Below are 72089 nucleotides of genomic sequence, written 5' to 3' on the forward strand. Positions count from 1 at the left end.
GCACGCCGCTCTACCCCGGCGCTTCCCCGGCGAGGGGTCTCAGCTAGCGGTCAGCACCGAGAAGCCGGCGCACGAAGCAGAAAACCCCGAGCACTCCCTTAATTAAAAATAAAATAAAATAATAAAATAATTAAAAGCGTCTCGGTTTTTAAAGCAGAGCTACATAATGTATTAATTGGTCGCTATTAGCATGCAGTTTTATTGAGCATAGCACACAGAAGTCTGATTGTGAGCAAGGAGTGTTTTCAATGAAAGTGGAGTTATTTTAGCTGCAGACATGTTTACATTTCTGTGGTTTAGTCTATAACTTTCTCTTTTTCTTGCTTCAGAATTCTGCTCCATGAAGCAAAGCCCTTAGCTCCCAGACATTCCAAAAAGTCTGCCAAAATAATAGGAAAAAAAAGGAGAAGAAATAAAAAAAACACACACAGAGACCCCCAAGTCTGGGTCAGGCTCAGGGCTGGATATGGATAGAGCAAGTATACCCCTCCTCACTCTCTCTCCAGTTAAAAAGCCTTCAGGGCTCCATTTCCTGTTTTTAAGGAAAAAATAAAGTGGGTCTAGGACTGATTTTAGACACTGCCTAGACCAGGGCTGGTGGGTGCTGAGGACCTTTAACTCTATCAGTCCCAAAGGGTACTTGGTAATGCACAGATTCAGGCAGACCACATGCTTCTTTCCCACTGAGAATAACCATGGGAGTCAGATGTTTTTTTTACCACACTATGCATTTTTGAATGGCTAAGAATAGCGAGCAGAGCACCTTCAGGTCTGGAACAACAACGTGCTGCATGTCCACCTCAGCTTAGCTGAGCAAAGAGACAAAATGCCCGCAAAGTGGGATCAAGTACCCTCTGCGGCAGATTTGCTCACCCGGCATGCGCAAAAGCGCTGGTGTTCCCGTGGGGTCTGTTCACCACGGGGCACAGTCCTAGGCTGGGCCTACATGTCTGCGAGGGGCGCTGCCTCCTGCCCCACCTTCCTGCAGCGGCTGCCTCTCTGTGCTATACATAGATAGCGTCGCTTGCGTGGCTTTATTGAGTGGGCATGAAAACATCTCGAGCCTTTGGGCATCAAATCCACAGCTTAGGAAAATCACAACGGAGCAGTTCGGTTAAAATTAGGAGCACGCGCTGGTGAATAAAGCAAGAAGTTAGTGGACACCTCCCCACAAAACTACTGAGTCGAGTTTTCCACTTAGAGGCTTGGTAGGTTATTATGCAAATAGAAACAGAGCGATCAGAATAAAGCACCCCTGGAATGAAGGGTTCTGTCTTCAGGGAGTTAGGGAAATAAAAAGGAGAGGTGGCAGGAGCGAGGATGCTGCTGCAGTGCCGAGTGCCGCAGCAGAAGGCACAAACCCATCTGGGGCACGCAGGGGAGGCCCCAGGCTGCCCTGGCCTGACAGCACAACCAACAGGTCCCAAGTCCCAGTACTACATCTCTGCTCCGAGCTCCCTGCTCTGGAGCAGGGGAAAGCACGCATCTGCGAGCAGTGGTGCAAATCCTCAAGTGAGGGCAGGGGAGGAAAAAGCAGAACAGGCTTTCTCAACCTGGCAGATGGTCATCCCCCCCCCCCCCAAATCATTTGCCTCCTAAACTCTTCCCAAGTATTTTTTAAGGTGCCCCTCCCTTCCCCCTCCCCTTTTTATTTTACATGCCAGATGACTCCTGTATATTTGGACCTTTCGCTTTTGAAGAAACCAGAAAGCATTATGATTTCCTAATACTTAAAAAAAAAAACAAGAGAAAACACCTTTCTCCCCAAGATGTTTTATATTAATTTAAGTATTGGTTCCTGGTTCATGTCAGGCCCTTTCACAATGAAACGTCCTGCGTGGGCTGTCACACCTGCTAAATATAATCCTTTCTTTCTTCTGATATTCTGCAAAGGGCCTTTAAAGGTTCACATCCTCCAGGCTGGAGATTTAATTGCTTCATCTCAGTTTTTAAAAAGCCTTGTAAATTTCTGAATTTTGTCGATCTCCAAGCAGAAGGGGGGTACACAATGGGGACGTGAAGGCTGCGAGGGCGCACGAGAGGCAACGCAGAGTGCTCTGTGTCACATTGACACCGCCAGGGCTCGTAAAAGCTGTGACCCACCGTCCCGCAGGTTCTGCTTGTTGGGGCAGACAACTTGAGCTGGTTTTATGACTTACCAATGAGTTAAATATGAAAATAGTAGCCTATTTCACTATGGTAAATACTCACCAGGGAGGAAATCCCAGATTCTGTTTTATAGAAGGTAATGGAGTGAGATTACTCACACTAATATACTTACCTCTTCAGAGAACATAAATCTAGCAGGAAGACAGCCCCAAAACGAATCGCTCCCCGAAATAAGCAGGCTGTGACCAGCAGAGGTTTCCTTGTTAGGCGAACCAGTGGCACCTGGCTTGCCTAACGGTGCTGCTGCGATTAGGTTACCCACAGCAGGGAGGAGCTGGGTGGCTCTTTGCCGCCTTAAGGAGGCAGGGGCTGAGCTGTCCCTCACCTGGGGCTGGGAAAAGGGACGCAGACAGTTGCAGGCAGGCTGCAAGGGGCTCCCACAGCCTATCTCATATGCTGCTTAGCTGTGCTGTACATGCAGCAGCTCTCGATAACACACGGTAACCACAAACGGCTCCGTGAAATTGCATAATGCGTAATTCCTATCAACTTGCACAACACAGCAGAGGGGGGGCATGTCAAACACACTGGGAGCTTCTTACTGTGACCCGAGGGATGTGGCTGTGGAAACAGTGCCCACGGTTAGGTCCCCTAAATCTTGTAGTTTCCACCAGGAGACGCAGCAAAGCTACCATGTGGGGGGAATTTGGTGTATCCATGCTGCTGTTTCTCTCTTGCATCACCTTCAGATGGAAAGTCCTACAGTGTCACCCTCGCTCACACTAATGCGGAAGGCAGCTGCACCGCAAATAAGCAACCACTTTGAGAGGCAGGAGGAGGGTGGGCTCTGGACCACCTCTTACGAAACTGCTCTGCGTTGTCACTTCAAGCTGCAGTCAGGGACCAAGCTTTAAACTACTGTCCAATAAACAGATCTTTTGCTGATGCTTTAAACCCTGCCTATGTAACCTAAAATTTTGCACAAAGTAGATTGTTCCTTCTCCTACGGGAGTTCAAGATGGGAAAGGAAGAGAGGAAGGGGCCAGCCAGGTGGGGACTGGAGTGTCCCTGGTTGTGCCACCCTCCCTCGTCTGTAAGGCGGCAGGGAGAGGTCCCATCCCGCAGCCAGCCCCAACTCACATTGCCAAGACGTTGTTCACTCGCAGAGGGTGGCTTTGCCATGGCAGTTGTTGTCCCTGAAGATGGCCCTGGACAGTCTCCTCCCTGCAGACTCATCCTTGGAGCTTTTTCTCACTAAGAAGGAAACTTGCAGGCATTTTAGTAGAGTGGGCCTTAGAGCTCTGCCTCCTGTTTTATTAAAAAGTGTCACGTGGGGGGGGGGGGGAAAAAAGCATTCACATCATTCACTGTCTTCTCAAACACAGTTTTCAAAATACAAATTTGAAATGGACAATAAAAAAGACCAAATTTTCACATTCTGAAAAAAAAACATAACCAGCTCTGTTCCTATTTTCAAAGTGATGAGCCTATGGAAATACATTTATCATGTAACATATAGCACAGCTACTATACAATGCAATGACTACAGCATACCAGTAATTTTAAGCCTTCCTCAACTGCATAGCTTGCAGTCTCTTAATGGGAGAGCATATGACTCCTCATCGGGAACTGGCTCTTCAGTGGTGCACCCCTCCACCCCTCATTTTTCACCAACATTCACACCGTTTTCCAAACAATTGCCTAAAAGGAAAGCGAAATCATTGTTTGTTTGTTTGTTTGGGTTTTTCATTTGAGGTATTTTTTACTGCTTAAACTGACATCTGAGATTAAAAAACAAACAATACATTAGCAAGAAAGGTCCAGGCTTCAGGGAACGCTTGAGACTCCCATGAATTTCAGTAGGTTTTTATGAGACCACAAACTAATGATGGAAGAAATTCAAAAATGCCAAAGGTCTGATTTGGATGTCAGGAAAGCTGGGATGCTTGCCTGAATCTCTCCTGAACGTCCTGCCTCTCCAAACTAAGATGAAGTTTTCAGCTCTTCTCCCTCTCTTTCAGCGGGTAAGTCCCAGCCTAGATAAAACTGAAGATCAGCGTAAGGCAAGATAGAATAATAATCAAATAAACTCTCCCATGCAACTTTCAACATGCAGAACATGCAGAACTGTACTTCTGACTCATTCTCAGTTTGGGAGGGGAGGCAGAATTTGTGTCTTTTACTATTTTACCCAAAGCATCCCCCCCCCACCCCCATGGACATGTCTCTGCATCGCTGCTTAGATTCAAGGAATAATAACTCATCCAATGAATCAACACAGAAATGCTGAGCACTGCATCTTTGCAAGAACTGTGAACTTCTTCAACCACATGGCGAAAATTAAAAATAAGAAAGCTAAAAGTTGAAGCATTTTCAAAGGCCATAAAGACAAAGCTAGGGTAAGTGATAAAATGTCATGATTTCTAAAGTATGCATTTATTTACCAGTGAAGAATTTAGCCAGCATTTAGAAATGACTCAGGTCAGAATGTATGTTTAAATATAAAAGGCTGTAGATAAATACTGCATGAAGACAAGCCTGACCAAAAATAAAATGTTTAAACTGTTCAGCAGAGAGCAATTAATATGTTTAAATACCATAAAGTTACTTGCTTATTATTTATACATGTCCTTACATTTTTGTATTCCCTTTGACCATATGGCATATTGTGATCTCTGAGGAGGTCATGACTTAATACAAATGTAACTAAAAAAAGATTCAATATCCAGAGAAGTAAAATGTTTGTAGGATTTAAATTCTTGAACTATTTTACTTGGCTTTCTTCTCTACATTTGTCTGCTCCTCTATTTCCTACATTTGTCATGGACCCAGCAAAAACCTTAATTTTGCCTTCAGGTGTATGGAATTGTTCCTATGTGGAAATACAGGTGCTTATACAGCTGTATATATGGCTTTGCCTGGCAGTCTTGCATAGAACACTACATACCTCTAAGAACCATAATTCTAGCACACAGATTTAGTTCTTCCTCTATAGCTATCTCTGTGTAGCTATCCCCATGCACAGTCACCTCATTTTACCATGCCCCTTTTCTGTTTTGATAATTCAACACAAGTTTCCCAGGCATTTCTTCACTGGATGTATCATAAAGCAGAGTAATATCTGAAATTATGAATAGAGGCAGAAAAACAACCTCCACTTGAATATGAGGCTACAAAAAGCTCAGCAATATAGGAATAGGAGATACTTGATTTTCCTATAGCTACAATTATACATATACACATGGACGCATGTGCGCGCACACACACACATTTCTTTTCACACCTATGTTGCAGCAGTAGTGAAAAAAACTTGTGCATACACCAAAAATTACATGTATTTAGATTATAGGCAGGTCAATGTTCATTCTGCTGAATTGCTGGGCATTAATCCAGGTGCCTAAGTGAAGGCTCCCTCTCTACTTACTGGCGAGGACGGAAGAGGCCTCTGCAGAAGACGACTCAGGCAGTACCAGATGTGACACTCCACCTTCTGGGTGAATCCCAGCATAGGGAGAGACCTGCTTCCTACTTTAAAGTGCTTAAAGTTACATGTCTAAAGCAGATGATGGGAACAGCACCGTTTGCTTTTCAGGTTGGAGCTGTAGCACGTATGTGGAGGAAAAGAAGGTGATCAGGAGTAGTCAGCATGGCTTCACCAAGGGGAAATCATGCCTAACCAATCTGATAGCCTTCTCTGATGGAATGACTGGCTGGGTAGATGAGGGGAGAGCAGTGGATGTTGTCTACCTTGACTTCAGCAAGGCTTTCGACACTGTCTCCCATAACATCCTCATAGACAAACTCAGGAAGTGTGGGCTAGATGAGTGGACAGTGAGGTGGACTGAGAACTGGCTGAATGGCAGAGCTCAGAGAGTTGTGATCAGTGGCACAGAGTCTAGTTGGAGGCCTGTAGCTAGCGGTGTCCCCCAGGGGTCAGKACTGGGTCCAGTCTTGTTCAACWTCTTCATCAATGACCTGGATGAAGGSACAGAGTGCACCCTCAGCAAGTTTGCTGACGATACAAAACTGGGAGGAGTGGCGGATACCCCAGAGGGCTGTGCTGCCATTCAGAGAGACCTGGACAGGCTGGAGAGGTGGGYGGAGAGGAACCTCATGAAGTTCAACAAAGGCAAGTGCAGGGTCCTGCACCTAGGGAGGAATAACCCCAGTCACCAGTACAGGGTGGGGGTTGACCTGCTGGAAAGCAGCTCTGCGGAGAAGGACCTGGGAGTCCTAGTGGACACCAAGTTAAGCATGAGGCAGCAATGTGCCCTTGTGGCCAAGAAGGCCAATGGTATCCTGGGGTGCATCAGGAAGAGTGCTGCCAGCAGGTCGAGGGAGGTGATCTTCCCCCTCTACTCAGCCCTGGTGAGGCCACATCTGGAGTACTGCGTCCAGTTCTGGGCTCCCCGGTACAAGAGGGATGTGGCACTACTGGGGCAAGTCCAGCGAAGGGCTACAAAGATGATTAGGGCACTGGAGCATCTCTCTTATGAGGAAAGGCTGAGAGAGCTGGGCCTGTTTAGCCTGGAGAAGAGAAGGCTGAGAGGAGATCTTATCGACGTGTACAAGTATCTGAAGGGAGGGTGTTGAGAGGATGGAGCCAGACTCTTTTCAGTGGTGCCCAGTGACAGGACRCGAGGCAACAGGCACAAACTGAAACACAGACACTTCCATCTGAACATGAGGAAATACTTTTTCACTGTGAGGGTGTCAGAGCACTGGACCAGGTTGCCCAGAGAGGTTGTGGAGTCTCCTTCTCTGGAGATATTCAAAACACGCCTGGATGCGATCCTGTGCAATGTGCTCTAGGTGACCCTGCTTGAGCAGGGGGGTTGGACTAGATGATCTCCAGAGGTCCCTTCCAACCTCAGCGATTCTGTGATTCTGTGATTCTGTGATGTAGGTGACTCATACCACAGCAGTTTTTAAGACAGCACCTTGACTGAGATCTCCATTACTGGCTGGCTGGTGGTACATGCCTTGTATGTCCCACCACCACAACTCACAGTCTTGTTCAGCATAGACAATTTATGTTCCATACTTCTTCCATACATGGTCTTCTGAAATAATAAAAAATGAACAGCATTTAATTTAGGGTAGCCATTTGGACTGGATTATGCTTGGGTTACCTATTAAGTGAAACCTATTTGTTCTGTCACAGATGAAAAAACTGACATGCTGGAGCCACATTAATTGCTTTTTGACTTACAGTCTCAGAGAACTTTGGGTCATCCCACAAATGGACATGCTTTCCTCGATTTGGTATCTGAATCCTTGAGCTGCAGAACACTGAAAGATGCTTGTAGGTCAAGGGATTACCAGGCTCACATGCGCTATTTATTGCAAAAGCAAAGCATTGAAAAGTACATCTCGCTTCCAAAATATGCTTCTGACACTGGGGTTTTAGAGCAAAATATGAGAATAAGTTCTTCAGACCAAGAATTGATTTATTTTGTCGAAGTACAGACACAGCAAAGGTGTGCTAGACATAATGATCTGTCATAATGTGGCTCGTGAAGGATGACAGTTTCCCAGGGTAACTACTGTTTTGCATGAAAGCTGAAGTAAGTCTTTGCTGCTCACCTTACATGTATATATTTGGTGACACTCAGGAGCAGAATGAAGGCCCTCCACATTCTAGAAAATATTAAGAGGAATGTTCAGAAATACACAACAGATGATAACAAGACAGCAACACAAAACAAGTGTAAGAAATTCTATGGTCTTTGCTATCATTCATCAGAATAGATTCTCATAACTGGTCCCATCTGGCCTTAAGATTTATGAAACTGATACAGTCTAGGATAGACACTCTGTATAAAACCTGTTACCAGCATAAAGTTTGCACAGGCTCACCTGTGTGTCAAAATTCTGATCTGATTTATGGCTCAAAAAATCCCTGTTTTAGTGAAATGAGTCCTTAGAGTATCAACTGTAAACAACCTTACATAGCAAGTCACACCAGAACCATGTTAAAATTTAGAGGAAAAACTGAGAAAAGATCACTAACAGGGAGTCAGGCATTTAGATTCATATAGTTACATATGCTGTTTATGCCATATGGACACATGGTGCAGGTCTCCGCTAGAGCACTTAACTTTGCATTTCATTCTGTTTTGCTGTGCAGACATGTTGTGGGATCAAGACATTTAAGTTCAGTACCTATTGGCCTAAACTTCATTCTTAAGGAAGGGCTGTTCAGTGCTGAGCTTCATTTTACTCTTTTCCTGAACTGGGTAGTGTGACTTAGCCACTTCTGTAGAGCTCTTTGAAACAGAAGGATGAAAACCACTTCCTGTGATCATTTTGGATATCAGACATCAGAGAAAAAACACACATACATTTCATTTGATTTAAAATGTAATTAAAATTGTTTAACAGTCATCAGCTTATTAAGTGGTCTGTTGTCATGATTTGTAATTTCACAGGGAGCTTCGTTTTAAACAGGTAGCTTTACAGTTTAGCTTTCCTTTGCATGTATGAGAAAGTATTTGCAAGAACATGCACAATTATTCCAAACATTTCAAGCATTTCATATTTTACCATAATGAAAAAGTGGGCCAATGTATTGAAAAGTTTGCTAAAGTAGGTGGATGTTTTTTTAATGAAAAGAACAGTTGGTTCTACAGAAGCATGGGAATTTTTAGCAAGCACTGCACGCTTCCCTTCAGAAATGGGTGAAAAAGCTCCTGTTTTTCCAACCAATCTGCCATTTACACAGAAGGCAGGCAGAAGGGCATGTTTTCAATAGGATTTTCAGTAGGACAATAGCCATTTTCTTGATAGCACAAAGAAAACTTAAGGTGAGGTGCTACAAGAGTATAAATGAGAAGGTGAGCTTTTTTTTAAAAAAAGATGTGAAATGAAAAAAAAAGTGGAGGGAAATTTGCACAACTGTTTCTGGACTGAAATCAGAGCCCATTCTGCTTTGGGTAGAAATAGCCATTGCAGTATATGCAAACGGCAGCAACACTCCAGGACGAGATGACAGAAATGCAAGCCAGAGAAAGCCTAGCTCTTTGACTATATTGCACAAAAGCATCTTTCTGTGGAAATGAATCCTCTCTGATCTTGTTCATTTTTTTGACACAGAAATAAAACAACTTAGAGACACACAAAAAGCTGGGAATAGAATAAGCAGTTTTAAACTATATCACACTAGATAAAATTCCATGAAATTATCTGTGAATTCACTGAAACTATATTTTATTTTTTGCAAAAGACAACTGTTTTGTTGAGGAGGTAATGTATAGATTAAGACAGTACACTTAAACTCCGCAGTCTCCTTAGAGAGTTCTTTCTGGTATAAATCTGCTATCCTTTAACGTGGATTATAAACAATCTACATGATATGCACCTGGTTCTGGCAGGGTCTCTATTATTTCTCTCCCCAAAGCAGCTTTATAAAGAGAACACACTGCATTTCAACAGCAATATAAATAACGTTGCAGTTTGGGATCTCTTGTGCTGCTTTCATTTTTCTTTCTTTCCTTTTCATCTGAACTGAACCACACCTCTCTAAAAATACTCACTTTCTTAATGAAAACCATATTTTTCTGCGCTTTTTTTTTTTCCCCTGTGTGCGCCTGACCTGCTGAAATGCCTGCCCAGGCTTTAATGTCAGTTTCAGACGACACGTGTCTTATGAAAGTCTGGGACCCAGCTCGTGTCTGGGCCTCAGAGATCTGTCCCACATCTTTATGAGAGAGAGGGACAAAACCTTCTGTTTTTGGCATTTTCTGCTGGAGTCTGTTTTAAGCGAGGAGGGGAAAAAAAAAAAGCAACGTAGAGTCTAGACAGAAGAGATTGGGTTGAAATCTGGAAGCTATTCAGTGAGGCTACGGCACATGGCAGCTTGACTGCAGCAAGAGATCACATTACGCTGCCTAATTACACATGAAAAATGTACACATCACTTTTCTTAAATGCTTGGAAAAATAGATGTTCAGATGGCAATTGTGAACTATAGTAACTGAGCCAGTTGTACATAGTTGGAACATTTCACAAATGGCATTTCAAAAGCCTGCATTTTTTTTACAATGTAATTATTTTTTGTGTGTGTGTTCCTAAAATAAATTCTAAAAAAGGTATTCTAAATTTAGCAGATGGTTGCACTGTGGAAGGAACATGAAAAGGTGAAAATCCAACATGTAAGTAGGGAGAATAAGGGCCTAATCCTGATTCCATTTGAGCCAACAGTCAAATTCAGCTAGATGTCTTTGAGAGTGTGGTTTGGCCCGCAGGCCCTGGTCCAGCTAACTCCTGCTCATGTGCTTGACTTTACTTACATGGCCCCAAACATTTACTCATTTGCTGTAAGCAAATCATGTGGTTTATATCTTCAATGGGAACTGCTCATGTGAGTAAAGATAAGCAGAGGCCCAAGTGTTTGCAGTACCTATGGCCCTGAGATTATGTGTTTATAGTCTTGTGCCTATGAAATGTTTAGAAGAGAAGTTTCTTGGTTAGCACAGAAGAGGAGGGAAAAAAAAATCTCATTTACTGCATTGTTTGAGCATGAAACTCTCCTGTCATCATCATCACCTCCTCCTGACCTCCTCTCCCCACCATCTATTAATGGGTTCTTTTTTTATACCACTCTTGCTATGCACTCATCACTTTCAGGGATATGCTAAAACAGTACTGAGAAAAGTTTGATGGAGTTATTGTTTTATTTCAGCCAGCTTGAATGACAGCTGCTCGTCTTTTTAGCTTAAACACAAATGTTTAAGGAAGACTGCTCAAGGGAGAAAAGAGTTTTCCAAGCTATTTCCAAAGATTTGCTATTTCAATTCTTTGGTGCTAATGATATTTAAAAACAGATTTGCAGGAGAAAATGTTGTTGGTATATCTTTCTGTCTCCCAGACTTTTTCTAGAAGACTCCTCAAAGAAAGTTCCCCTAGAAGCAAAAGAACCACATTCTGCAATCTGGGCACCGGATGATACCTCTCTCTCCCCTCCAAAACAAAAACATAAATGTCAGAACTTCCTCTGACTTTTTCAAGGGTATTTAAACTGAGGGCTTTGCTCAGAATACACTTCTTGAGAGTCATTTCTCCAGTGCAATGATCTTTATATTTATTTTGAATGCGTCAATCAATTCACTACTTAAAGTAAGAAAGCCGGCTGGCAAGGAGAGACTCTGCTGACAAATTCTTCAGGCCCAGGGGTATATTTCTCTCCCTTTATGCTCTGTAAGGAACTCCAATTAACCTCCTGCTCTGAGTAAACACAGAGGAAAAACCGATCCTTAGACCTGCTATAGTAACGACGCTTTCCATTTGACTGTTCTCTCCAAGTGTCTTTCAGTACTTCATTTCTGGAGCCAGTGGACAGTCAGACCTTGGCTGAACTGCTAATCCTGCTAGACAAAGAGGAAAGAACATCTTGTAAAGTTTTGTTGCTGTTGTTATTATTAAAATGGACTAAGGATGAAAACTATCCAACCTATCTGGCAAAACTGACCTGCAGAAAAGTCCTTCAAAATAAAAATGATAATTTCTGGATGTAAGAGGAAACTTCCCAAATTAAGGAGATGAATTGCTCCGTACTGGCTACTTTCAGTCAGAATATGGCTTTTTCCTCTGATTATTTTACCACAGTACTCTGTAGAACCTTGCTCAGCTTTTCCCTTTTATGGCATTGCTGCAAAAAAAGGTGCTTTGCTATTTAAATAGCTTATGCTTGCTGGAATCCTGAAATAGTTGCACAATTCCAGCAGGAGAAATATCTGTTAAACAGGAATTAAAAAATGCCCAAATAGTGTGCGCAAGTGCAGCCTGAAGCAGAAAATGAATTTGAAACGCTTCTGCTTTTGCCAGGGGCTGCTTCAGTGCTTTCTGTGGCTCGCTGAAAGGACAGGGGCTGCGCGGGACTGCCGTGGGGGTGGGCAGAGGAGCCGCGCCACAGCAAGCAAAGCACGCCCGTGAGCAAGCACCCTGGGGCCACTGTGGAGGGCTGGGGTCACAGTAAAAGCAGGAGCCCTGACCACATTAATGCACAGCTGTTCCCCTTTTAAATAGGCAGGAACTCTTGCGGGCGAGGGCTTCCTTCCCGGGTAGCCTCTGCAGAATTTTGTAGTGTGCACAGACCTGGGCTCGGGCACTGAGCAAGCAGTTTGGCCCCTGCATCCTCTGGGCGTATTGGCACTGTGTATTTTGTGTGTCACTGTGGTCAGAGGCAGCAGCACCAAGCAGCTCTGAGAGCCCTTCAGCAAACTAGGGCCCTGTCCTCCAGAAGGGTCAGGCTTGTGTGTAATTTATGAGGCTTGTGGTAGCCCTGCTACTCTCTTGCTGTTTATGATGAATTTTAAATAAAGGTAATATTTTCTCTTCTGCCCATACTGTAAAAGGTCACTGGTAAAAGAGGAGGAATGATCGCAAGAAACAAATCACTTCCTTTGGTCATTCCTCTCACCACAGCCAAGCTATTTTTAACAAATCTTATTAAAAACTATACAATCCTGTCTTTCTGGAATCTATTTTATTGAACAAGTACAAAATAAACCAAGACAGGAAAAATGCACCATTTGGAGCAGCTCTTTGCTACAACTGATTTAGCAGAACAAGCCACAAGGGACTGAAAATGGCTTTCTAGAACTGCTTCCTGTGGTCATCTCTCTCTCCATGTGGAAGAGAGGAATATTTTAAGTAAACCGTCTGGATCACTTCATACAATAGTAAATTATTCTAAGTGCTCTGGTCACCAAAAAATATATTCTCTCTGAGGTTATTCCCATTATCAATGTTATTTGTTTAATTTCTTGCTACATCCAGCTTTAAACGGCACTTTTGCAAAACATTGTCAAATTCATGGGTGTGCAGTTAGCAGAAAGGACTGAACTGGACCTGCCAGATTTAGGGATGTTAGGCCCCTTGCTGGAGAGGTTTACTGGGACAAGAATTTGGTGGAGGGAAATTTTTGCACAAATACTTTTCAAGATGCCAAATCTCTTGTAAGTAATTAGTGCCTTACTTACAATCTAGGAATAATTAGTGTATTTGGGAATCTTATGACCGAAGGTGAAAAATCTCTCCATTTGCAGATGTTCCTGTTTAGGTGGCAAGGTGAGGCTGATGATTAGATGGTCCTACATGTCTGCAAGCTTTCCATTCAACAAGGTGTCTTTCACCATCACTGTATTAGTATTATTCTTCATCAGATATTACTGACTTCATTAGGACCAAGGTACAGCCCTGCACATATGAAGACTGAATTTTATACTGAGAGATTATGTATAAGTGAGGAACGCATCTGAGCTGTAAACAAAGACTGAGTAAATTTGTTCCCCAATCACCCAAAACATTTAGGTACCTAACTCTAAATTATTTCGGGGGGGGGGGGGGTAGGTGCCTAAAGCCTTCAATGGAGCTCTTCCTCTGCATCAAAAGGGAAACTGCTGGGTAGCATTATGATAGGCTAAGTATCCATATTTAACACAAACAGATATCCTCACTACACGAAAGAAGATGTGCTTTGGACTGTTGCTCTCCCCATCCACAAAAGATTTTGTCTCCATTTGTAAAAGCTTGCTTCAGTGAACTTACATCTTCTAAGAAGTGCCAGGAAAACATCTTGGAGAAGGAACCCAAGCACTGCTCCACAGAAGAGCAAGGGGAGTTTCAACATGCTGGTTTAACTTGGAGGAATCTCATTATCAGTCTTGGAGAGAAGGGATGGAAGTTCAGATATTTTACGTGTATGTCATCTCTTATGTGCTAGTACTACCAAAAAGGGAGAAAATATGCATTATGATGATGACTTGAGTACTAAAGGTACTTGTCCTACTAATTTTGTCTAGTCTTCAAAAAATTGTATGTCAACAAGCTAATCTATTATTTATCTGGTTGATATATATTTTTAAAATAAAGGACCGTCTATTCATTTATCAGTCCTTCAGCTCTGCCAGCATAGATCTTAATAAGTCACACACGATTCCTCCTATATTGTTAAAATATGTGTGCATGTGTGTAAAAGCATGACTTTATAATCAATTATTTTAAAAAGTCATTGCAAATACAATAATTGTTATAGAATCAGGGTGCAATACCTTCTGAAGCTTGGCAAGTGCTGAGTTGGGGACAGAGAGTGAACTTGGCTCTCAGTCCATGCATTGCAATTGGCTACTAGTTCTGTGACTGAAGCAAAACCATTGAAACAAACACTTACCAGCAATGAAGAGCTTAAAATGGCCAAATACTGTCTGGCAGCTGACCCTTGTTCTGCTAACTCTACAACCCCTACACATATGAACACCTTAAGACAGATATTTTAAAAGATTTGCAAGATTTTAGACAAATATCACTGATAATAGAATAACCTCAGAGAGGTTTTATCTTCTCATAACTAAAACATTTAGAACAACTTATTGTCATATTTTTCAGAAGATGTATCCCAGAATTCTCACCATGATACCTGAATATCTTTTAGCCTTGCATAAAAAATGAGCTAACAAATGTCAGGTAGAACTGATCCCATATTTTTCTCCCCAGGAGAATCATGTGTCTCACGACTTTTATTGGTCAGGGCTCATTTCTTCTTTTGTTAGCGATCAGAGGATGGAGACAGCTTAGATACTCAATCATATATTTTCCTGGGGATGCTCTTTCATTCCTCCCCTTTCCTGCAGACTCCTATTGATCATTCCAGGAGATGTGTATTTAAATGTGAAACAGTTTCTTCCTCCTTCAGAGCTGTTTGCAATTTACACTTACTTCAGGAGACAGAGAGTCTTGATTTACTGAGTTATTAAGCTTAACTATTGTCCTTCTAGCTTTCAAGTCAGATTCTCAGAGATTTATCATTTTCATGGACCAACGGATGGTTGATCCAACATCTGTGAGAGGAGCTGAGCAGACAGTTGTCCTGGACTTGGTACCTTAGATACTGTGGGTATCAGTGACACGTCTCCATGTTCTCAGTGACCCTGTAACAAGGATGTTTCTCTAGAAGCAAGCCTCACTGAGCTATGGGCTACTGGTGTTAAGCTTTAGAAAAGAACTGGCTGGCTTGTGCTCTGTTCTAGGTGCACTGGTATGCTTAAGCTTCATTAAGGAATCACTTGTAGATCAAAAGTTAGTGCAAAGATGACAGTCCCCCTGTCGGGGTCTCTTGGTAAAGGCTCTACCCCTCTACCCCTACCATGTCACTTCACGTCCCAATGATCTCTTTGATTTGGAAGATTTGGAAGATCTGTAAGACAGGAATATGGCACTAGTGTTTTGTGGTTCCCTGGAGCAGTGTCTACAGACTGTAGGGTCCTGGATCTGAGGTTAGCACTATGGATTAATTCTGAAGGAAATCCTGTAGGTCTTGGAAATAAAAGGCTCCTGTATAGAAGACTTCCCTGAAATCTGAGATGCATTTAGGCTCTAGTGGTAAGGGGACTGACATCTGCAGGGATAGACCCATCTGAGGAATAAGGAAATAGTTGAAGCCTGATGACCTCAAGGTTATATGAGGTTCAGAGTTTTATTCCAATTTTCTATTTCTAGCTTAATAATAACAATAGAGCGCTCTTTTGAAAGGGTGAGTGGCAAGGAGAAACAACACTACTGACTGTCACAGAGCAGGAAGAGTGGGGCTGCTACACGCAGAGGAGTTGAGTCAGGAGCTGAGGGTAACTCCAGCGCAGGCAGTGCTCTGATTAGCAGGACACAGACCCATGGCATCTGAACATGGCGGGCAGAGCCGGGTGCTGGTAAGAGGGTCCATCAACAATCCCGGACAAGACAAGTAATGAACAAAGTCCAGGGTCCACTCAGGAGCAGCAGGAGATGGGGCTAAAGACAGGGCTGGAGACAAGGCTATACCTACACAGTAGCTCAGGCAAGAACTGAGTGCCCAGCTCTGAGCTTAAATGAAGCTCCCAGGCCAGTGGGCAGAGGGTGCATGCATGGGGGTGAGGCTGGTTTGGGCAACTGGGGCCTACTAGTGCCCACAGAGCCCTAATACTGACCCAACTGCAGTAAAAAACAAAAACAAAACAAAACAAAACAAAACCCCAAAACACACAGAAGAAACAACACTGTACAGAGCTGTGAGACCAAAAGGGACTGGTAAAGCGATGGGGGTCTCAACAGGAAAACCAGCTTGATCTTCAACTGAGTGTTAGTTAAGGAGCACTGAAGGGTAAGAAGCAAACACTACCCTTTGCAAAGCACAAAGAGTGACAGCATACATGTGTATAGGCAGTTCAGACCAAGAGAACTGTACTACACATGGCACAGAGAACATCCCCACTGAACACCACTGAGCATGTAGACCGTCAGTTAAAGGAAGAGGAGCAGCAGTTTAAGGACCCAATCCATTTGGTTCTGAAAGCTGCCTGCTGCTAGTGAAGTCAAAAGGAAGTTCAGTGCTTGATGTGATGGAAGTTTTGGATGACAGAAAATCCCATTTAAATCTTTCCAAGCTGTTGGCACCCAAACTTCTCATAAGAAAATTCCACTTTCTATTAATGCTGCTTCAGTGAGTGCTCTCCACTTTGGGATGAAATTTCCCGTCCAGTCCAGAGTAGCATTCATTGCACATTGGTTGGTTATCCAGGTGGGGCGGGGGGAGACCCATGTTCAAATTCCTGCCCTGCTATTCTTCCAGCTGTGGAATGGGGGAAATCTTCTGAAACCACTTCCTGGAACTGAAAGGCTTTTGCTACCTTGCTCTATTTGGAATATCACAGGAAGGCTCCACACCTCACAGATGGAGTCCTAACAGGATACAGCAAAGGTAAACAGACAGAAAATGAGGAATAACTTATTTAGCTGAAACTGAAGAGGGACTATAGATCAGGAGCAAAGATCACACAAGTTGGAATAAAGCCAGGACACCAAAGGTAGAGCTTTAAAATTTGCAAAAGTACCTGAGTACAAACAGCCAGGAGCTGTCTTGCACAGTCTTCCTGCTCCCCTTTCTTTTTTGCCTCTCTTTTCTCCCTGCCATCCTGGGTGCCTCTCTGCAAGACCTATGGCACCTCCATACCCAGAGAAAAGAAAGCATGTGGTCCTCTGAATTGCCATGGCATACTTCCTAAAATACATATATGCTTGCAGGATCCCATTTGTGCATCCACTGTAAGGGCTGACGGGACTGAAGACTGAGAAAGGCCAGGGACTGAACATGAACAGGGTCTTTCTCATGAATCCTCTGCAAAAGCTCCAAATGCATGTACCGTAAAGAAATATGCAGTTCCCCCCGGCAACAGCTAGTTCTGAAGGCCTAATACATTTCATTCTGGAAGGAGATGTCCCTGGGTTCAAAGAGAAAAAAAAAAAGCCCTCAAAACCATAATACTGTGATATAAAGAAAACTGTGGAAACCATACTAGAAAGTTTCACTTTATTAAGGTGTGCAGTTTGGTTTCCTTCTAATTTCTATGTTGTCACAACTTAAAGTAAGAAAAGGAATGTTTCTCAAAATGGTATTATGCTGACATTCAACAATTCTGAGTATATGTCCTTGGAATTTTTATAAAGTGCAATTTTTAAATATTATTTTTCCAAAATACTGCCCAAAGGAACCATTCTGGCTGATCAAACAGCCCTTGTAACTGCTTTAAATGCTCACACAGCATTTCTCCAAATAAGACCTCGTATGAAAACGAAACACCACAGGGGCTCCATGAAACACCAGTTAGCACCTTTATAAAACTCTGCTTCTGAGACTAACTATGCTACAACCCTGGCAGATCACAAAATTATAAGTCTTGTACGAGTACAGAGTGGAATTGTGTTAATTTGTCTCAGAGGATGTAATTGCAATAGTCCTTTCTTGTCTTCAGAGAAATCCAGCTTGAAGCACGGAGACGGTATGCACCATGAGACATTTTACGAGAACACTATTTTGCAGGGGGGGGCTACTCTGTCATTTACACAGCTTTTCTTATGCCCTTCAAATTTCAGGAGTCCGTCTGAAGAGGAAAGGCAAATGTCTATGTTGAAATTTGCTGTGTGGCTCCAAGCAATGCTTCATCCTATGTTGCACTGGGTCTTTGGCATTGCAAGATGTCTTTGCATGTTTGGGAAGAGACAAGGCAAACAGAAAAGGGCTGAAACTCAATCAGTGCTGCTTCCTTCCTCTCTTGTGCTTCCTTTTGCCAGCTACAGAATATTCTCTTAGAGGAATCTGCAAGCCATCAAGTGCGTCAGAGCACAGGCTGTGTTTGCTAGATGCTGAACTGAATATTCAGCAGGATCCCGTCTCCCAGCTTGGAGTGTGACCCTGTCTCAGTGCCACACACATAGAAAGTCCCTGCTCCTCTTGCACCTCGCAGTGCAGGTCAACACAATAACTGGACTCATCTAGCAGCTCAGGGCTGTCAAAAGGAGTGCTGCTACTCCCATTCCTGCTCCAGACATGGGCTCAACCCCGTCTTGAGAGAGCGCTGACACTTTGTTCCCTGACAAGCTCAGTTTGACATTTTTTCTGGAGGTGCAGCAAACTGACCCAACTCACCCAGAGGCCAGACCCTGGCATGGGCTGGGGGGGCAGGGAAGGGATTGAGACCATCTCTTACAAGTGCAGGGAGTCATTAGATAAGCTCAGCCACCTTGCAAAAGGCCTCCTGGTGCTATAGGTCAACAGACACTTTAAGCCAGTGTAAGCAGGAGCTGCCAACTAAATAGGTGGTCTCACTCCCCCTTTGCTCCCCAGCCATTTTTTCCTACCCTTTTCCTTAGGGGTCTAGGAAGGAGAAAAAGAATGCTTCTTTCTTCCTCTCTTCTTCTTTTTTTTTTTTTGGTCAGGTTAGTTTTTGGCTTCAGTTCCCCAGCCAGCTCACTGCAGAGACATGCACCGACACACAGAGGTGGCAGAAGGGACAATTGAGAATACACTGCTAAAGGCAGAGGGCAGGACTTCTTCTTTTGGAAGTAGCCTAGGTTTATATTGCCTTAAGCTGACTGGAATCTCAGCCCAGGTGACTCTATTTGCCTCCACATGAAGTGGTAAAAGCTTTTCCTTTTAAAGGGGTAGAGGGGATTGAGATCTACTGAGAATAAGATTTTATCTGTGCCATCCACCTGAATGTTGTATTACAGATTCCCCAGCTAACCCCAAACAGCTGGCATGTTAACATGGCACAGTGAAAGGACATGCAGCAATACCACCTTGGTCTTAAGAGCAGGACAGCCGCATCTTCACGGCAGTGTATGCAAGATAATTTGACCTGCCGCTCAGTGGTGTCACCCTGAGATTGTCACATTCTCTTTGCTCTGGAATTAACTCATTACTAGTGAATTTTACATCATATTCCCTTGCACAGTGTACACTCACAATCCAATAAACAAGGTATCCAACAGAGAACATGAAGTCTGAGGCAAAACAAGGGGTTGACCCTGATTTTCATAGTCCAAAGAACATATCTTAACCCTTAGAGCATTCTTCTTCTTGAGAACTAAACTGCTTGCCTCATCTCATCTCTCCCTTTTTACCTTTATCTTTTTAGTCTTTGGGAATTTTTAGTTTAAAAAGGAATTACAGAGTAATTCCTGCCATTAGYAAATAATACAAAAGCTGATAAACCGTTAAGAAAATAGTGAAGTCTTGCCAAAAGATTTAGTCAAGACATTTGTTTTTGGGAAACCCTCTGCACAGTACAGTCCACATGCACACTTAATCACGCAGAGAAACATTTACTGTAGGATATATTTTTAGGCAATTTTTCAAATGGCAAATTTCCACTGGGGTACAGCACTTGTCCTGTCACAATTAACTATACAGAAAATATTAGTCTAGAGCTGGCCTACCCGATGGCAGAGGGAAAGTGTTACACCCAAGTTCAAGAGAGGAACAGAGTCTCTCGCTGTGTGGGCTAGGGAAGACTAAGCACATTACATACATATTTGGCCATTGCCATCACAAAAGGCCAAGAGCTTCTCTTGAAGTATGTGCTTGGTAGGCCGATTCTGGAGCTGAATAGCTTTCAGCTGCACAGGATGCTGTTTGGCTGCTCTGAGAGATGAAAAAAAGATGTAGGAGTCAATCACTGGAAAGGGGAGGTTGGATTTAAAACAGGATTAATGTGACAGCCAAGGATCTGAAGGGTGGTGGAAAACCCAGGAGGCCCCGCAGCTCCTGTCTAGTGTACGCCTGCCAAGTCACAAAGATTTGCAATGTGACACATGTCTTCCATTCTGGATCACATGGCCACACAAATAACTCATTTGTTCACATGGCTTCAGCAGGCTGCTGCTCCCTTCTCCGTGAAGGGCCAGCACCACACGCTGTGTTTTACTGCATGGCCTCTTTCTTCTACTTTTGCTTTAAGTGTTTATTGATTTTAAGAATAAAAACAACATACAGAACTTACACAGAGGTTACTGAGGTAACTTCTCAAGCAAATAATCCCTGTCCCTCTGACTGTGCTCTCTCCTCTGGATTGCTGGTCATGTATCTGATCATGCATAGAAGTGCAGACAGCACTGGTCCCTGGCTTGAATTAAGGACAGCCTTAAAGCACATGCTTTAAGTCAACAGAGATGGATTTAAGCATGTACCGAGGGCTTTGTTGAGTGAAAGTCTTAAGGAACAGAATGGCAAGTCATCTGCAGTAAAGTTACTTTTTTTTTTTAGCAGGGGAAGGTTGTTGGCTTGGAAGGACCCTTCCCATATGTCTCAGAGACAGAGGACAGTTGGAAGAGGTATTTTAATGGTAAACCAAATGTAATTCAGCTTTTTAAAGCTTCTCTGTCTCCCCTTGTCATTCCTYGAAGAAGACCTCATGCCATTTTTTAGTTCTCTGACAAATAAAGGGACAGATTCAGCTTTAGCGTCCTTCCAGGAGTCTTATTAAGTGCCACTGGTGTGGCACTCATCCATCAAATACCAGAATATCACTGCTATCACATTACACTGCCACGGGGACAATATATATAAGGGATGGGTTGCTGAGACAAGTATTCAGGTCATGTCTTGACCAAACTGACTCCATTTAATGAGGAATATTTGTGGGCCAAGAGGATGGGGAGAACTACTGAAATCTTCCCCTTGAGCCAGATATGTCCATTTCCTCTGGCTCAATTGATCAGTTTACATAGATTTATATTGGTTGTTAAGATGTGAGATAGATCAGGAGGAAGAAACTGATTTGTGAAAATGAAAACTTAGCTTTGACTCCACTTTTCCTACACTTTTCAGATCTGTGAGACACTCTTGCTAATGGTTTGGCAAGGCCTGAAGTCTAAGTGGAGTAAGAGCTAAAGAAATCCTGTGTATCAAAATTTCTAGTAATGACTAGTAAATAGGCAACATCTATTCTACAGGTAAATTCAGACATCTATACAAAAAGCAAATAACACTGTGAGCAAGCAATTTGGGTTCAGACAACTCTGGTAGCTAAATGATGGGATATCTGCAGAGTAATGAAGTCTGAGGTTCTGCCGTTATATAGGATGGTCACTTAACTCTGGGATCAGCCAGGATGCTGGATTCCTTCCACTACAACCGTCAAAGCTAGTATCACAATATGATGTTGGGGTAAATACTTTACTCCATATAGCTAAGAAATCTTTTTATGTCCAAGTTCTTGATCCTGAAGCTTTCTTTTATCACAGGTTTTTGTATATCATGATACATTATCTGTACCTATTGCAGTAATGTAAAATGTTGACCCTCTTCCAGGCAATCACTTACAAGAGTTCTGTGAGCAGCAGAACTAATGAAGCCCAGTTTCTTATTTGGATTCTCTGCTGTCTGATCAAATGTATGTCTAGCTGAGTTTTTTTTGTGTATTTGGGACATTCATAAACTTTTTTTCCCATGCTGATCCTCTGATGTCTAACATGGAATAAGCTAATACTTAAGACTTTTCATCAGCACCAGCAACAAAAGGGTCTTCTCTAGCCATTTATTTTAACACAACTTATAACAAACATTAATAAAACTTTTTGAGCTAAATCTAGCTAAAAATGGATAGTAGGTTAAAAAGTTAATGAACACAGAGAACTAAAAGACAAACTGCCAAAGATAAATGCACAAGTCCACTGAGATCTCACAAGCTTTGTTGCCCTTAGAATCCAGGCTAAAAGCCCATGCAACTTTCCTGTATCTGTAGTGTGGTATATCTAATTATTCAACCTTCTTTCAAACCATCAGATAGGACAGACACACTGTAAAGAACACTTGACTAGCATTTTTGGTAATAAATAACCATGGTTTAGTGTACCTGGGAATATAAGAAACTATAACACACAAAGTATGTAGCAGTTCATGTAAATGGCTTTATCAGACATAATCATCTCCACGTTTTGCTATTTTAGTCATGCTCAAAGATAAACACTCATTATCACTTCTTTTACATTTCTCTCCCTCAAGCAAGTATTGTTTGGTAAGAAGTATGTTCCCTTTTTATTCTTTCCAAGTTTTTGTTTGCTGATTATTTTGCATTTTTATTTTAACTAATTGAATCATCAGTACAGTTTCAAAAGATGTTTTGAAGTATCTGAGAACTGTTTATCTCATTTACTTCCCTGTGCTTAGGTTTCATTATATGCAGAACACACTTATCAGACTGGCCACTCCTCTGGTTGAATCTGCCTGTCAAAATCAGCAAGTATGCTTTTCATTTTTCATTTTTGATTTGTATTTTCATTATTTTAAACTCATACCACTATAATGATACTTTAAAAAGAATAAATTAAAAACAAACTGTGTGAACTGTCAAGATTCACATAAACCGAAGATGTTTTCTGACTTCTTTAAGTTACAGTGTATTCACTGTATTCATGAAACTAAACTGAGAATAGCTGTTTGGGTCCATGAATGAAGATTAATCCTATACAGACAGCTTGTGTAGGATTGTCTTCTCTTGTTGGTGTGGATGACTTTACTGAGAAGTAACTTGGGTCCTTACCATATTCCTACATTTTCAGTTGCAAAACACTATCCCACTGCAGACTATTCCCATAAAATTATTTGACAGATATAAAAACAAAAATGAAAATGTAAGAAAACCAGGTAAAAATACAAAGACAAAATGAAAAGACCAGTATTTTTCTTTAACTACAGCTCTTATTAAACAATGCAACATACAAAGTCCTGCATACCAGACCAGCTGCTTCCACAGTACCCAATGTAAGAAAATGTCCAACACTGAACAAATTGAAAAGGAGGGCAAAACTCCAGTTTCTGTTCTGCAGATCTATCAGAGAGCATGTTGGTGGTGCAAGGAGAGACTGGAACTTGGAAGAACCTGTACGAATCACCCCTTCACCTACTATGCCCTGCCAGTCAGAAAGAAAGATTTTTTCCCTGTTGCTGGTTGTTAGAGAAATGCTGTACAACCCTGCCTGCAACTCCTCTTCTCAGAACTGTCATTCTAGATGTCTTGGGAATCCTTGAATGGTTCTTCCAGAGCTGCTACAAAAAAGACATGGCCAGTGGCTTGAGGGGGAATTCATGAAAACTAGCTGTACTGTTATACTGCATGTGACCTTTGTGTGCTACTTTTCACTGTCATTATGCAGTCATGTATACAGCCACACTCACATGGGTTATGTGACATCTAGTTTACATCTGATCTTGGATAACCAGAAATCTTGGCAACTGTAGAAGACTTCTAGCAATTCCAAGCTTAGACATCTATCTTATGCTCTTTCTTGTTTCAGTTCTTTTTTTTTCTTTACTACTTCTTATGCCATTAAACTGCTAAGAATTTCCTTATCCACTGGATTATTTCATTTGCCATCATTTACTGAGCCCTTGTTACAGCATGCAGGACATCAGCACTGATTCTGTACCTGAAGTACTCCTATGTCACATTTGCAAAGAGATTAAGCATTTTATTGCATACATTTTTTACATTGAAATGATGATTTATTTTGCTTACACCTCTGCCTGATAACTTTTCTTCTCAGTTTATGATGGGATAGGTAAGCTCTTCTTTCTCTGCAGTTGCTCTAGTGTTCTTCAGTCCTATATCACACCCAGTCAAGACTTCACCTGATTTATGTCAGCCTTTAAAAACAACAGGACCTGTTTGGGCTGTGGAGTCAGGACAGGGCTGTGCTGAGATCAAAGTTGCTCTTTCTAGGCAGAACCATGAACCTTTAGGTATCAGTTACAGGTGAAAGATGAATTATTCTGACAAATAAAGCAGCCAAGAATATGTAAGAGGTCCTTCAAAATAATAGTTCTGAGCCATGTCTTAAATGACTATATTTGAATGCTAATACAATTCATACAGAAGATGCATATAATTGCTGAGATGTTTTGAAGTACCTAATGGAATCTAGGTCTATGGAGGATTATGAAGAGCAGGGGATTGACAGGTTGGCTTCAGACCCGCAACCTCACTTTAGATGTGAGGTTAGTTCCAAACTCAGCTTGGTTGGGAAAAACACAGTGGAGAAAAGCAGAAGTCCTACATTTCTCCAGGCCCGTCAAATATCCAAGAAATATCCATAAAAATAGAAAGTGCACTGAACAGCTCTAAGTTCAAAATGACAGAAAAGAAAGAAGAAAGACCAGGTGTATTAAATTCACAAAAGCCATCACTGTGATACAGCTCAGAAAAAGACAAATTCAATCAGAAGTTCCTGCCTGTAGAAAGAGTGAAGTATTAATGGTCCCATATTTGTATTAAAATCTCATTGTCACTATTGCACACATTCATGTACAACTGTGTCTGTAAAAGTAACATTCAAATTAGAGCAGATGTGAAGAATGGCTACTAAGATGGCGAACCGAGAGCCTTTTCACCCAAGCAAACTAAGAGTGTTGTTTGTTTATTCCAACGAAGTTAGAACTAAGGAGAGAAAGGCATAAGTGCATCCTATAAATAAATGAGGGAGGTATTTGAGCTACTGAAGCAAAGGACAGCATTAACAAAAGAGTAAATACACATAAACTGGCCATGAGTGAATTTAAACAGGGAATAAAATTGCTAATCATCAGAGAAGTGAAGTTCTTAAATAGCTTTTCAGTAGAAACAAAGAGGGGTAGGTGGGCTTGAAAACTTCATTTCTAGATAACACACAATATATCTATGAAAGCAACAGTCTGCAAAATCAGGCAAAACCTCATGATTCAAGCAGTCCCTTTGGGCCCTAGTTCATACAGCCCTAAACTGGGTAAATAGAAGTAGAAAAAAAATTGTAGGGCAGACTGGAGACCCCCAACACATTTCAAGCAGATATTTTACAGAAGTCAAAACAAAGCATCACAAACCAAGACATTATAAAGCACACTAAGGCTGCTACTGTGGACAAGTGAAATGGGAAGAAAAGCTTCTATTTTCTGTAGTGAAAAGATCTTGTCTTCCAGTATGTAACTGTGGAAAGCAGACAGGCTAACAGAGTAAAACTGATTAGAACATGGTGACCATTCAGGCTCTACCTTAATAACAAAGAAGTCTTTAAGAATTCTGCTGTATGAATTAAGATTTCTGCACAAAATATGCTGCACGCTTAAACAAACAGTCTCATTTTCTGCATTTTTTTTTCTCTACTGCACCTTAAAATAAATAGTGGGGGGGGGGGGAATCTAATCTGGATTGAATGAGAGTGTTGCATTAGGGAAAATACTGAATGTTCCCATTCTTGAAGACTGCAATTATTAATAGACGGAGGTAATAAGAAAAAGAGAATTAGCTGCTTAATGTGGCTGCTCTGAGACTGGAAATTCTGGGCCAGAAAACACCAAGCACACAGAAAATGCCCCAGCATTTAGCATACTAGCAAAGCCTGGGATCTCAAGTGGCTAAAGACCAGACTGCAGGGGGAGAGGAGGCAGCAAGGTCACTGAACCTCTAATATATTGAACTGTGGCATCCAAGGTATCTCATGAACCATATCCCAAGAGAAAGAGCATTAGAAAACAGACTACATCTGTGTATGCACAAAGAGTGATGATCCTTGTCAGCCATGGTTTCCTGCAGGTATGTTCACTATGACAGGTAATAAGGATTGGTGAAGTTATACTGGTGAATATTTGCCTGATGTCTAACCAGAGCACATAAAGTGCAGAACATGCACAGTACCGTGCATAGGTTCCCTGCTGTGTGTCAGCAATCTAACTACAGGTAAAGAATGAGAAAAACAGGAGTCAAAACCCCAAAGCCTTTCTCCTCCATTACATGGACTCAGTGGAGGAAGAGGAGTCCCTTGCAAGGGTGGATGAAGTAACCCTAGGATCTGAGAGAAGGTAAGAGTGGCGCATCCAGAAACCTCTTGGAAGAACCTCTGTTCTCCACAGGGTAGGGCAAAGGAGCAAGCAGCCACCTCGCCCGACCTTTCCACTTTGCCTGAGGAAGGTCTCTGCAGATCAGGGTTCACTGCCTCAGTGGCTGGCTCCCACAGCATGGTAGTCTTCTCACCCCCACAGCCCCTTGACAAGACCAAACCAGCAGCAGCCCATGCCCAGAGAGGAACCTGCATATGTTCCCACTCTGCCATCCTCACAAATCCAACCTGTGATCTCTAGGCACATTCCTCTATTAAAAATGTGAAACACAGAATCACAGAAGCGCTGAGGTCAGAAGGCACCTCTGAAAATTGTTTAGTCCAACCCCCCTGCTCAGAGCAGGGTCAGCTAGAGCAGGTTGCCCAGGATCCTGTCCAGGTGTGTTTTGAATATCTCCAAGGATGGAGACTCCACAACCTCTCTGGGCAACCTATTCCACTGCTCAACCACCCTCACAGTAAAAAGGTTTTTTCTCATGTTGAAATGGAATTTCCTGTATTTCAATTTATGCCCTGAGAAGAGGCATAAATGAGACTGAGAAGAGTCTGACTCCATCTTCTTTACTCCCTGCATCAGGTATTTATACACATTGATAAGATTCCCCCCTCCACAAGCTTTCTCTTCTCCAGGCTAAACAGTCCCAGCTCTCTCAGCCTCTATGTGTATGACAGATGCTCCAAGCCCTTAACCATATCAGTGGCCCTGTGGAACAGATTTGTTCACCTATTTAGTGCAACTCTGTAAATGGGATAATAGATATAACATTATTTGCCACTTTTAATTTAAATGGGAAAATGGTATGTCTTCTTATCCACTTTCCATTGTGATTATTGTTACAGATTACCATGAGGTTTTGCACTTTGAAGAGACAGCATATATTTATGATTAAATCCTCTTTGAGTATTAACTTGTTATTGAAGGAATGAATGTTCTAATGGACATCTGAATGATTCAAAATAAAGAAGAAAAGCACTATTCAAAATTCAGTTTTCAAGAGCAAGTTGCCCCTCCATGATCTATTGCAATTGCCATTTCTTCTAAGGAAAACAGGGTCTATAATTAAAATGTGTTAATAAATCTCTGCTAAATGTAGTCTATGCAGAAATATTTCTCATTCTTTCACGTCACTTGAACAGAGTTAAGAGCAAGTGTGCAGACATGACAGGGTTTGCAGATAATATGCAATGTTTTTAGAAAGAAGTATGCTCTTGTATTTGTGACTAGAGTATATGATGATTTTTGCCATTTGTGGGAGCACACATAAATGGAGACAAAGATTGTATTCTTCCTACTTCCTATGCACTTTTGCAAATATATGAGGAAACTAGTACACTACAAAGCACAATGTTTTTGAGTGAGCAAAATGACCAGATTTTGAGATGTACTAAGTATGTACTGAGAACAAACTGATGGATTTCTCATGTTTGTGGGAGTCTGACCACAGAAATTAAAGGTTAGTTAGTTTAAAAGAAGAAGGTGGGTGGTAAATCATTTTAGTTTTGGATAATGAGCCTTAGAAAGTATCATTTGAAACATCACTGTGTATTTAGTCAGATTGTAGCTTAATAAGTTTAAATTTAATTGAGGTGATTAGAGTCAGTACTGCTGGGGTAGCATAAATGGAAGCAAAGTTTGGCTGAATATTCACTCAACAGTGTTTCTCTCAACCCACTCACAAGCTAAAATGGGTTAGTGTCCCAAATCTGAGCATTCCAGAATAAAAAGCTGAGTCCAAGACGTTACTTTAAATTGATGAGATTGTGAAAAACTCTCTTCATGAGTCGGGGTACAACTTTCAGAGGGCTCAGAACAACAGAGTGTGTGATTTTGTGAATGGAGGGAGGGAAGATGGGAATTCAGCGGAAGATCTCAACCAGCAGCTCCATACCAGCTCTGCCCCATTGCAGGAAGCCAGTTTCAGTGTTACCAGCACAGAATCACTGAATAGCTGAGGTTGGAAGGCACCTCTGGAGATCATCTAGTCCAACCCCCCTGCTCAGAGCAGGGTCAGCTAGAGCAGGTTGCCCAGGATCCTGTCCAGATGGCTTTTGAATATCTCCAAGGATGGAGACTCTACAACCTCTCTGGGCAACCTGGTCCAGTGCTTAGTCACCCTCACAGTGAAAAAGTGTTTTCATATGTTCAAGTGGAACTTCCTGTGTTTCAATTTGTGCCCACTGGCTCTCATCCTGTCWGTGGGCACCGCTGAGAAAAGTCTGGCCCTGTCTTCCTTACACCCTCCCTTCAGATGTTTATACACATTGAGAAGATCTCCCTGAGCCTTCTCTTCTCCAGGCTAAACAGGCCCAGCTCTCTCAGCCTTTCCTCATATGAGAGATGCTCCAGTCCCTTAATCATTTTAGTAGCCCTTCACTGGACTTGCTCCAGTAGCTCCATGTCTCTCTTGTACTGGGGAGCCCAAAACTGGACCCAGCACTTCAAATGTGTCTCACCAGTGCTAAGCAGAGGGAAAGAATCACTTCCCTTGACCTGCTGGCAACACTGTTCCTAATGCAACCCAGGATACCATTGGCCTTCTTTGCCACGAGGGCACATTGCTGGCCCACAGTCAACTTGTTGTCCACCAAGACCCCCACATTCTTCTCTGCAAAGCTGCTTTTCCAGCAGGTCAGGCCCCAGCATGTACTGGATCTCACAGAGATCCTGGAGGCTCAGGAGAACTCTCAAGTCCCTTTATACTAACACAGAGGATCCTGACATTCAGATCGATGTTGAGATCAGTAGGATGGGACTGATTGTCCCATAGTACTACACTGTACTATAAGTAATGTACAGCACAACCCCATATGAAGTATTGCATTTTATATATATAGCATATAAGCAGAAGAAGGTGATGTTTTTATGAAAGAAGAATTTCCAAGTGTACACATTTAAGAGAAACTTAGTCCAAATCAATGTAGCAAACTAAAACAGAAATCATTAGAAAATTTGAAAACTCTCTGATGAGTCAGAGGAATTAACTAAAATACATGTTCAGAAAAAATCTTAGCATGTTCTTTTGATGCCTCAAGGATTCTCTGATATGTTGAGAACTTTGTTGTAACAAAACTGAACAAGATAATGTTAAAAGGAGGGAAACCTCTCCTGTTCAGAAAGCACTCTATGAATAAAGAGAAGCTAAGCTTTTTTCTTTTGCTGTATGTTACATGTCTGAAAATTTGATCGGTATAATCACTAGCTTATTTCTGAAGAGTAGAAGCACACTGTAAAATCTGTCATTCGCTGGTAGCACTTTTAAGAAATCAGGCAGTTATTAATATTCCTGTAAAATCTACTTGACAGTTTTGCCTTTTTGAACTTATTCTATGGGTATCAAATAGTTGAAGAGCCTAATTCAGAATTTTACACAGTGATATCTAACAACAAATTTTGACTTAATAAAAAGGAACCGGAGAGACAAGTCTGGAAAATTAACTGCTGAGTTTGTCTCACACACACACACGCGCGCACACAGCCCTACATATATTTCATTGTGACTTGAAAGAATCATGTAATAATTGCATATCCACATACAGTCAAGCATCATATCCTTCACTATACTTGCCATTGGATATTTTAAGAAATGCCAAATAATATTTTAGTTCCTGTAAATAATTGCTGCCTGCCCAACTGTAGTTAAAACAAGACTAGCACCTTATCACTGTTAAGCAGAGTACTAGAATGAGTCAAGAGACCCAAGTTTTATTTCCCTCTTTGACACAGAATATATGAGCTGCAGTTCACTTTATCTTTTTGCATCTGTGTATTCCCAACTATAACCTGGAGATACTGTTTTCCCACATCTATAAGAGACTTTTTCACAATAGGTGGAAACCGTGACCTGAGGGCTCTGTATTTTTATTCCACAATGTATTTTATTCCATGGTAAGCACCTATGGAAGAGTAATAACTAAACTATTGCTAATTCTGTAACCAATATATAAAGATGAAAGCTCAATTTGCAGTCCACTGAAAGCTTTGTAAGTAAATTACAAAGAGTTGCAAACTGGAGGTGACTCTATGGTAAAATGTTAAACCGTCAACAGTCTCAAACCTAGCCTAGCTTGATTTTTCTCACTTTTACTGCCGCTATATATACAAAAAGAGAAATGGCATATGCCTAACAGTTCTTGTTACTTTTCCAAAATGTTGTCACCTGGAGAGAAAAAAAACCCAATCCCCAAAAGAACCTACTTCAGTTATTTCATAGTTGAGCTTTTGCAGAGAATGAGTTGTACCTGTTGGTTAGTTCTGTTGCTGCAGTGGTTTACAATGGGGAGGGGGCAATCTGGGTGTTCTTAAGCTGCAGCCTGAAAAATTTATGAAAGACATTTTACCACAGGGTTCTAGCAAAAGCAAGGGAGAAGGTTCAATACACAACAAGGTCCTACTTTCCAGTATTGTTCTGGGTCCTGTCTGAACCTCTGAAATATTGCAGTCGAAAAATAACTTTCACATCACTGTCATCTGCCCTGCCAGTATTTTGCCAATCTGAATATACAGGGGTGCCATTGGTGCCTATATCATCTAGTCCTCTGTACAATTTTATGCCCTGGCAGACCTCTAAGTTCTGTTCCTTTTTCTGGAGCTAAAAGAAATTTGACATTGGCCCAGGTGTTGGAACACAATTAATTATAAAGAGATGCTCACAAAAACCCTTTACATCTCAGGCTCCGTTACCCACTTTCCTACCAAGAACTACTGGAAGGAATGTTAACAGGACAACAGAAAATATTTTGTCATGAACATGGAGTGAATGCAGTCTGTTTCTACAAACACGTGTTCTGCTCTTTAGTTGCAATTCCCTCACATTTAATTTATTCAGTATTCAGCAAACTTACTCATTTTTATTTCCCTTTTCTGCTTTAATCACAAAATGTTCTCAAAGAATATTCCATGTGCACTATTCACACAAGTGCCTTAATTTAATTGCACGGGTAATTCACTACATGTGCTTACCAGGCTGGGGGAGCACAGGAAAATTTCTGGCATGAATACTCATATGTGAATGGAAAACTAGGAAGTGATGAATGAAGAATTTTCTATTAAGTTTGTACAACCACAGACACTGTGGGCACAACCAGGAACAACAATGATGTATGCAGCTTAGAAATCTGATTTCCAAGAAATTGTGCCAGTGAAAAGCAGTCACTTAAAACTCTCTCTCTCAAAAAAAAAAAGCACAAAAAAGAAAGGCACAAAGAGAGCCAAAATGAATTCATTTGGAAACTGCATAAGAACATTGAAGATAATTGCAGCATTCTGTAACACCTATTCTAACATCTATTATTCTATTCCATCATGTCTATGTTGATGTTAAGTATCAAAATGCCAAACACCTCCAGAAATCAGTGTTTTACTGCTAAATGGTTTACCATAATATGAACGTAGTTCAGATGAGCATAATATGAGGTTGGAAAGCAGCATACTAAAATGTATAAGAACACATTGTAGAGACAAAGCAGTACTGGAGAGGCAAAATGAAAAGATGCCTCTCTGCAATAGTCTGGAACAATTTTCAGTGTGCCATTGCTATTTAGATAACATTCTGACAGGCACTTTACAAATTACTAGGAATTTATGGGCCAGATCGTGACACCATTATTCATGCTGAAAAACAGCATATAATGGGAGTAGCCCTACTAAAGTCAGCAGCGTCAGACCTTAAGTCACGAGCAAGGGTTTCGCAGCCTAGCTCAACACTGTTACTGTGCAGATAATCTAGAAGCCCACAGATACGCAGTCAGGTTTTGCAGCAAAGGTACATAACAAATCTGAAAAAATGCTTTCCAGCAGTAAAGTGGGGTAGGAGGAGGAGGGGCAGGGAGAGAAGCTGTAGGTTCCTCTAATGCTTTGTTCACTTTTCTGGCTCCACTCTTAAAAAAATAAGCATCTCAAGGGATCTGGGAAGGTGGGGTGGGGGGTAGTTCCCTCCCTCTTCTGTTCTTAGTGCAAGATCAACTACATTATTCTTAAGAAATGAAAAAGATGGCAATGCTAAAGTTAAGAATTATTGCCTTATCAGTCAGTTACATACAAGAAATAGAAGAGTTGTCAAGACAATATTAAGGGTTTTAATGACATGCCAATGCCCCTTTGGGAGCATACAGACTCTCTAAATCTTTTGAATGTGGTACTAAGTTACAAATTACCCACATCTTGTTCCTGTGTTCTCCTTTATCTCTTCCTCCATTCTTCCTCTTTGACTGCTATAGTTTTTGTGTTTTTATTTTCTTTATACTGTTCAGCTCCAATCATACTGGATCCTAGCCATATTAGCTTCTTTTTTTATGAAAGAGGAAGACTTTTATAGCCACAGCAACAAATTTCTTTGCGACATGATTTATTTCATTCTTCTTTATGGCAGTGAGGGGTTTTTCTTCCTTAATTACCCAACAGAAGCAAAGTCTCTCATCCTTTCTTCATCTTTATGTACTTTTCTTTCAACCAGTTCCAGATGACAGAAGAAAGTTTTCCAACTAAGTAGAACCTCCCTCTCCTATATATTTCTGCTGACTTGCTCTATGGAGAACAAGCTACAGAATTTGTACTGACCACCCAGTAAAAGTCTCTTCTCCTGTAAGTGCCTCTTGTGGTAATATTCCTTTTCTACATACTAAATTGTCTCTTTTTCACATGCTGTGTGGTGACCTCTTCTCTGCTCTTAGAGACCTTAGTTGTGGAATGAGAGCTCAGATTCTCTCAGATCTCATCTGTTTGTCTGCTAATTTTCTTGCATCCTCTGCAGCATTTACCAGCAGACTCCTCCATCCTTCAGTCCTGCATCACCCAGACTTTCAGGGCACTCCTGGTTCAATGTTCTGCCTTTATCTCCTTCTGTTCTACGCTGTGGTGCCTATACAGCACATGCCTTGTAACTCAGACAGACTTGCAGGGTGCCTTAGGAATACAATTTGATTAAATGGTCACAAGGCAAATTCAGCCATTTCTTTTCTCTTCCCCTGTGCCCCATTTTCTGACATTTATTACTGTTTCTATGGGAATTGCCTTTCACCATTCAAGACCAAAATTTGTTTTTGGTGTGTGTGTGGCAGGGGGGACGTATTTAGCAAGGAACAGTTGTGCCAGCAGATTCATACAATTACAAAATGACAACAGCAAACAAAAATCAGTGCTAATGAACTTAGGGTGAATCATTGCTCCATGCAAAGAAAGGGAGAGAGTGAGGAAAACCATACACACAGCTATGACCAATCCGTCCCACAGAAAGTTGATATAGGGATGGAGAGATTCAGCTGTGCCTATCACTTTTCAGAAAGCCTTCTGCTCCTTCTGTTCACCTTCTGAAAGCGTAACACTAAACTCTCCCTGCACCTCTCCCTGCACTGCAAAGCAAGGCCAGCAGTGCAGAAGCCCAAGCCCAGCCCTGGTGGCCAGGTTCATGATGCAGGGAGAGTCCCATGCTGCAGAACCACTGTTCAGCCCAACCCTGCTGCACAGAAACACCCAGACCAGAGGTTTCCAAGCTTTTTGTTCATGAACAATCACAGGAGATTGAAAAAAGATGCTGCCAGCTCTAAGCTGAGTCACCCACAGGCAGAAGGCTGGCCTAGAGTTGGCCAACAGGGAACAACTGAGCACCAGGGTTTGACTGAAAGCAGAGTGACAACAAAGTGTGCTCTTAAGGATTTAAATGATTCCCAGTCTGTAACCAGCTCAGGGTCTGCACTGGCATTAGAGAATAAACATCAAATGTGGGTTGTTAGGCATGTTCAATCACTTTCACTAGCTTTTGTTCTCATTTGTGTCTTCAGAAACTGCAGCCCTTTCCTCCATGGCACATTGGTCTACCTCAACTCTTCTCTGTTTTGCTAAGCCCCAGTGTTTTTACTGGCATTACTCCTGATCCACGAGAGCGTAGCTCCCCATCTTCCGCTAGGGTCTGTGAGGGAGCTATCTCTCCCCTTCAGTGAGACTGGCATGATTTTTTAACACTGTCTGGGACATGACTGAATTTGGAGGCAGGGAAGTCTCAGTTTTGCACTGGAATGAGGCTCCAGCTTTCTTGATCCCCTGTGCCACGTAGCTCCATTTCTCATCTACTTAATCCTCCACCACTCCTCTGGAAGAACCCTCACCGGGGAAACCCAGGTGCCCTTAGACCTCCTTAAAAGCTGAAAAGGCTGTGGCAGAGTGAATGTAGTTCCCAATGGCACTAACTCTGACAGATTTTGAGTGGTATGAGTGGTATCTCTCCAGCCCTAACTCTCAGAAGCTCTCAGATGGATCTCAGTGGGACTGGGAAAGTGGAGGACGACTGCAGCCAGCCAGCCAATTCTTCCTCTCTGCCTTCTGACAGGGGCCTGATCAGGCCTTGAGAAGATATTACTGTAATGAATAGCTGACTGACTTTTAGCAACGCAAAACCTTTTGCACAACTAGGAAAATGTCATGATACATTTTCTTTTCAAGGAAACTGTGTGGGCCATATTTATACAAATTAATGTTTGCACAGAAGAGAGAAATGTTGGAGAAGGAACCTCCACTGTTTGCAACAAACAGAAGCAAAACACTGTCTTTTAGGCGAGGGTAAATATGTCAAACCACTGACATCAGAGGAGAAACTCCCTCCCTTTATGCCGTCTTCACCTAAATTGCATTGCTTTAGCAAAGCCAAAGGTTGCTAAAAAACACATGGAATGAAAAATAAAATAGCCCATAACTCTGCAACAGTTGGAAGGGAATTCTAGCTCATTCTTCATCTCTTTCACGTGCTGTGTTGAAATATGAGGCCAAGAAGGAGGCCAAAAGACTTAAATGGCCTATCATGAGGTAATTCAGCCACAAGCCCTGAACAAGAGAACACAATGATAGCAGTGTGCTTGCTGTTTTCACAGAACTTGAAATATCAGAGCCCAATAGACCCTAAAATGCACAGTTAAAAATGAAACAACTCCTTGGGGCCAGGAGATTACTCAAATCTCCCTCTCTGAAAACGTTTAACTCAAGTGTCCTATAAAATAGTTAATTGCTTGTGGCACCTGCACAGTGTAGCTGTTAGGAAGAAACCCATAAAAGAACAACCAGGTTTACTTACTCACTTTTACTATTGTGTCTTTTAGTGACTGTCACACATGCCTGTACTTTATGCAAGGGACAGCAAGCAGCATGTAATTGGTCTTTTCAGCTTTGGGAGAGGCAGCCCTAAGCAGCCAATCTTTTGCAAATAAGGGCCCATGTTCTCTAGGGGAACCCTACATGGGAATAGTCCACAGAGCAAAGGGAGTCGAAGTTATGGACTGCACAGGGTCCATCTCCTGAGCAAGAAAATATCTATTGCTGGCTTTACTTCCTCTTTGAGGCCCTCCTATGGTAAAAGCAGAGGCCAAGAAAACAGAAGAGAGTGGTTTGCCACTTGGCAGAGATGGGTTTATGACATTTTGTACCTCCACAGTTCCCCTGAGCACTGTGGAGCAACAGCCCTCAGCTGCCTGAGAAATTCTGGGTGACTTCAAACATCTAAAGCAAATGAAGTTAATAATAATTGTCAACCAGAGAAGAGGCAGTGAAGGAATACTGAAATCCTTCAGAGACCGAAACCTGAGGCCTGTACACTGAAAAGATAATGTTGGCAGGAGGCTGTTTGTTTGAAATACAGGGTAGTGCATCAAGCACAGATCCAGTTTTTCTCAGAAACTACTGAACAACATACATACATGCAGCAGTAGTACCTATGGGATAGCAAATATGCAGATCTTCTGGAAGAAATGAGTGGAATTAACAAACAGCCCTGTCTGTTAGGACACTTATTTGCAAAGAGGGCAAACCTGCCCTTGCAGGGGGGCTATCTTACCTGCTCCAGAGACATTTGTTCAAGAGGTTCCGTGTTTAACAAGATCTATTTGATTTGGGGAGGGGAAGGGGTCACAAATGTATATTTGTATTGCATATAGTGTGGCATTTACAACTGCATGATTAGACTCTCAAAAAACCAACAATTAAAAAGTAAAAATCAACTGCACTAAGTAATGTACTTTCACTATCCAGTGTGACTGAATCATTGAAGCAAAGAGAAAATAGATTAACTATTTTTAGAAAGCCTAAATACATATAGAAGAATTTTATATTAAATAAACATAAAAACAAATATCAAATTTTAGAAGTGAGAACTTTAGCTTAAGTATTACCTTTAAAAATATTAACWTAGACTAATATTCACAATTTACAAAGTGTATAAAAGAAGTTATTCATACCTCATATAGGTCTGATGTTCTTACTTCTCCAATGCCAGTAATTTTAGTTATTGTCTTGAAATTACTCTTCTCAACAGCTAAAAAACAAGAGAAAGGGAAATTAGCAACCTCACAAGATTAGCTTGTATTTTCTTTTAATAGTAGCAAAATTCCCTTAAATACACAATCTGGAAGTGAAGACAGTAGCTGTCTCAACCAGATGGTGGCACTATAAGCACTTACTATCTTAAGGGCAGTATAAATAGAAAAAATAAAAAATAAASCAGTGTGACCACAGCGGTATCACTTTACAGCACTGCATCTTTTAATTTATGAGAGACCTTCACAGATGGCTAAACATACATGATTTGGATGTGTTACTGAACCCAAACCATTAGCCTAACGAACAGCATGCTAAAAAGAAATAGAGTGTCTCATGACATTTTTAAAAATGCTTTCAAAAGAAAAACAAAAACCTTTCTTTTCCCATTCCCCTTCCACACCAAAGCCAAGTTTTTCAAMCTGGTCTCAAATAACAGAAAAAAATCCCAGTGGGCTGCCAGATGACCTCTCTTACTGCACCACAAACAAGCGTATTGATATCAAAACATATCAAACATAGAAAGTACAGGGCACTGAACTTATCCAGAACTGTTGCATGAGCTGATTAAGTGGTAAGGTATACTGGATACCAATGAGGTATACGATGTATCCACAGTAGCAATTTGTGAAACGTACAGATTATATGTTTGATATGGAGTATAAAGCAGAAATGTAAGGAAGATATTACYACCAGGATGAAAGCCTGGCTCCTCTGGTGGCAAAGGAACTTCTGTGATTAACTGCTGCGTAACAAGGATGTCCCCTAAAGGGACACAGCAAAATATATAGGGCCTGACTTTTTTCACAAAGTATGAATCAATTTGCACCGGCAGAGCTATTCCTGATTTACAGGAGGAAGAGTTACAGGAGAATCAACCAGATAATGTGTCTAGAAGTACAGTGGCTATTTTGTATATTGGCAGAAAAGAAATAATGATGGAAAACATGCAACAGCCTGGACACCGTATTAACCAAGTTCCACTACTAATAACAAAGTTATTTAACATTTTCAGCCTGGTTTAATTGCATTGACTACTGTTTCTCCAGCAACATCTTTTCTTTTCCTTCCTTCATACATTACTTCTGTGGGATTTTTCCTTTTTAAGAAGTGTTCACTGCTTTCTCAGGTCAATCTCTGAACTGTTCTACTTTATTATTCTGTCTTTTGGAAAGTGGAAAATATTCATTTTGCTGGTCAATATTACTTTTCCTCTCTGGCATGAATAAATGAAACCAATTCATACACACAGCTTTAAATTAATCGATTTCAAAGCATTTAACAGATGAGGTCTGTAACATCACTGGTTTATAGGTGGGGAAACATGACAGAACTCAGAACCAAAACAATAATTTAGATACTGATCCTGCAAACACTTGTTCACATGAATTACCTTACAAGAGCATTTGATGTAGCTACTCAAATGCATAAAGTTACTCAGGTGCAAAAGAATTTGAGGATCAGGTCCTTATCCACCAACAGCAGCTGCAGTTGGCTTCTCTTCTTCTTACCTACCTTGAAAAAAAAAAAAGTATTTCTGCAACAAAACACCATTTTTAGCAATAACTCCCCAGATTAGGAAGGAGGGGGCGGGGATGTAAAAACAGTAAAATCCAAAACTGTGATATGAATTTTTTTTTCTCACTTGTAAAATTGTCCAGATTAAAAAAATAAATAAAGGATTGGGCTTCTATTCTTTAATCATGAAAAAACATACAATAAACATTTCCCTCCCTGATCTTTTTCACATTTAAAAATCAAAAATTACATTGTCAAAAACTTTTCAAGCTTGATACCAGCATCCGTATGTTTGAGGTTACACAGGAGGTTTCACCACATGACATTTCAAGTGCTGAGTGATGTGGCTAATATCAGGGTTTGTCTTGATCATATAAAGATACTCTGTTCCCAGAGAACTCACTGTTATTCACTGTATTGCAGATGAGAACGACAATATAAGTAAACTACAGAAGGCCAACAATTATGCCCCCAAAGCAACAATATTTTATAGATATTCAGTACCTGTAGGAAAAAGCTGAATGTCTGGCTTCTTATTTTGATTCTCCTGAAGGAAGAATTTTTTAACGTATAAATTTATAATAGAAATGCAGATGACAAACAAAGTGGGGGAGGCAAAAATTTGCCAAAGCCTGATGAAAGTGAAAAATACTGATTTTCTCCTTTCTGGACTTTCCTCCAGTCAGGCATATTGCTCCAGTCCCTCTGGGACTTGCATCTTCTGTGAAGGGCATAGCAAATAGTACTTCCCTGCTACTGAAAAAACAAGCACTGCCATCTCAGAAGAAATGTTGCTTAAAACTGTCAACATTACTACATATACCCACTGAACTAACTACCCTTCTGCTTTTAGGAGGGATTTTCCATTATTTTCATCAGCAGCCCAGTCTATCCTATCTTGCCTTATTTTCTCACACTGGATTGAATATGGGGTAAAAGCAGAGGAAATAGGGCTCTAGAGTTCTACAGAAGGAAAATGACTGGAGCACCTGAAGCATCATGTTTATAGCATTAAATTGTCTAGACAAAGTCATTCTGAAATTAGAACAAATTTACTCCATATAGCTTAAATCAGTTCCAAATGACATAAACTGTACCTTCTACAAAATATACACTTTTTTTTTCCTGGACTAATGAAAACATGGGGAGTTACCCTGGCTTAGATTTAGCAGAGGTAATTATTTTGCTGGCCAGTTGCCTCACCAAAACAAAGATGTTCTAAATCAGGATGAAGGGACAACTGGTTTCAGAGAAACAAACTATATATATGTATGTATGTATAGTTTAAGTGTGTGTGTGTGTGTGTGTGTGTGTGTGTATACACATATATAAATACTTTTTCTTCCTAGAATGCAAAGAAAGCTAAGGACATGTCTCAGAGTGAATAATCAGAGTGACTAATAGTTTCTTTGAGGGAACAGAAAATGAGGAAATGTCACCATGATTTGCTTCTTCATATGCCCAGAAAAAAAAGGTAGTTTTACTTCTGGTTTCTAAGTGGGGAAAAAAAAAAAAAAACAGAAAAATATTTTCATGGGGATGTCAGATCAGTTCTGCACACTCTTTCATGTTGGTCATTCTTGCTGAGTTCCTCTTGTTCAATAGCTGATCCTTGCTCAACTTACAGAAAACAAGTTCAGTGGGACATTATCAGGCTATATCAGATTGGTAGGGAAATAGTTTCAGGGAATGTGGAATATTACATTTCCCTCTGATATTGTACCACTCTTTTTGGGTAAATGCATTCAACAGAAACTCATCAGCAATCTTACATGAGATACTCAGTGACTCCATTTGGGGCAAAGTTGGGAAGAATTAACATATAAGCCCAAATTCAAACCGACATTAAATTACATCCTACTGGCCAACCACTGGCCAAACCATCTTTGTGTAGAAATGTATCACACAGAAGAGCTTTGATTCAACATATACTTTAAGCAGCTTTCTTCATGTCAGATTCATTTCTCCTGCTCATGGTTACAAAGCCCATTGCAGCTCCTTAGTATCTCCCCTGAATCATTTATCTTTCCCACCTGTGACTATTTGAAAAAGAAAGAAGCCCATAAGGAAGAATCACCCAGGGATCTTGCCTACTTGCTGGTACTGTAATGAGGATCACTCACTACCAAAATTAAAGCTTGGTTTGCTGTGTGAGTCTTACCTGTCCATGTGTATTTGCTTTCCCAGAGGGCTCACCATGCTCTCACTGCAGGTCAGGAGCAAGACCCACTGCTGCAGGCCTGAGCAGGAGGCCCCAGGTGAGACTGCTGTTTTCCCAAGAGGATTGTGCAAGGCTGTTTCATGAGGTGATGCTGCCAGGAAGAGTACCAAGTCACTTTTTCTGACCCATTTCACTTTTGGTTCTTTTTAGTAGCACAAAGAAATCATTTCTTTTCCTGAATTTGGTCATTACCTTCCTCCTCTTACCACAGTTTTATATTTTGAGGTTAATCCAGCTATTGTGATACAAAGTGGAATAGCTAACTCAACAGAACACCAGTTTAAAATTCCTCAGTAATGTTTCCTCTGACCTGCAGTTTTCAACTCTGTTCAGGCCAAGCTCCCTTTCTCTACAGAGCTTGGACCAGAATAGCTGAAGAAAACACTGTCTGTTTAGCTACTTAATGATGTTTGGTTATGATAAGCAGCAAGCTTATATAAAGGAGTCCTTCTTAAACACATACACTGCAGGGGCAGAAAGCAGAACTCTTTATGCAAAGAGCATTGGACAAATGCCTGGAGAACTAAGGAAGACTGCAGAGTAATCCTGCCTGGAGCTGAAGCAAGCATGTGAGAGTCAGCTACCTCCTAGAAAACTGTTGTAACGCACAAGTTTCACGGGTCCATTTGTAAAATAGAGAGACTGTAATCTCTTAGAAAATGCCCAGAGACAACCCCCCAAATCCAAAACATTTTATTACAAAGCAGTGTGGTAGAACACACCCAACAGTAAACAGCCTCAAAATCAAGTGATCTGGGTGTTTCAGCAGCTTACAAAGATCCTGTATATAAGAAAGACATCAAGTAAATTTCTTCAGGCTTTATTCCATAAAATCTGTCTGGAGTTCAGTCTTAGCACTAAATTATATCACTAAGTAGGACTAAATTTACTCTTACAATTCTTCAGATAAGTTCTACAATTTAGAGACTGCCAGAAAAATGCTGGTTTGCTCAATCTGAAATTTTATGTTCAAAGAATCTTTGATTCAAAAAGTTTTCAGTAACATGTTGATTTCTATCCTGTCTTCCCTGGGGCAAGGAACCCTACAAATTATGGGGGTCCCTGGCTCCTGGGGAAGAAAGACTCGGTTGATGGCTCCCTGAAGCCCTTGGGAATTCTGGGCAGCTTTGCCAAATTGACATTCTCATCAAATTTTACCAGGGTAAGAGCAATGCAACTGTACATGGCACCTCTTTCACAGAGCAGCTGCAAGACCCAAAGAAAGTTAAATCTGTTGGAGAATTTAGGGAGGAAAAAGAATCGATCCTACCCACTCTAGATGGAAACCTAACTTTAGAATGAAATTTCTATGAACTGGGAAAAAAAATGTTTTTTGGCGAGCTCTGTACATAAACATTGAAAACTCTCTAAGCAATGGCTCTAAAACAGAACTGGGATAATTCACCAGAATCATCAACACTCAGGAAATAATACACATTCTTTAGTGGCACCTCAGACACAAAAACATACTCTCCCTGGTGCCATAAAACACAGAAACTGAATCTAGATTAAAAATACAAACTGCTATTATATAGTATCACTGCCAGGCTTCGGCAGAACTAAATCATCTTTCTGCTAACAGAGAAAACAACCTCAGCTAAAATCAAGCAAAATAACTAGTCTAAAAATCCTTACTAGCAATACAGAAGTTACTGAAGAGGGAAGATAAAAGCTGCCAACAAGAACAAGCTAGACTGTGACACAACCTCTCACTGGCAGACTGCCTCATTACAGGAAAGCATGCACAACCCAGGCAGACTCTTATGAAGTCAGTGTCAGAGATTACAAATTAGAAGCAAAAATGAAGAGAGAAAACCTGCTATGAAACCAAAAGGGAACAAGTGTGTGGCTGAAGTGACAGGGGAGAGACTGCTCAGAAGAGATGCTTTCTATTTGAATGCTGAAAATATGAAGGAAGTCAAGACCAAATCATTTCTTCAAAATGGCTGGGAAAAAATGACAGACTTAATTAAAAAGTTTGTGTGGGGGAAAGCTATCTGCGGTCTTAGCAAGTGGGAAAGATGGCAGACAAACTTCTTGCTAGATGGCAGCCTGATGCCAAATGAAGACTCATGAATGACAGACAGACATAGAGGTCAAAATCCCAGTGTGACTAGATATGCTTGATACGCTGTAGCTAAACCTAGCAGCAACTCGAGGGTCCCTCCCTTTCACACTTTGGCAACACATATATAACTTAAGCCAACAGAGTACTATTGAACTGAACTGATGCCTTCATGAGTCCTGACAGGGGTCTGCAAAGCCTGGGGCTGAACGCTCATGCCTCTGCTGTAGCACTTGCACTGCACCACAGCTCCAAAGACCAACAGGCTCTTTGATCTTCATGGGAGACTCCCCTTTCATTTCAGACACAGGCCACTGATCCGACAGTGAAGCTGATAAGCAAACTTAGATTTTAAAATCTTGTTCCTGCTTGCATGTTCACTCTGATGCTCCTGCCCACAACAAGGACACAGGTCAGAAATTTCCAAAGCACCATGATGGTTATAATATCTCTCTGAAAGAGGCAAACTGCACTCAACTGCTGGAGAAAGTATTATGTAGTCTCACTGTTCATGTTCCAGTACTGGAGCCTAGCCATTGCAGCAGATAGGCATATCACATTTCTGACAATTGGGAACATCCCAGGAAAGCCAGGGAAAAACCTTACTGGAGACAGTGATAATCTAGACAGAGGGAATCAGAGAAAAATTCAAAGGTATTTTCTTTTGAAAAAATGAATATAATTATGACTATTCTTACTGTACTTGAAAGGAAACCTACCCCCAGGGATAAAACCCTGAAGGATTAAGAAAGAATGAGACTCAGCTAGGTAGAGTTATAATTGGAATGAGAAGTCATTATTTTATTCTGCACCTTTCTGCCTGACTTTTGAACACCTATGAAAAAAAATCTTCATTTCAAAAATTCCTGAGGCAGGAACCACACCTTTCATCAGAGATAAACTTGTCCAGGTAATCCCATCAAAGCCAAATCCTGCTTAGCTTGTTTGCTATACAGAGACCCACTGATTCCGAACCACAATTTCCCTCTTCAACCCATTACCTTCAGGAAGGAAATGCTCTTCTGGAATACACATGTATTATTATTACCACACAGTTCCATTTCTAAGGCATAAAAGCCCCCACCCCCAGTTACCTATGGCAATGATGAAAACTTTGTTTACTGTAATAGTAACATGGAATATTTTAGTACATATATGACAGTAGCCACCAGAAGTGCCAGTTGAGATTAGAGGCTGTGGTGAGATTTACTGACTGTCAGAAAGCTCTTGATAGTTGAGAGAGTGACTGAGTTGGAAAACCTCTCTGCATCATGCGGAGGAGGCACAAGTTAACAGGCAAAGGTCAGAGGTAGCTGCAGTTTGTTTGCCTCCCCCACAGACTCATAACAGCACATATAAAGAGGGAAGAAGACAGTTGCATGGAACTGCTGAGAATAGCTCAAAAGTCAAGGGAGCTCTTCCATAAGTTTAATTCTCCTTCGGCCCTTCCTAAGCCAAGAGGAATGTTAAGACAGGAGGTGGAGGAGAGGGAGGTAATATATGCACATTAAAGGAAAATGCATTAAGGCATACAAGGTGCTAAGACATTATGGGAATGGGACCATGTAATTACCTCTACAGGGACCTGTACAGAAAGGATGTCTGTATTACAGCACCATGCCTGGCAGTATGTTGCTGTCAGACACACTATATTGAGCAGCAGAAACCCTGTGTAGAAAGCCAGATTTGATGAGTGTGGATGATTAGGCATCCCACACAAGTCATCATCCAAATGAGCTATTAAGAAAAGTGATGGATATGGTTTGTCCAGAATATCGCACAGTAAAACATCAGAACAGCAGGGAAAATACACTTCGAAAATGCCACATCAGAGCTTTATTTGTTTGGTCCTACAAGTATGTTACACATTTCTCATATGGCTACCTTCCAAAACAAAAGCAGAGCTTCATGTGGCCTACATGTCAACAGATAAGATACCTGCACAGACAGCAAATCACATAGGTCTTGTTTCACAGTCAGTGGAGAGAAACTAGCAGGACGCAGTTCATCTGATCTGATCCATATGTGCAACAGAAGGAGATGAATCATGCCCTACAGGTGTCTAAACCTCCCCATTGACTGTAGATGGAGCCTAGATGACTAACTCTATTGCGGACACCTACTTTTGGTCAAATGAATCTCTTCCTTCTCTCCCCCCTCCCCCAATACCTGCCTCCCAAGCATTCACATGTCTCAGTATTAAAGGTATGATTAGTGCTTTCACTATCTTTGAGAGCCACACCTGCTAGTTCCAACCTTGCAGTATGATCCATGCTGCCTCCAGAAGACCTTTTGGGGCTCTAAAGGCATCAAGGCTTTCATTTGTCTCCTCATTTACTTCCCTGAGGTTAGTGCTTCCCAGTTTCTTAACTTGAAAAGGAGACGTTACTCCCCCACACAAGTCATCCTCCAGCTGCCAGCATCACTGCTCAGCCCTGGCCATGGTCCATCACATGGAGCTTCACCGAAGTGAAGGAGGCTCTGCACAGAGTTGCTCCTGCTAGGTGATGGAATGGGCATCCAAACTGACCAAGAAATCACACTGACAAGCTCAGTTAAAGAAAAAAAATCTTGTATCTTAATGATTCAAACTTTTCTAAAATTCTCAAACTAGTCAGCAAGCTCAGGTCCTGGTTTAGCAGGTAGATAAGCACATGTCTGGTTTCAGGTAGGCATTGGTTATGGACTTAGGAAAGTAATTTGCTCAAATGAGACCTCTACACGGCATCAGAGCATCTGTAGAGTGCTCCAGCTATAAATGCCTGGCCCTACTGAAGTCAGCAGCAAAGCTGCCATTTATTTGACTGTAACCAGAACTTCACCCTAGTCATCTCTTTGTTTTTGTGCACAGCCAATGGGCAAATATTAAAGTTTGAAGTCAGAGTATTTATTATCCTATAAACCACATTTTGATAAGCTATCCCCTTGCCCTTCCCTGTTCTTAGTTGAAAGACTAACTTTCTTTTACTACACAGTAAAAATAAACCTACCGTATCAGGTTCAATTTCTTTCATACCACTCCATCAGAATGTTTGTTCTTCTTTATCACTGAGATCAATATTTATACATGTGGGTGGAAACTGTTCTCTCTGTTCACCAAGCTGTTAGTGTGTTAAAGTTTAACGTCACTAGAGGGATAGTAAATGACAACTAAGCCTACATCACCAATAACACTTTATTTATTTATTTAAATAATGTGTTTTACTGAGAAAGCCAGCCATATTTTTCCTAGCCAAGATCCTGAACACAGTCAGTTTTCACAGTAATGAGCTGTTAGTGACTGCCTTTATTTTAATGACATATCTCCACCTTTAGATATGTTGGGCACAATCTGGTCTTATACTGGCTTTACATCACTATGACAGGTAACTTCATAGTATTACTGTTGACATACAAAGATAAACATGAGATTGGAATCAGATATGCTGCCCCTCTGTTTTTATCAAATTCCCTTTTTTCAGCTTCATAGATGCCCAGCATTTTTTTAAGCAAGAAAGAACTATTACATCTATTTTTCCTTCAAATGTTTTTCTAAAGACCACTGTCTGCTGTAAGGAATATCTCTTCTGAACTGCAAGGCCAGCACAATTTTCAAAAGCATTTTTGTTTATGTCTTGTGACTTAATTATTTAGATGATTTTCCAATTTTAACAAGCATTCTAGTAATTATTAGCCACTGCAAGGAAGCTCTCAAATGTCTTAGAGTTCGAGTTCAGTTCAGATAAACATACAAAAGTTCAGATGCTTATCCAACTGCTTGCACTTCTTGAGTCTGCAGAACAAGTCTGGAAACCTATCAGGCTCTCCATCTGAGTGCTCCCACATGCCAAGTCATGCCAAGAATGCTCCAGTTGCATTTTTTCATGGTGCTTCTGCATGTCTGTTTTTGGTCCTGTGCAGAACCATGAAATACAAAGATAGGTGATAGGGAAAATAATGGGTGAGGCCAGGAAGGAGGTTCTCTTCCTCAGAAAATGGAGCGTTTTCAAGAGCCAGCCAAAAGCTGTAGAGTGAACTATGCCATGATAAAGGGCCATGGCAAACCTCAATATATTTTGTGGAAGCACAGGCACATTGGTTTGCTCTTGCTTTCTCTTACACAAACATAACATCTAGCCTGTACAGATTTTAAAAAATCCCAAACAAAAACACTTCTGTCTCTAAGGAAAGGGTTAGAGAACAATCAAATGTGACAAACAGATGTGACTCACCAATGACCAGATCCTAAAAAAGAATTTAAGCCTGACAACTTATGGTCCAATACCTTCGTCTGCAAATGTGATGCCTGCCCCTTGAACTGACCTGAACTTCGTAGGTGCCTCCCTGTTCCAAGAACTGCCCCACTCTGATGCCTTTACCTTCCTCTTAAACTCCACTTAAACTGGTCTTTAGAAACTGTGCCTAAATCTTCTGAAGTGCCACACCTGACAAACATGCTCAGAACACACCTAAAGTGGGCCCCAGTTCCTCACCAAAGGCAGTTAGAAAGATTTATTTTTAAATAATGCTGTAGCAAGTGGAGGTGCCCAAGTAGCTTTTGACCCTACGTGCCAGAGAAATGAAGGGGCTGGATACAGCACACTCTGGAGCTTGTGAGGACTCAAACGCGCTTTCCAAAAAAGCACCTTGATCTCCAGGATACAGGTCATTCTGGGTGAGGAACTCCATGCTCTCCTCTTAAAGCCATGTTCCTGTGAACCCCAGAAGGTAAGAGTCATCAGTGTTGAGATGCACAAGAAAACAAGATTCTGGTACTCAAGGACAGTAAAAATGGCAGACCAGGGTTTATAACCAGTTCTGAGTCCCCAGGCCCTCAGATAACCTAGGGATAAGTAAGAAAAAAATGTTTCATCCTCAATAGTATTGGGACATTTTCCAAAATGGTCCTGTTCAGGTTTATATATTCAATATACAATTTGGATAATACTGTGACAGGTTTTTATCACTCTTCCAAAAGCAGCCTCAGTAGTGACTAGCTTGTTATATTTTGACAAGTACAGATAGTGGAGGCAAAAACTGGAAAAGAAGGGCGATAGTCTTTCTCTTGCTTGATCTGCAAGAGCATAAAGATTCAGTGTGGATGGAGGTCACTACACTGGGCGCCACACAGGCTCAGCAATTTAAGTAAAACTGAATTTTCTAGTCCAAGGACAAAATAACAGTCTCAGGGCAGCCCTGCAGAGTTTCCACCATGAACAGGAGAGGCAAAGTAGGTGGGATGCAAATTAGATGCTGTCCATGATCTCCTCACCAATTCACCTGCTGGGGATTACTGTGCTGCTTTGTCTCAGAAAAGCTTGGGACAGTTTGGGGAGAGCCAGGCCTGCATGTGCATTAATAGGACCATGCTTCAGAGGGCTACAGAATAAGATTAGGATTTGGTCAAAATTGTTTGTGTATGTATGAGTAACTCAGGTATTAGCAGTGTCACTACCCACCTTGTTTTTCACCTTTATGTCTCAAAACCCAATAGAACTCTTTGCGGCCATGACATCTGCAGGAGTAAAGACACAGAAAATTTGAAAACACATGTCCCAGTAAACCTCACATATTTTGATGACAACAGAATTTTTTCAGGAGGACCACATATGTAAATATAAATTGCAAAATCAGACATTAGGGAGAGGTGCACTTGCCCTTTCAATTTCTGCAGAAGCAAAGAGAAGCCAAACAAGTGTTACTTTGCAGAAGATGCCTACCCACACTAACACCCTCTTCTGCCATGCATAAAACAGTACTGCCAACATTTGCAATCTTATTGCAACTCTGCCAGTGTTTGCTGTCTCCCTCACTCCCCTTCAAACTCCAGTTATAGGTAACAAGAAACTGCGTCATGATTTTCATTTTCATTTTTTGTTTTAAAGGCGTGGGTTTTAGAGCTCTCATGGTTTCAAAGAATAGCTTGAAAACATAAAGCAAATGCTTCATGCTACAGGCTCTGAAAACAAACTCAAGAACCCTCAGAATATGTAAGAAAAAGATTACAGTTTTAAACCAGTCTGTAATTTTGTGTAACTATACACTGTTTTTTCTTTCTCTTTTTTTAACATATCACATGGCCATTTTTGTTTTAACGATTTATCACATGCATCTCTTCAAAGTATGTTGAAACACTTCAAAAAAGCCTCTAAGCATATTCGTTATAGTGAATTTCTAGCCGCAGCTCTATATGAAAGCAGAAGAGGGTTTCTTTCTTTAAAGACAAGTTGATATAAGATGGTGCCTATTTTACTCTTAAAATAGAAAAAACAGAATGTACACATTCATGCAGGTATCTACTCTTTCTTTCTCAGAGGTAGAGGAACTAGTACAAGACAAATTACAATGTTTTCAGATGTGTGCCTTTAACTTGCATTGCCTTTGACAGAGTAATGCGTGTGCAATCTGGGGTTGAATCTGGCTGCGAGGTTTCACTCAAAGCTAGATTACCCACCAAATTCAATCTCAAGGAAGCAATCGAGCTGGAGTGCAGTGCTGGCCACGGCCATCTATGCCGTATTCCTGACAAGTATGGGGCTTGTTCCACAGAAATCCATTACAAGGGCATGCCACTGTGGCTGTGAGGAGCAACACAATTAAAACCAGGAAAAAGGGGGTGGAGGGGAATTGAGAGATTAATCCCATTACATTACAACTTTTCTTATTTAGTGAAGAGGAAATACAATTAGGCAGAACATATTAAACACACCTACACAGATATATAAATATCTCCCTGGTGCATTAAAATTCCTGCCTGTAGATGAAACAGGCAGACTCTGCTTCTTTAATCAAATTAGAAAACTGAACTTAAAATTATCCCCCTCCAGAGAGATATTTACACCTCCAAACATATTCAGCAAGATAGAATATGAAGCTGAAAGGAAATCACTGATTTATTATGGTTTTCTAATGGTCTGGGCTTACAATTTCAGATAGTAAAATGTACTGTAGAAAATGACTGATTACAGTGTATACCGGAAATTTTGGGGAATTAAAAGAAAGCCACTTTGCATAATAATTGCACACTTCCATTTCTTGTGGAAAATTAAAAAGCCATTGCTCCTGACTAAAGATGAGTATAATTGCAAGTAAGGGAGTTTGGGGACATGGGGAAGGAAAGAGGAAGACAGGAAGAGAGAAAGGAAACTACAGCAAAGATTCTTAATGAGTTTGTGGAGGTTAACACACCAAATTAGGTGGTGCTAGAAAACACAGTTGAAGGCAAGAGGATCAGAAAGCTTGCCTTCCAAAATGTGTTGGACAACAGCCCACTTTCATGCAAGAAAGTGAAAGAGAGATTTGGTAAGCAATAATTCACATATGGCAAGATGCCCTCCAGCAATGGGTCTTACTCCTTGTGTACTCAAGTGAGAGTGCTGTGGAGAGCCAGGGAAGCACGGCTTCGCGCTTCCACTGTGGGATACTTTCAGAGTGAGCAGGGTGGAAGTGGGGGATTGAGGAACAATTAGCGCTACATGCCAGGGTACAGTGAGTTTACAAAAGCAACCTTGACTCATGAATTAAAGAATTTGGGGACCAATTATGTTCTGCTGCACTCACTGAGGACAGATTCGCTCCCTTCTACAACAGCATGATTTAGAGCAATCTAAGGAGTCTCTCAGAAAATCTCTCCTCTGGACCTCTCACAAACTTTCACATCAGAAGCAGGAATCAATCTTTGTTGTTAATAATATTGATATGTATGGATTTCTTTAAATCTTGCAGATAAATCAAGCAAAGTCTGAGTGCAGTAATGTCTCATATTTATATATACCAAATGTTTGTATACATATATACACACAAACCTATATATACCTAATACATTTATACTTACATGCATATAAGTGTATGTATATAGGTATATATGTAATTTTATGTATTTCTAAGGTACTTACACTAATGCAAAATTTATACATGCTAAACCTTTCATTATATTTGTATATGTTACATATACTCATTTATTTAATGTTTACATATAACTAAAGAAAATAAGGCATCATTAAAATAGTTTGCTGGCTTCCAAATTCCAATCAGTAACAGAAATGAGGCTTGCATCTCCCTGTCAGGTTAATATAACAGACATACAATCATGTCATTGGTGTGCTGAAATGAGTAATAACACACTATAGAATTTGTATCTGAATACTGTATTGAAGACAATACTTTCAAGTAGCAAGCAACCACAGCAATTTATAGCCTTGGAATAGTCCCACATAGGTTTCTGAAATAATCATAGGAATTGCTTTCCCAGCCATCTATCACATTATACGCTTTTTCATGTGGCTGAGGGACGTAAGTCTTCACTTATGCAGTTTTGTTTTATAACAAAAACTTTATGCCTTTCTGTACAAAAAGCACATAATGCTAGAATTGGTGGTCTTATCCAAGTACGTAGGGGCTTGGGTTCCCCTCAGAAACATTCTTTATTTCTTAGATAGCATGTCACTATTTAGGAAAACCTTCTGACCTGATGCCACGTAGTTTAGTAGCCTGGATTTTGTACTGAATGTTAGTGATGGAACGAGCATGTCTAGGCCTGTAGGTCAGATTTTCCAAGTTGGCCTAATTGCTCCCCTGAAAAGCTCAGGACTCTAGAGGAAGCCCTGCTAGGCCAGAGGTTTTGGGGAACATCCGACTTCACTCTATGGGGGAGCTAACTGAAGAGCTATTAAGAACTATTCATGAATAGGCAGATGTTTCCTGTCCATTTTGAAGAGGCTCCAGAAGAAACATTGGGGAATCTTTACAGGGATTTCTGCAGAATGCGGCTCATCCTGCCCACCTGCCCACCTGCCGCCCCAGACCCACACAATTACGCAAACTCACTTCCAGGTATGGTCAGAAGTTCAGAGAGACTCTGGCACACTGGTAGCTCACTGCCAAGGAGAGCAAGACCATGACTTACAATGGGTGTTCTGGAAAGTTCCTCAAGACTGTCAGGCATCAAGTAAAAATTTATATATATATATAAAAATAAATAAATAAAATAAAAATAAAATAAAATAAAATAAAATAAAATAAAATACACTTATTCCTACCCAGCAAAGCCAACACATCATTCTGCCTGCCACTTTTGATGGTAAGAGGTGGACACAGAAACAAGCAAGTTCAGAAGAAAAGCAGAAAGACAAATAGTGCTCTTTTCCCAAGCTAAGGTAAACCTGCCAATACTGTAACTTTAGGAAGCAATCTACCTGGAAATCCCCCCAAACAGCCATCACATATGTGCAGAGCAATTCTGTGAGTCAGACTTCCCCCCTTTGAAGCTGCCAGTGTTGGCAGGTCTGGGCTAGAGGAAATTCACTCTCCCTAGAGCATCATTTCATTCTGGCTTTTCACAGGCGAGAGAATGGGCTTGTATCAAGGCAGAGATAATGCAGCAGGAAGAGGAAGAGGAAGTGTATTTGGCTGGTACCTTGATGGGGTTCCAGTCCTCTTGCTAAGAAGACAAAGTGGTGCAGAAACCTGCAGGGAGATCACACGGCTCACTCAAATTGTCAGTGCTATTTTACCAGGCTGCCTCTGCCACTGTCTCTCACCCAGGCTCAAAGAATGATGCCTCCACAGGGCAAGGTGGGTGTACCAATTGCTCCCTCTAAAATACAGACAGAGCAGAGAGCAGTGTCCTGGGGGGCAGCAGAACAGGTCTCTAGGAGGAGCTGGAGTTGGGGATGGTGTTGGGGGGACACAGCACAGGATGTATTTCCAGACATATAGGAGCTGTTGACACTGATGCCTTTTCTGTGAGGAAACCCATATACAAATGAGTGACAAATACACAGATAATCTCAATTTAAGAGTCAGTACAAAACCAAATTACACAGTGGCCTTGCAGTAAGTGCCAACATAATGGGAGGTTTTCATTTTGGGATCATCTGGGAAACTTCAATTTTTTCCCCTTTGTTCTACTTCCAGTCATCCAAAAGCATTCCAGCCTAGCTTTCTGACCATAGATTATGTAAGTGACTTTCTTTCTAACTCAGAAAAGCCTTTTCTTAACTGTGGGAAATGGTACAAGAGACTTCTTCCCCTCTGGACAAAGCACTTTGCTTCCAGAGCATTCTTGTCTTGGTTAGCAGATGAGCTAAGGCAGCACATAAAAGATAATCTGCCATCAAGCCTGCCTTGCATTTTCCAAAGTCCTTATTCTGAGGTTTTGTTTAAGGGAGCAGAGACAATTTACATTACCAGGGAAAAACAATGGCATTGCCCTAATCAAAGTACTGCACCACTGAAGAAGATGCCCAAGACAGTCATATTATCAAAGGTAAGACAAAATAGGGTGTGCTAAGTATAAATCCAGAGCCCACCAACATCTTTGATTTTGTATCAACTTCAAGGAGAATTAGAAAAATACAGCCTATGCAATAAGGAGAAAATAACTACCAGTAGATTAGAAGGCTTGTACAAGAAAAGCCATGGATAGTTCCAGTGAGAGTGTGATGGCGTGAATGATTTGGAGAAGGCAAACACAGGATGATTCTTCATTGTTTTTCACAGTACAAGATGGGAAGAGGAGGGGAAATAGGTCTAAAACACACACACATGTGCACACACACTTTTTCACAAAGCCCATAGCTACCCTGTGGAATTCATTACCACCGGATGTTATGGAGGCCAAGAATATAAATGAGGATATTAGTCCAATTTATGGAAGAAAGTCCACCATGAGTTATTAAACACAAAATTTGGGTATGCATTTAGGCACCTTCTTCCCACTTCTAAAACTTCTATCGAAAGTCTGATTTTGCTGCATCTGAGAGTGAAGAAATGAGTGGCAAAAACCTAAATGAGTATAATTTTCTGTGGAAGCTAGCAAGGCAGGAACTCTGAACCTCCAATGGATAGATCTGATCATCCAACCATCTCAAATATGTTGACATATCAATCCAGAAAATTAGGCAGCTGAGGCCAATGTTTTACCATCCTACGTATGATCAATTCCTTTCCTGAAGAGACCATGGAAGGGGAACTGATTTTGTTAGCAGTTTTATGAAATGCTTCATATATTATTTGTTAAGTGGAAACAGCCATTGCTTAAAAGGGAAAGAGATATGTGTTTGTTATGTAACTTACTGAATCTCTTTTTCTCTTGTTTTTGCCAAGATCTGCTTGATAATGGTGTGAATTGTTTAGGCAAGCTCATGCAGCCTACAGACATATGTACATACAATCTTTGAAAGAACTTTCTGTTCCTTATTCCCAGGTACACATCATACCATGCAGCATATTTAAAAAACCTGCTATAGCCTGTTAATGGAGTGTGGAAATAACCCTGGAGGATAAGGAACACTAAGTTTATTACATAACTTAAGAAATTTTGGCCAGGAAAAAATGTTGATCCTATTAAATAGGTTTTAATGAAGTCAAGATTTAGGTGATTTTTATGATAACATCTTCATTCCAGTTGCTGTTTCAGCATGCCAAGTTCTGTATCCCATTAGACCATTACCAAAGTAGAAACTGTTATTCGTGGACTTTATTTTTAATTTTTATTTTTTAAGGACAGGATGGGAGGTTGCTTATGTTGGCTCTTTCCTGGTACTATTATTCTTCAAATTCTGATTATAAAGGGAATGCCAGTGGAGCCATTAATAAATGAACAAAAATAAGTAGTTCTGAAAGAAATGCTCAAGGATTATCCTCATTGCAAAACATGTAGCCTGAATATATGTATAGCATGTATAGCCTGAGTGTTTCCTTTCAGTTGAGGTCTATTTAGACATAAAGATCTTTAATTTGCATTTAGTAGCATTTAAACCAATCCTAGCAGCCCTACAGGAGCTATAGGCTAAAGATTTAGCTAGTACACTGTTTCAGTTGCTGACCTGACCATTTTGGCAACTTTGTTCTTTCTGGGTGCAACTAGTCACTTAATGACTTCCACCAGACACCCTGTGTGCTGAGATAAGCTCCCTGGAAAAATTTATAAAATGACTCAAATTACTGCAGAGACCCCCAGGATAAACCTCTCAGCGATCTTAGCACAATACATGTTTGAGAGTCAGACCAGCAGGTACTCAAATGCCCGCATTTCCTTTTATGGAGGGGCTGCTTTTACCCAGACTAAAATAACCTGGGGGAAAAAAACACCAAACCAAACCAAACCAGTCTTTAGTTATTTACACTGAAGTTAAATCAGCAGTGAAGACATACCCTTTCTTTGACAGCAAGCTGAAAAAAAAAGTCCTTCATCCATGTCGTTGGTCTTAGTACTAAAAGGTTATATTTTTGCTCTGGAGGGATTTTGTTGCTTCAGATCAGTTTCTAACTACTCTGTGCTCTCACTTTGAAGAAGCAAGCTTTATGTTTTCTGCTGCAAAACTTGACTTTGAGGAAGTGTTACAACGGAAATGCTAAATGAATTGCATTGAAAGCCTTGATTTTCCATTGAAAATTGTTCACTTTATACTGTGACTGAAAGCTCATTATATTTATACATCACCTAAATGACTTCATGCTTTTTGAAGTATTTGATGAGGTATTACTTCAGTCATGATGTTTATGTTATTTATTGAACATACTTGATTATTACAAAAGTGAAACTGTGTCTTAAAATCCTGGAGAGAAGTAGGGGAAAATCACCTCTTCATATAAATGCATCCTACCCTAAACCATATATATACAACATGGGTTATATATTTCTGTAGGTGTGGTAATCTGTTATATGTCCCATGCGCTACTTGTGAGGAAAGGTTTCCCATTTTATTAAAAATTAAAAATTTGTGTACAAGGTGAGGGGAAGGATGCACATCCAGTTGGCTAACACCTAGATATCCGAGAGGTATGCAACAGAGCCAAGTCTTGGTGAAACAGCAGAGACCTGCATGGAGTCTAAACCTTCTTTTTTAGGCCTTATTTGTCCTGCTTTGGAGCCCCTGCCACTGGGATGGGACCCTTAGCAGAGTTAATAAATGAGTACCAAGAGAGATCTTAGTCTCTCCTCTGAAGTAAACTTGCTTGGGCCACTTTAGCATGATCCACAGGGCTTGTTGGAGTGAGAGGATGAACTACTGGATGCTTTAAGGTTTTGACTTGGAAATTGAACCAACTGGTAAAAGCATCATTAAGACAAAAGAAATACATAAAACCCTATGCAGCCTACTAAGTTTACAAATGCAACACAATTGCAATTTTCTTTTAATGTTTTCCCCGCTTTGCTCTGGGATGTTCTGACACACCACACTTTGTGAAGATCAAAAAACCATAACCTCTAATCATCTTAGATACAAATAAAGAAAGTATACGGATATATATACTGCATAGACCTCCTGAGATGAACAAATATCAGTTTTCAAATACATCCATGAACAGTGATATAATAAAAAACATTTAAAATTGGTAAGATAAATTACACATTCAGCAATAAAGCTAATGTCACAGAAAGCTGCAAGAGCTGCAGGTAAATCAAATGGGGCAGGTTTCCAAGAGTCACGAGCTTTTAGCTAAGAAACTCTAAGTCACATTAGCATCAAGGGAAAAAAAAAGATCTTTATGGAGACAGAGCTACACTATCCATTATAAAAGCTATTGTATTACTAACCTGTATCAAGTACACTGCAAAAGACACATTTGCTTGTAGTTGCAATCTCCAATTCTGATTTTACTTATACTTTACTTAAATGGGAAACAACTCCACTGAAGTCACTAGAATTACATATGTGCAAATACACATCTCTCTGAATTCGAAGTGTACAGCTGGTTTAGAGATAATCTTTCAAAGATGGCTTTTAAACCCCATCCTTTCCCATGACAGCTGAGATTCAATCTGTAATGGTCACTTCCAGGCATAATGGTCTCAAAGTGTAAGCTTCTAATGTGAAGCTAGCTAAATTCAGAATGAAACTTCCTTCATCCATCCTCACAATAAGTGTATCAGGATATTGCTGCTACAACAACAACAAAGCCTCATGTTTTTTAATGTATAGAAAGAAACACTTCCTGACCAACAAGCTCTATCCATTGTGTTCCATGTCTAATTTTTAAGGCATACCAAGTATGAAGACATGCAATAGGCACAACTGCATTCAATAAAGAAAACAATGGATAAAGACAGGCTCTGGCAACAGGCTCTAACAAACCGTGCTTCTGCGGGCTTCTTATCACTCCCATCTGGCTGGCCTGCCCTGTGGCTGGAGATTGCCACCCCACAGCAGAGGTGGAAGAAGGCATACATGTGTGTGTCGGTAGTTTGCCTACTCCAGTTCAGAGTAGGCAGCCTGCAGCTGCGAATAAACTTATGCTGAAACCCTGAAAGTGGGGTTATACTAAGGCTGCAAAGCACAGCAAAAAGGTATGGTTGCACATTCCCTTCTGCTGGCACTGTTTTGGGAGCAGTAACCCCTGTCAGAGGGGTAGGAAGGCAAGAACCTCTTAAACCACCACAGCTGTTTTCTCAAGGAGCATGCATCAGTCTTTAATATAGTCTTTGTGACTTATCATTATACTTTGGTTTCACCCTGCTACTGCTGCAAATCATCAAAAACTTTGCAATTGACTTCAGAAGGGAGCTGAAGCTGGGTCTTTGCTGTGGACTTCAGGAGAAAGGGCTTTAGAACTATTGACTTCTTGCTGGTTTTCCCTGCTTTCTTTCCCATACCTAAACAGAAGCACCCTTCATGCTTGTGTGCTATCCTAAAATGAACAGCAGTGACCACAGGAGCTTAAGCAAGTGAGCTTAGAAAGGCTTTAAGGCCAGCTTCTGAATGTCTGGTGAGCAGCTCATTTCAGCACAAACAGCAGTCAGCTGGTTCTGTGCACTCTAAATCTGATATTTGCAGTGCTCCTTTCTGCCAGATGACATTTTAGGCCTTGGATGGTTTTACTCCCTTTGCTTGGTTTGGTTTCAAGATTACATATAAACAGCCACTGCATGAGACACCAACAAACTTTGACTCAATTTCTCATCAGAAAACAATTTTGTGCTCCCACACAAATCCCACAAATGCTTCTGACTCTCTAATAAAGCAGCGTTAAAAACTTGCTCTCTGTCAAGAGTTAGGGCCAAGATATGGTTAGCATCAGAGTACCCCTTCTGGAATGAGAGGGTAGAGAAGGATCTTGAAGCCATCATTGCCTAAATGAAGTGCCCGCTGTTATTATCTTCTCTTGGGGTGTAACCCACAAGCAGCCTCATGGAGCAGGTGAAACCTAAATGACATGCTACTATGAAACACCTGCCATTCTGCCTTTTCCAACCCCTCAAGTTAATTCTTACATTAAATGACTAGTCAGAGACCTACAAGCATTACCACATACTTGATTGGTACAAATGTAATTGTGGCTGAGGTAAAGCTGATCTAAAAATAAAACCGTGACTTAAAACTGTAGGAGATTTGGTACCAGGAAGTAACTGGTCCTGAATACTCAGGTTCAGTTTACACAGATGATCGTCTTCAGGCCCCGTGTAGTTAYAATGGAGCTATATGGGTGCAAAAGGCAGGTCCAAGCTCATTTCCCAGCTCTGCACAGAGACACAAGTAGCTTAGTCTCTTTGCCTCAGTTTCCTATCTAGACACAATACAGTGCTGTCTTGCACTCACTGTTTGAGGGTGTTTACATGGTTGTTTAAATGTAGCTGTGAGCTTGCTCTGCTTAGACTCAGTGCTGCCTGGAATGTGTGCAGTTATATTCCTACGGCATCAACTGGGGAGTCATGACCTTTCTCTGGCTTCATTATTTACACTGTCAGCTCTTCAGGGCAGGGACTGTTCCTCCTGATATGTTTGTGTGGCACACAGGACATGGGGATAAAAATTCCCATTGGGGCTCTTCAGGTGACAATATCCTACAAAAACAGTGTGTGCCCAAACAGGCCCAACAGGATGACCCTGAACAGAGTGGAAGTATTGCAAGGCCAAAACACAAGGATGCCCAGGATGTAAATCCGCCCACCACAGAAGGTGAGAGGCTGGCCGCAGCAGCCCTCCTGCAGCACTGATACCCATGTGATGCAAGTCCTGGGGGAGGAGAGACCGTCCCTTCTCCACACCGATGAGTTACTTAAGCTAAACACAAAGATGAGAGCTGCCTTTCAGAGCCTGTCTGCTGGGCAAAGTTAGGGAAGTCAAGGCATAAAAGGGTTGAGTCACTGAGCTCAAAATGAAGTGTGTTTAAAGCTCCTGGGGAGCAAGGCACCCCAGAAGCCTTCCTTGGGGACTAAATAAATCCAATTACCAAAGGCTTACTCTAGGTATTGTGCAGGGTAACCTGTTCATTTTGGCTATAACAGGTTTCAGTCATCTCGCCGCCACCCTTCCCTAAGGTGCAGGTCCACCAGAAGATGTGAAGAGGAATAATTTTGGATGGGGAAAGCAGTGATAAGCAGCTGGGGGCAGAACTCCATTTGGCACAGCTGCGGCCAGAAGAAGACATATATTTATAGCCCAGACTCCAGCCAGGGCTTCAGGATTCTCATTTTCACAAGAGAAATCTCAATCTCTCACCTCAACTTGAGCGAAGTCTGATTCTTAGATGTTTGTGTTTGTCTGGTTTTGTCTGATCAGATCTAGCTCCAACCCAAGAGTGCCAATCTCTCCCCCCATCCCTCAGAATTTTTTTGCTGCAAAGAAACAACCCAGGCAAAACCCACAGCTGAAATGGGAAGGGAAGTTGGGGGAATGGAGCTGGCCTCTTTTGTGATGTACAGAAATCATCTGAATGAGTTTCATAACCAGGATGTTTTACCTGGAAGAGGGGGATGATGATTTTTCTAAAACCTTGTGTTCACCTCAGTGATTCTCAGATTCTCAGAAATATCAGAAATATCAGATATATCAGGTCTGTGCCCCCTCAGTCCGCTGTTAGCCTGGAGAAATGGGCTGGAAGCTCTCTCTGTCCCTGAAGGGGGAGTGCTGAAACAGAAGTGGGGAGGTAGGGCAGGAGGTCAGCTGCTAAATTCCCTATATTTCTGCACACCGAGCAGGGAAATGGAGGCATTCAGAGAATGCCACCACCACCAAACACCAGGGGCTTTCCAGACTGTCTTTACATATCATAGACAAACAAACAAGAAAGGCATTCAGACATTCCCTGTACTTTTTACAGAACACTTTAACGCCAACACTACTAACTCTCAGAGGTTGTCACAGGATAAAAACACTAGTTTTGTCTATGATCTAAACATCAAACTGAAGATCAGACTATATCTGTGCACCTCAATAGCTGAAGTCTTTCTGGCCCAGGAAGCTGAAAGGCTAGCCCTGTCCAGATGTTTCCACTAGGATGCTAGCTGTACCAGGCTTTTACAGAGAGAGGCCTTTCAGAGCATTTCAAAATACTTGATAAAGTTTAGAGGCAGCAGAATCACATCATCATTTGCCACACACTGTTCCCAGCTCTGGGCTGGGATACACTCACAACAGTAGTTTAACATCTTGGGTTAGGAAACAAAGAATAACAATCTACACTGAAACTGAAGGAAACTAGGCAGAAAACAATTACTGAAATTGGAATCTGGCCAGAACTCCCTAGATGAATAGCCCTGCTCTTGCACGCACAAATAAAAAAATGCCATTAGATGGTTATGAATAATGGGTGTTGAAGATCTCTGTTTTCTGCCCCATTCAAAAGACTGAAGAGTCCTACTACTGCTTTGATGGGACAGAGGTTCAGTAATGGTTGAGAGAAAGAGTGTCAAATGCTTAATCACCAGAATGCTTCCTGCAGCACCCACGGTGTCTATGATGAAATCTCACCAACTATTGATTAGTCCCAGCCCTGTTGAGCAGGCAAGATCAGATAAGGTCACAGCTTGAAGTGATTCACTGGTAACCTGGAAAAAAGGCTTCATATAAGTAGCAACATTCATTAGCTTTACTACTTAATGGAAAATATGCATTTTAGAGGAAAAGAAAAAGCACTGCCAGAATTACTGTTCTAAATCCTGTTATGCATAACTAAGCATGAAGGAGAGTTTACACACAGTTTAAACTTGTTTCCATCTTGGAAAAAGAAAAGAATATACTAAAATCTCTATGTCTCACATCACACAGAAGATCTGAAAATTGTGTTCCACTAAGGCTGTAGTACTAAAAAAGGGTCTCAAAAGATTGCTCAAACTCTTAAATATTCTTTAACAAATTCATTTATCATAAGTGCGTGGAGTAAATTTCAAACTTTGGGGCACTGGTTCATCCAGTTCTTATAACAGTCGTTCACTCAAAAACATCAGATAATACTTACACTGAGTCATCCATCCACCAGTCTTTTTCATTTGTGCATTGTCTTCTTTCAAACTGCAAACAGCAAAGAACAGTGACTTTGATTAGAAAATTTCAGCTTTAACTTTTATTTTCCCCCAACACAATATTCACCAGCTATCATAACAAAAAAATTGTCTCATTGAAAGTTATTTGGTGACAATCAAAAGAAGTGAAATGCACCAAAAAGTATGACGCACTGAATCAGCCAGAAGTAATATAACCACATTTTAGTACAGTACAGCTTGTATATATCCCAAAGAAGAGATATGCTAAGAATGTTTACAAAGATAGAAATGTGAATGCTCAGGCCTGAGTTTATTGGCATGAGGAGAAATTCTCAAGGGGTTACAGTTTTCCTACGACAGATGTTCTTTACTGCATAACTGGGAAACTGAAAAGCCACAGAACCCAAGAATTGTGAAAGTTCCTCTTCAAACAGGTCATTTTCTGCACTGTGTATCACTACCAGATTATACTGGCCCATCTTCCCCAGGTTTAATACGTTAATAATGTTAATAACGAAGGGTCATTGAAGAAGATATATTGCTTTACTGGAGAAGCGGGCCCTTCCTAGTTTAAGGATGATTCCTTCAGCTTAAGACAGCACCTGGCTTCTGCAGCTACTGCAGCTACATTGTACTTCTCAAAAAACACAAAGGAGTTATACAGCTGAATACTTAGCTACCTAGGAAATCTTCTGCCATAAAGGAAATCATTGTACAGGGCTAAAGATCTGTGCCATTATTTTTGCAGTCCCAGAATAGCCCTGTTTTCTGAGGAGAGGATTTATGGATAAGGGCACCTGCGTATAAGCAACTTCTTAGAGCCTCCTTGCAGGCTACTATTCCCTAAAGTTCCTCAGGGAGTCAAACACTCCCTCTGGGAAGCTGCATACAAGGCAATATCATCCTCTAAGTGTTATCTTTTCAGCTGAGGATCCAAGGAGCTGTGGGGAATAATGTGAATCTCCTTGACTAAATAGCCTCACTTCCTACTACACAGACTCAAAACCTCAGAGTATCCTTTTTGGGGTCAGTGGTAAAGGAATCAGAACTGCTTATTTTATCCAAGCTTCTTTCCATACTGTGGAGGAGAAATCCATGCCCTAAAGACCATCTCCATGGCATGTTGTGAGTCTACTGTGTATGGAAGTCTTTCCCTGTGCTGAACCATGGGCAATCATACTGAACAGGGAACATACTGTGCACTGCATCATACTTTGCTTGCCTTTTCAGAAAGTTTAACTCTTGAAAAGACAAGAGTTTTGACTGAAAGAATATTAACTATTTCTTTTTTTGTGGGCATAAACAATGTCAAAAGATCTTTGAGATAACATGCTGACCTGAGATATATTTGGCTGAAGGGCTGAAGATGTTCTGCTCTAGGTCATGAGATTTTATCCACATCAGGACTAATAAAATGAGGCAAAAAAACTGAGCAACAAATTCAGGTTTCAGTTACAGGACCAGATCTTCAATACTGGCCAAATTCTGTTAAGACAGGCTGAATCAGTACTGTAGTCTTGATTGTACAGTGTAAAAGATGATGAAAGTTTGCTTTTATTTTAGACGTGTGCATTTCTGTACATTTCAAGTACATTTCATTAATTTATTTTTTTAAAGCAAACACCAAAAGGCAAACCCTTCCCCCCCGCACCCACTGAGACTTTGTCTCCATTTGCACCAAAACAATTTATTCCACAGCTTGGACTTGTTGCCTTCTTTTCTTTAATTTCAAGAACTACTGTCCTCTCCCAGACCAGCTAGCAAGTTTTGTCGTGCACCTGCAAATCTGCCTGCAAATCTGTATCACAATACTGTCAGGCAAAGAATTTCCAGCTCTCTCGGAAAGAAGCAGAAAAGCAGAGGGCTCAGCCTCATTCACAGACTCAACAGACATCTATTAATATGTTGATACCATATATGGTGAACATTTCAGCTCCAGCAAGTTTAAATTTCAGCGGACTCTGTGAGGTAAATGCAAGCTTCCTGTGAAAAACAATATGCCTTAGAGCCCAGATGGAGTTGCAGTTCACAAAACGACTGAGCGCATACAGAGCTGCCTAGCAGAGCAGTTCTTGTTTCAAAGTCCTACGCCTAATTTGGAAGGAAGTTGAGCCCAATATTATGACATGGCCCTTCAATAAAGCAATAATTACTAAGAACCCAAACTCCTCTTTAAAAATAAAAATAATAGTAGAGCAACAGAAAGGCACAACTGAGAAGTGCTTCATAACTCATGCTAACCTACAGTGACAGATAACGGTCTGTAGAAATACAAGGCCCAGTAAAAGCCCTGGCATCGCGCCAAGGCGAGCGAATCTCTTCTCTCCCACCTTTTATGCAGCCCGGCGGGCTGACCAGGCAAAGCGACCAGTTTTGTGTGGAGCTGGGCAGGGGCATTCACGCCACAAGCGTGCCTTTGCCTTTCGTGGGAATGGAGGAGTGGAAGCTGGTGGCCACTTTGCAGGGAGGAGGAAGAGGAGGAGGAGGAGGAGGAGGAGGAGGAAGAGCCTGCTGCAGGGGCTGCCAGGGGCACACACATGCTCTGCAGCAGGCAGCGAGGCAGCCCGCCACGGGCTCCAGGAGAGATGCTTCCGCGCTGCTGGGGCAGCTGCACAGCCTGAACCCCCCTCCCCCGGCTCGGCCCCTGTGTGTCACAGCCCCGGCCTTAAATGTAAGTGTTCCCAGCAACAGCCATTTTTGTAAGCCATAAAATGACCACATTAAATAGGAAGGAAGTTAAACAATTATTCCTGTTGCTTAAGGTACGGGCTGACAACATCAAAAGGGCTGATAATTAAAAATACAGTAATGTTTTCCTGAAGTCTCTTGCGATCTTATTTCCTCTTTTGAGCAGGCTGATTGGTGTTCTCTGAAGCATCATTTTATCAACTTCTATAAATATCTCCGAGCTGGTTAGGAGCCATCCCCCACATACAACACACTGAATCACTAGCCCCTGCAGTTCTGTTTGTTTTAAAAGCACAAAGCCTACTTCAACAAAGCACTGAAGCAGGGAGGTGAGTTGGGGTATCCTGTCAAGGTCCCACCAGTCCTGTTTTGTGTATATGCCCAATGTTAAGCATGCAAAATTTCCACTTGAGTCACAGTCTTTAAGCGCTTCATTAACTGGAATTTAAAAAAAAAAATAGGAGGAAATTATCCCAATTCTGCAAAATGCATATGTGTCCCTGAAAGCATATTGTCCCTGACACAGCCAAAAATATGCCAAACAAAGGCACAGCCAATCGGCTCTGCTACAGAGAGAAATAAAAATCTAGAACCACCAAATGAATCAGGCAGCATATACTGGATGCAAGTGTAATGCAGTTACCAGTCCTAAACGAAGAACATGAGCTCGCTGCCAAATTGTGGGCCTGCTGGAGATGCTGCTGGCTGGGGAAGAAGAGGGGAGTGGAGGGACTGACACCACACCACAACCTGCAGAAATTCCCGGCCCTTTCTCCAAAAGGTACTGTGATTGGTACTTATTGGTACCATGACACATTTTTTCAGCAGCGGAATTGGGAAAGACTCAGATAGTATCGCCCATCACCACCTGATGACAGCACTGAGTAAGACAGCTAACCCCTGTCCTCTGCAGCTTGGGGCAGGCTCTCCTGCTGCGGGGCTGGCTTGCTTAGGCAGCTTCCCATTTAGATCCGATTCTGAGTCACCGATGTTTCCCTGGGTACCAGCTAGAGCGCTTACCTCAGGCCTCAGGGTTGCACTGTCTGGGCCAGTTGCCCAGAAGCAAAGTGCTGGCACCCTCAGCTCACGCTAAGGAAGCTCCCTCGTAAGCCTGAGCCAAGGCGAGGAAGGCGGGAGGGGAGCCTTGGTCTGGTTTCCCTAAAACCGCCCGTGAGCTGAGCTCTTCCTCTCGCTTTCTCCCACACGTGGTGTTCCCGTTCCTGCCATAGTTTGTGAATGCAGGATGACGGGGAGGTGAGTTTCCAGAACGTGGGTGTTAGATTCCCTCACGCCTTCCTGAAATAAATAATAAATAGGGAACTTGCCAAGGGAGGTATAGAGACCATTAGATAACTTGCCATGCTGTAGCTTGTACCTACATGTAAGGACAAGTACTAGCAGCATGTGTAAGAGCAGGGTGTGGAATAAGAACTGTTACACTCTGAGTGGCACTGTCCTGAGCAACCACACAAATGAAGGACTGTAAATCAAAACAACGAAAGGCAAAGGAGGGGATTTTTCTTAATAGCTTGAAGGTGCTAGTGGACATTCTAAATGAAGCGTGCCCTGAAATAACCCACTGGGTTGCCAATCATTTACCAGTTTATACAATCTTTGAAATTTTGAAAAAATGGATTTCATATTTGCACTACCTCACTTAATTCACATTTACAAATTTAAATACCAGACTGATGTTCTGTCCATCTCTGCCTAAAAGATTAGCAATTATTCCATATTTTCAAGAAGCCGTATTACAAACAGTCAGTTCTAACTAATTGCTTTAATTATTCAACCCCTGATTTAAATGCAAGTTTTTCAGCATACTGCTGATGACTTAATTAATTGTAATTATGTACAGGTCACGTTCCAGATATATAATCTTTATAAATGATAGACAGATGAGTAAGGATAGGAATCCAGATCACCAAATACAAGTTCAGTCCCCAATTAAAGTAGTGTATGCATCCCAGATTTAAATGCTGCATAATAATTATTTCTATAAATAATAGTATCTAGAGAAGGAGCTGATGACAGAGCTATGTCCCAATAATTAGGAATGACTCCAACTTTGTTTACTATTCCCTAGAGATGCATGCCTATTGATTTTGTTTTTAAATGACCAGTGCATCCAAACATCTCAAAGTATGCTATCAAATATTCAAACTGTCTATTCAAATACCTGCTCTTCAGAAGTGCCATCTCTCAGAGAAGTCATTACTGGGGCTAAAGCAGTGTGTTATCCCAGTAGGAGAACCAAAACATTAGCCAACAGCACAATACATTAACAACATTTCTCGGAGCTTTTTCTCTTAATTAATGGTTCACCAAAAGCCCTTTCTGGCATGTCTTTAACTCAAATTAGTAAAGTAAAATATGCTATATTTTTAAGTACATCTTACAGTATATAACTCGTTAAAGTGAGTTGAACTGATATTTAAAAGCCATTGGGCTGATTCAGGTATTTTGCTATTTTTATCATGGTTTTATAAGGAAATAAGCAATCGCAGTATGTTTGAGGTGACTGTCTGCTTTCCTTTAAGAAATTTTGAACCCTAGCCAATTGCAGTCAAATTTGGCAGGAGACTGGAGGTCTCAAATGTATTAAGTTCCTATGCTTACTGAAAAAGAGCAACTGGGTAGAGGAGAAAGACCTTGCCAGTGTCTCCACTGAAAGAAACCTTACGAAACTTGAATTAATCTGGAATCCACCTTGGAGAGACACTGAAAAACAGGCATTGTTTAACTATTTCTAGACTTTTCACTGTTGTCCTGCAGAGAAGCAATGGCATGTGGAATTAATTCTTCTAATGGATATTTCTCTTCCCTTTCATCTCGTGCAATCTTTTCTCTGCCTTTTCCAACTTCAACCCTTCCCCACTCAAATTCTACTCAAAATACTGCCGCTAAAGTCACCTTTGTGGCTTGTCACTTTAACAATTTTTATCTCAAGGCTTTACATCGCATTAGCCACAGGCTTCCAGCCCTTACCAGGGGCTTGACTCGTAAGAGTTAGTCTTTCCTACACACCCACTTTTGTACCTTCTCACCTGGTCCCTCACCCTCCTTGTACTCCAGATCACAATGACTTTGCTCCTCCTTCCACTTGAAAAATGCAAAGCAGCTGGTTATCCAGTAGGTTCCTTCTTGAGGACACAGTAAAAACATTGTTGCTGTCCTGTGCAATAATTAACTTCTCCTCCTGTAAATCTTGGCCGGAAACCTGTCAGTTATGCATCATGAAATTCTAGCCTTTCTGTGTTCTGCTGCTGTCTTTAAACTAGATGGCAGATATCTGGAAAAGGTTTGCTTGTACAAAACCTGACCCAACTGAGACTCTCACAGAGTCCCTGGGAGCTAATGCAAGCATGAAAATAGAGAGCCAGAGGATGAAAACAAGTACAGAGCATAACTGGTCATTTGACTTTTGCGTTTCATGGAGAGTTGGGGTTAAGTGCTTTTCCAAGTTTGCTCTTGAATTTACTGTTGACAAAAGATGCCAATTAGATAGTTGGGGAAGTTTTACTTTTGGAAACCCAAAAATAGGTCCCAAGTTCCCCTTTGCTAAACACACATACATATATCACTTAAGATCATCATCTGCATGATCAGCCTCCCTAGTATCAGGAACCTGAAAAAATCTCCTATCCCCACCATTATGATTCTGGGTACTCTCCACACTGGAATATGAAACAGTCTCCATAATGAAATACTGAAATCATGGGAAACAGGTAAGATTTGTAGTGAGCACTGAAATACAGAAGATACTTGCAGTAGGGAGAAGAGTGCAGAAGGGACTCTGCCACACTTCCCACTGCAACTTCTGTCATGAGGTCCTCACATTATTTACAGAACTGGCACATCACAGAAAAAAGAGCAACAGGAGGCATTAATAATCTTCTTGAAATAAAGCAAGAAATCTGATTCTCTCTCTAGGGATGGATAGGTGCCCATTCTCTGTGCCTGCTCACTCCGTTCTGGTAAGATCTGACAAACCTAAGTACCAATGGCAGTGGCCATTTGCCAAATGAAATTGCCAACTCACTAATTACTAGCATTTGAATAGCCTTCAGACAGTCAGGACTTTCAGTCACTGTTGATCTGGTCTGGGCAGGAATGGGTCCATCTGGCATCTTCCTGTGAAGCCTGGGAGTAACCCAACCTCACCACTTGCAGACTTGGCCACCCTTTTAAGGCTGATCCCAGCAATTCTGCTCTTCAGCCAGTCAATAGCGAAACAGCAAGGCAAGCCTGGGGCTCCCCTCATGCCTCGCAAAATACCGCAAGAGAGCTGGCGCAGACAGAGCTTAAACAGTGATAAGAAACCATTGAGTAGAAGTAAACATTATACTTTACCAAAGCAACAAGGAGTTCTGTGAGCAGCAGAGCAAACGATGCCTGGCTCCTGTAACTTGTGTCTTAGGGTGGCTTATCTCATGGCTAATAAGATGCAAGCTCTTATCTCAAGCCCAGTAAGATGTGAGCTCTGATCAAAGGTTCTCCTTAATAACATTTATTTCTCTGTGATTCTCTGGAAACAAATATACTTGTACTTCCCACATTTCTGCCTTTATCTCCATGGGGGCATTAACTCTGGTGTCTTTTATCTACTCAACTGTCTCTCTTTTTTTTTTTTAAGATGTGTAAGAACTTTATTTCCCTCAGACCGTGAAATCCCTCCCAGATTTGGTTAAAGTTGACCAAAGGGTTCAAAAGTTGTTTGGGGGAAACAGGAAGCCAGAAGAAAAAAATGGCTGATTCACTCCGTGATTCTCATTTCCTTAAGCTATATACAAACTAAAAAATATCCTTGCTGGGAAAGCATGAATTCATGTAACTGGTACTTGATGAACAAACTTTCCTACAGGGACATGTTCCTTTCAAGGGAAGAGGAAGGTGTACATGCAGTGGCAGGAGAATGAAATACTCTAGAAAACTACATTCCTTTAGGTATTTTCAATATCCTTGAAAACGGCAGAAGCAAAGTATGCTCATTTAAGACCTCTTCACCTCCTTCTCAACAACTAAACTCTCCACCGGAGCATGTAACGACACAGGATACAGAGACCTACAGAAAGTGAGGGAAGCTTTTATGGTAAAAATGTCTGTTGTGGGAAGCAGATGTATTACTTATGATTTATGGGACATTTTATACACAGTTCTCAACCTTTTTTCGCAGTAGGTGAAATTCACAAATGTTGGCCCTTCTGCATGGGAGTCCAGTAAGTTCCTTTTGGAAAACACCTTTGCACCACTGTCACAGAGGTATTTGGTGTTTGGCAGCTCTCAGTGGCAAGCAAAAGCTTCACCGGAATGAAGCAGAGCTGGAAGCTGCAAAAACACTGGGAAGGGACAGAGGGTCCAAGTGTAGAGAAAGTGAATTTAAAGATGACTACTTACCTTAAACCTGGCACACACTGGGCATAAGTTCCCAGAAACAAGGTGTTTCTGTGAGAGCACAGAAGGAATTCAAAGAAGGTGAGATCAAAATCCCTGTCTCTTAAAATGTTTAGTGTGTTTTCCGCATGACCAAAGTGCGTGTTCCCCTGAGATAAGAGTTCCACACACCAGTTAGTTATTTTTTCTTTGGTTTACTTAGCAACATTAAAAGCAATACCAGTTCTGCTTAAAAAAAAAAAAATCTGAAGGATATCAACAGAGCTTGCCTGCATGGAACCAAAGAGCCTATTGCTTCCAAAGTTCAGTTTCCATATATAGACAGAGTTAAAGCTATCATGTGGGTAACAATCACTTGGATGACATAGGTGAAAAAGCAAATGAATGATTACTATAAAGGTCATAGTAGAAAAAATATGTTCATTTAAAGACTTTTGGGCAAGCATCTGCCTTTCTATAAATCAGCCAAGTTAAGAAAACTGGTTTGCCAGGAAAAGGCAAGGAAAGGAAAAGTTACTGTACTACAGTAAAAAGGCAAACTTGTAATGAAGTGGATAATTTATTTCCCACCAAATTAAAAGTTCAAATGCTGGGAGAAGGCACACGAGCAACAAATTCCTATGGCTACTTAACCGCCAAGGGCCAGGGAGCAATCCACTTCACACTTGTGAGCAAGTAGCGACTCCAGAAATCTCAGCTCAGTCATTGGGACTGCCTCCTCGGCTATGGAAATTCACGTCTGTATGAGGAGAAAAGCACAACATCTGGCCCACAGAGTGGAATTCAAGCTGGTGGGGAAAAGGCTACATGGAGATTTGTGTGGAGAGTGACTGCTTACAGTGTTCTCCCACAAGATGAATCCTTTGCTTGATGTGTCTAAAGAGCTCCACCAAAACCCGCTGTTTGCAAAAAAGGAGATTTAAAAGAAAAACATGTTTAAAAAAAAAAGCCAGGAGCAAAAAATACAAGGGTTTGATCCATTGCAGCTAGTTTTTGGTTGCTTTTTTTTTTCCAAAATACAATTCACAAAGTATTTTGAGACTGATTTTGTTGTTCCTGTGGGAAAAATGCCTAAGCTCCAGCAGATTTTCATGGGCTAAGAAAATGGTTTCCCCCTTGTTTTATCTCAGCCTGACACCCTTAGAGGGTTTGCCGACCACTGTCAACACAGAGGTGGTGGTTTCAATATTGTGTGTCATTAAGTGCCTGCAGAGTGCTTGCAGCGTCTGGGCTTCATGCAGGGCCAGACAGCCATGATCGCACGGGATAGGGTTGTGCGGCCACAGAACTGGCCGTGTCACATAATGCAGGAATGTCTGTTTTGCTGGGGACATTGCTAACAGGGCAAGGGGACCACAGTCCCCTGAGTTTCTGCCACTAACAAAACTGCATGTGGGGTGAAGCAAGACTTATGGTTTGGCCCCAGTTTGGCACTAGTTGGGGATATCAGCTTCCCTGATACCCTATTATCCAGTCCTCCACAAAACCTAAGTATTTAAATCTCCAAGTACAGAATCTGCTTTCTCAGGTAGATCAACATAACTAAGCTGACTTTTTGCTTTGCTAATAATATTCTTATAAACAGCATTAATTTTAAGATTCCTGGAATCTGACATGTCATGTGTTGTCCACAAATATTAGACATACCTCCACCCATCCCTTCCATATTTCTATTTCATTTGCTGTTATGACAAAGATATCCTTTAATGAATCTTAATGACTCATCTCAAATGTTGTTTTCTGAATTCTGATAAGCACTAGATGGATGACTAATAGACTACACGTAACACCTAGACAACATGAGCAATTCAGTATTTGTTTAAGCCGTATTAGTTACTGATAACAGACATAGGCATTGCACCTGCCCCACTGTAAAAAAAGAGAAAAAAAGGACAGATAGAGCAACTGCTGCTTATATTTGTATGAAGCAAATTTATTTTGTCAGTGTTCCAGAGAATGTATGTTGTGGCTGTTATAAAGCTTCCCTCTCTTGTAAAAATGACTAATTTGACATTATGCCTCTGGGGAAGTAAAAGCAAAAAGGCAGCCAACTTGGCTAAGATGGAGCAGTGCTTCACAGTAAAGATGTCTACTAATCAAAGGCAGGCAGTTTTCCAAGTCTACCAGCGTATGCACCAGTGGACACAACAATGTATATATCCACTTACAGCTAAAGCTGGTATTGCCTTTCCTTTTCCTGTTTCTGTGAGATTTGGGTTAAATTCCTTGCGATACAAAGGCCTGAACAGTCTTCCATTAGAAAAGCAGAGCATTAAAATGGGATCTAAGTTTTGCATAGACTTTATGCTAGTCAAGGTCACTCAGTAGATGACTCTTCCCCCTGGAAGCCTCAGGCTGAGATCCTGAACACAGAGTGGTCTGAATCACCCTGACTACAGTGGTCTACGCCTGAATTTCTGCATATGACGAGAAAGAGGCCAACAGCTTCTCCCATGTTCTTGGTACTGAAGATTGCATGTCCTGTGGGTCCCAACATGTAGCACCTGCCAGGATCTGATCCATGAATTTCAATACACTGTGTAAACACAGATATCTTTCTTATTCACTGACCACAGTAAGACTCACCACTGCTCTTTATGTAAGAATGTGCATATGCACTAAGCATGCAGTAGGAGGGCACATGGATGAAATCATAACATTTTCTTGCCCAGAGAGAAACAATTAGATATGACCCTGTGTTCACTTCCTTGTTCCACAAATTCTTCCACCACCTAGTTCCTGACTTGTGCTGCACTCTACACAAACATAAGGCAATGAAGTAAAAGAAGTGGATCATGCAAGGAAAAGGGAAATTGCTGCGGAACGTAAAGGATGGGAATGAAGTAGGCTGAAAAAACTAACTACGGTAATAGGAAAAATAAATGATCAGCAAATTATGCTGGGGCTTGTGCACTCACAGGCAGATATGTATGTTGCTATGTGAAAGAATTCTTATGTCATTGTTCCAAAAATATATCCAATGCTTGCACAGACAGTTATCACTTAAGTACAACAGCAGCAGCAGCAGCAACAAACAAGCTTCTCTCCATTTTGGACTGTAGAACATCATTAATATATCTAGGGCTAATGTAATTTTTTTTAATTTGTGACAACTTACCAACTGCTAGCATGCAATTTTCACAGTCATAGAAAACGATACAAAACTATACTTTTTACTACGCCTACATTGATGGGAGAGCAAATATGGTGATGAAGGTCACACCAGAGTTATACACGACTTCAACATAAGAATTATAAGTCTGCACACAAGAAAGGTAATTTCTTATATGAAATCAGCAGTACATGAAATGCAGAGAATAAAAAAAAAAACTCTGTTGGTAAAGGAAGCTGAAGTGTACCTTTTTGAACACAAAGTTGTCCAAAAACTATTACTAAATATTCTCTACAGTTTCTGAACACACTTGGCCTTAAA

The 72089-nt window shown here is 41.3% G+C and overlaps 1 long non-coding RNA gene across 1 annotated transcript; it reads right to left on the reverse strand.

Moving 5' to 3' along the window:
* Positions 1 to 7113: 7113 nt before the first annotated feature.
* On the reverse strand, positions 7114 to 36581 carry LOC112972545. Its single transcript, XR_003255710.1, has 3 exons — positions 36505 to 36581; positions 7696 to 7749; positions 7114 to 7172 (listed from the first exon to the last, which is right to left on the reverse strand). It is a non-coding gene; the product is annotated as an uncharacterized LOC112972545 (long non-coding RNA).
* Positions 36582 to 72089: the final 35508 nt, after the last annotated feature.

The sequence above is a fragment of the Apteryx rowi genome, unplaced genomic scaffold, assembly GCF_003343035.1.
Source record: "Apteryx rowi isolate R43461 unplaced genomic scaffold, aptRow1 scaffold_493, whole genome shotgun sequence".
NCBI classification, from domain to species: Eukaryota; Metazoa; Chordata; class Aves; order Apterygiformes; family Apterygidae; genus Apteryx; species Apteryx rowi.